Source organism: Triticum dicoccoides, chromosome 2A, assembly GCF_002162155.2.
Source record: "Triticum dicoccoides isolate Atlit2015 ecotype Zavitan chromosome 2A, WEW_v2.0, whole genome shotgun sequence".
NCBI lineage: Eukaryota > Viridiplantae > Streptophyta > Magnoliopsida > Poales > Poaceae > Triticum > Triticum dicoccoides.
The window spans coordinates 748,766,355-748,838,443 of record NC_041382.1 but is presented as its reverse complement, the minus strand read 5'-3'; the positions used below and the strand labels follow the sequence as shown (position 1 = coordinate 748,838,443).

At 44.2% G+C, this 72,089-nt stretch overlaps 2 protein-coding genes across 2 annotated transcripts; both read right to left on the bottom strand.

Moving 5' to 3' along the window:
* Nucleotides 1-21,420: 21,420 nt before the first annotated feature.
* On the bottom strand, nt 21,421-23,500 carry LOC119356910 (phenolic glucoside malonyltransferase 1-like). The gene is made up of 2 exons (XM_037623900.1): nt 22,758-23,500; nt 21,421-22,690 (listed from the first exon to the last, which is right to left on the bottom strand). Exons 1-2 carry the CDS (start codon nt 23,403-23,405, stop codon nt 22,025-22,027), a joined length of 1,314 nt encoding a protein of 437 aa, XP_037479797.1. The 5' UTR covers nt 23,406-23,500; the 3' UTR covers nt 21,421-22,024.
* Nucleotides 23,501-36,368: 12,868 nt separating this feature from the next.
* LOC119358299 (phenolic glucoside malonyltransferase 2-like) lies at nt 36,369-37,761 on the bottom strand. The gene is made up of 2 exons (XM_037624917.1): nt 37,114-37,761; nt 36,369-37,037 (listed from the first exon to the last, which is right to left on the bottom strand). The coding sequence occupies exons 1-2, from the start codon at nt 37,759-37,761 to the stop codon at nt 36,369-36,371; spliced, it is 1,317 nt and encodes a 438-aa protein (XP_037480814.1).
* Nucleotides 37,762-72,089: the final 34,328 nt, after the last annotated feature.

The following is a 72,089-nucleotide window of genomic DNA, read 5'->3' as shown; positions in this document are numbered from 1 at the left end:
TTACGCCCGCAGCGGGTGGCGTCATCCGCCCCGTTATAACACCACAAGGGGTGCCCACGATATTGAAGTGGCTGCACTACCCGCATTATGCAAATCGACATGACTTCGATTATTGTCAATCCTGATTGAGCCAGAGCTTTGATCTGGTTCATCAGATAGAGGACTTCTCTATTGTCTTCCACCTGGGGGCTCTGTGGGCGCCAAGTTCGGCGTTTCTTCAGAGGGGCATTGTTGAACTCAGGAAGACCCCGCCGAACAGGGTCCGGAAGAGGAACGTCCTCCATATAAAACCATTCTGAAGGCCAGTCTTCGGGCGACTTCTTCGGAGTACCGGACAGGTATCCGGTATCGGTGATGCGCCATATTTTGGTTCCACCCACTTGATAAAGTGACCCCCTCTGTGTGCGAGGGACGAGGCAAAATAGCCTTTTCCATAGCTCAAAGTGAGCCTCGCAGCCCAGGAACAACTCGTAGAGAGCCACATAGCCAACGATATGTAGGATGGAGGCGGGGGTAAAATTGTGTAATTGGAGGCCGTAGAACTCCAGGAGCCCGCGGAGGAACGGATGAATTGGAAATCCGAGTCCCCTTAATACATAGGGAACAAGGCAGACCCGTTCCCCCATAGAGGGATAGGGAAAGCTCTCTGCTTGCTCCCTGCTACGTCTTGAGCTCGCGTTGGTTTTCTCCGAAGAGGAAGGGATGATGCAGCAGAGTAGTGTAAGTATTTCCCTCAGTTTTTGAGAACCAAGGTATCAATCCAGTAGGAGCCCACGCTCAAGTCCCTCGTACATGCAGAAAGCGATAGCTACTCGCAACCAACGCGATTAGGGGTTGTCAATCCCTTCACGGTCACTTACGAGAGTGAGATCTGATAGATATAATATTTTTGGTATTTTTGGTATAAAGATGCAAAGTAAAAAGTAAAAGCAAAGTAAAAAGCAAAGCAAGATTAAAGTGATGGAGATTGATATGATGAGAATAGACCCGGGGGCCATAGGTTTCACTAGTGGCTTCTCTCAAGAGCATAAGTATTCTACGGTGGGTGAACAAATTACTGTTGAGCAATTGACAGAATTGAGCATAATTATGAGAATATCTAGGCATGATCATGTATATAGGCATCACGTCCATGACAAGTAGATCGAAACAATTCTGCATCTACTACTATTACTCCACTCATCGACCGCTATCCAGCATGCATCTAGAGTATTAAGTTAAAAACAGAGTAACGCCTTAAGCAAGATGACATGATGTAGAGAGATAAATTCATGCAATATGAAATAAACCCCATCTTGTTATCCTCGATGGCAACGATACAATACGTGCCTTGCTGCCCCTTCTGTCACAGGATAAGGACACCGCAAGATCGAACCCAAAGCTAAGCACTTCTCCCATGGCAAGAACTACCAATCTAGTTGGCCAAACCAAACGGATTATTCGAAGAGACTTGCAAAGATAACCAATCATACATAAAAGAATTCAGAGAAGATTCAAATATTATTCATAGATAGACTTGATCATAAACCCACAATTCATCGATCTCAACAAACACACCGCAAAAAGAAGATTACATCAAATAGATCTCCACAAGAGAGGGGGAGAACTTTGTATTGAGATCCAAAAAGAGAGAAGAAGCCATCTAGCTACTAACTATGGACCCGAAGGTCTGAGGTAAACTACTCACACATCATCAGAGGGGCTAGGATGATGTAGAAGCCCTCCGTGATGACGACCCTCTTCTGGCGGAGCTCCAGAACAGGCCCCAAGATGGGATCTCGTGGATACAGAAAGTTGCGGCGGTGGAATTAGTTTTTTGGCTCCTGTTCTGATCATTTGGGGGTACGTGTGTATATATAGGAGGAAGAAGTACGCCGGAGGAGCAACAAGGGGCCCACGAGGCAGGGGGCGCGCCCCCACCCTCGTGACCGCCTCTTTTGTTCCTTGGAGCAGGGTCCAAGTCTCCTGGATCACGTTTGGTGAGAAAATCACGTTCCCGAAGATTTGATATTCCGTTTATCTGATATTCCGTTTATCTGAAACACTGAAATAGGCAAAAAAACAACAATTCTCGGCTGGGCCTCCGATTAATAGGCTAGTCCAAAAAATAATATAAAAGTGGAAAATAAAGCTCAATATAGTCCAAAGCAGTAGATAATATAGCATGGAGCAATCAAAAATTATAGATACGTTGGAGACGTATCAGGCATCCCCAAGCTTAATTCCTTCTCGTCCTCGAGTAGGTAAATGATAAAAGGAGAATTTTTCATGCGGAGTGCTACTTGGCATAGTTTCAATGCAATTCTTCTTAATTGTGGTATGAATATTCATATTAGAAAGATTCAAGACAAAAGTTTATATTGACAAAAAAATAATAATACTTCAAGCATACTAATAAAGCAATTATGTCTTCTCAAAATAACATGGCCAAAGAAAGTTATCCCTACAAAATCATATAGTCTGGCTATGCTCCATCTTCACCACACAAAGTATTCAAATCATGCACAACCCCGATGACAAGCCAAGCAATTGTTTCATACTCTAACTTTTTCAATTTTCACGCAATACATGAGCGTGAGCCATGGATATATCACTATAGGTGGAATAGAATGGTGGTTGTGGAGAAGACAAAAAGGAGGGGAAGATAGTCTCACATCAACTAGGCGTATCAACGGGCTATAGAGATGCCCATCAATAGATATCAATGTGAGTGAGTAGGGATTGCCATGCAACGGATGCACTAGAGCTATAAATGTATGAAAGCTCAACAAAAGAAACTAGTGGGTGTGCATCCAACTTGCTTGCTCACGAAGACCTAGGGAAATTTGAGGAAGCCCATTATTGGAATATACAAGCCAAGTTCTATAATGTGAAATTCCCACTAGTATATGAAAGTGACAACATATGAGACTCTCTATATGAAGAACATGGTGCTGCTTTGAAGCACAATATATGAGACTCGCTATATCATGGTGCTACTTTGAAGCACAAGTGTGGTAAAAGGATAGTAGCATTGCCCCTTTTTATTTATTTTCTTTTTTTGGGCCTTCTTTTTTTTCTTTAGCCTTGCTCTTTTTTTATTGGGACAATGCTCTATTGAATGATGACCATCACACTTTTATTTATTTACATCTCAATGATTACAACTCGATTCTAAAACAAAGTATGACTCTATATGGATGCCTCCGACGGTGTACCGGGATATGCAATGAATCAAGAGTCACAAGTATGAAGAAATTATGAACAGTGGCTTTGCCACAAATACTATGTCAACTACATGATCATGCTAAGCAATATGACAATGATGAATGTGTCATGATGAACTAGATGTTGGAAAGTTGCATGGCAATATATCTCGGAATGGCTATGGAAATGCCATAATAGGTAGGTATGGTGGCTATTTTGAGGAAGGTATATGGTAGGTGTATGATACCGACGAAAGGTGCGTGGTATTAGAGAGGCTAGCAAAGGTGGAAGGGTGAGAGTGCGTATAATCCATGGACTCAACATTAGTCATAAAGAACTCATATACTTATTGCAAAAATCTAGAAGTTATCAAAGCAAAGTATTACGCGCATGCTCCTAGGGGGATAGATTGGTAGGAAAAGACCATCGCTCGTCCCCGACCGCCACTCATAAGGAAGACAATCAATAAATAAATCATGCTCCGACTTCGTTACATAATGGTTCACCATACGTGCATGCTACGGGAATCACAAACCTTAACACAAGTATTCTTTAAATTCACAACTACTCAACTATCATGACTCTAATATTATCACATCCATATCTCAAAACAATTATCATGCTTCAATATTTTCTTAGTATTCAACACACTCGAAAGAAAGTTTCAGAAATCTTGATTACCAAGCATATTATTATTAAGAAAATTACCATGCTATTAAGAGACTCTCAAAATAATTTAAGTGAAGCATGAGAGATCAATAGTTTCTTTAAAACAAATCCACCACCGTGCTCTAAAAGATCTAAGTGAAGCACATAGAGAAAAATTATCTAGCTCAAAAGATATAAGTGAAGCACATAGAGCAAAATTATCTAGCTCAAAAGATATAAGTGAAGCACATAGAGCAAAACTACTTAGCTCAAAAGATATAAGTGAAGCACATAGAGTATTCTATCAAATTTTAATTCATATATGGCTCTCTCAAAAGGTGTGCACAACAAGGATGATTGTGGCATACTAAGACACAAAGACACAAATAATACAAGACGCTCCAAGCAAAAGACATATCATGTTGGTGAATAAAAATATAGCTCCAAGTAAATTACCGATGGAAGTGGACGAAAGAGGGGATGCCTTCCGGGGCATCCCCAAGCTTTGACTTTTTGGTGTCCTTCGATTATCTTGGGGGTGCCATGGGAATCCCCAAGCTTAGGCTCTTGCCACTCCTTGTTCCATGATCCATCAAAAGAATTCACCCAAAACTTGAAAACTTCACAACACAAAACTCAAAATAGAAAACTCGTGAGCTCCGTTAGCGAAAGAAAACAAAAGACCACTTCAAGGTACTGTATTGACCTCATTCTTTATTTATATTGGTGTTAAAACTACTGTATTCCAACTTCTCTATGGATTATAAACAATTTTACTAACCATAGATTAATCAAAATAAGCAAACAACACACGAAAAACAGAATCTGTCAAAAACAGAACAGTCTGTAGTAATCTGTAGCTAGCGCAAGATCTGGAACCCCAAAAATTCTAAAATAAATTGCTGGATGTGAGGAATTTATCTATTAATCATCTGCAAAATAATTAACTAAATATCACTCTTAAAATAAAAATGACAGCAGTTCTCGTGAGCGCTAAAGTTTCTGTTTTTTACAGCAAGTTCAACAAGACTTTCCCCAAGTCTTCCCAACGGTTCTACTTGGCACAAACACTAATTAAACACAAAAAACACAACAAAAATAGAGGCTAAATAATTTATTTATTACTAAGCAGGAGCAAAAGTCAAGGAATAAAAATAAAATTGGGTTTTCTCCCAACAAGCGCTATCATTTAACGCCCCTAGATAGGCATAAAAGCGAGGATAGATCTAGGTATTGCCATAATAGTAAGATAGATTATTAAAACTCATTTCATATTCTCTATGTTTGGCAGCAAGCTTTCTTTGAGGCAAGCAAAATTAATCAAAAGGACTAAATTTAACCGGACAAAAGTCCCCAAGATCAACCTTGGGAGGTATAGGTTCCTCCTTTGGTCCTTCGTAATGCACAACCAATTCATCATTATAAGCATTCTTTTGACAGAACTTTGTAATCCTATATTCAAGAGAATATCCTAGCTCATTATTTCGAATAGCCAAATCATCATTAAGTTCAGAAATTCTATCAACTAAAATATTGGTAGGAACCCTTCTTCTAAGATTTTCATTGAAAGCAACATAATCTAGAGATTGAAAACGCATTATTTCTTCTTGATCAAAGAGGATAGGTTCTATGGGAGGACGTCAAGCGTCCACCCTATAATGCGCAAAGATTTCTTTGGCTTCTCTTATTATGAATCTAAACACATGAGCCAAAAATATAGTAGCGGCACACTTAATAGAAGAATGCTCAATATTAGAAAATTCCAGAAAAATCCTTTATATGGAAGGATGCATATGCATGAATTGTCTTTCAAGTTCAACTACAAGCATGGCAATAACGTCCGCAAGACTACTAGTTCTGTGAAGGATAGAACTACCCATAGAAGGTAAAGCACCGGCACAAGTAAAGAAATCTTGAATAACTCCTTTTCCAATAATATTACCACTACCAACACGGAATTTTTTTGTATGAAAGATGATAGGTTCTTTAGCAGGAGCATCAGGATTTTCCATGATATTGTTATCGCCCATATTGGTGATAACTTCCCCAATTTCAGACATAACTACAAGCGAGCAAACAAGAGGCAAATAGAGACGGAGGATAGAGAGAGAGGGCGAATAAAACGGCAAGGGTGAATTGGGGGGAGAGGAAAACGAGAGGCAAATGGCAAATAATGTAATGCGAGAGATAGGGATTGTGATGGGTACTTCGTATGTTGACCTTTTGCGTAGACTCCCCGGCAACGGCGCCAGAAATCCTTCTTGCTACGTCTTGAGCTTGCGTTGGTTTTCCCCGAAGAGGAAGGGATGATGCAGCAGAGTAGCGTAAGTATTTCCCTCAGTTTTTGAGAACCAAGGTATCAATCCAGTAGGAGCCCACGCTCAAGTCCCTCGTACCTGCACAAAGCGATAGCTACTCGCAACCAACGCGATTAGGGGCTGTCAATCCCTTCACGGTCACTTACGAGAGTGAGATCTGATAGATATAATATTTTTGGTATTTTTGGTATAAAGATGCAAAGTAAAAAGTAAAAGCAAAGTAAAAAAGCAAAGCAAGATTAAAGTGATGGAGATTGATATGATGAGAATAGACCCGGGGGCCATAGGTTTCACTAGTGGCTTCTCTCAAGAGCATAAGTATTCTACGGTGGGTGAACAAATTACTGTTCAGCAATTGACAGAATTGAGCATAATTATGAGAATATCTAGGCATGATCATGTATATAGGCATCACGTCCATGACAAGTAGATCAAAATGATTCTGCATCTACTACTATTACTCCACTCATCGACCGCTATCCAGCATGCATCTAGAGTATTAAGTTAAAAACAGAGTAACGCCTTAAGCAAGATGACATGATGTAGAGAGATAAATTCATGCAATATGAAATAAACCCCATCTTGTTATCCTCGATGGCAACGATACAATACGTGCCTTGCTGCCCCTTCTGTCACAGGATAAGGACACCGCAAGATCGAACCCAAAGCTAAGCACTTCTCCCATGGCAAGAACTACCAATCTAGTTGGCTAAAACGAACGGATAATTCGAAGAGACTTGCAAAGATAACCAATCATACATAAAAGAATTCAGAGAAGATTCAAATATTATTCATAGATAGACTTGATCATAAACCCACAATTCATCGGTCTCAACAAACACACCGCAAAAAGAAGATTACATCGAATAGATCTCCACAAGAGAGGGGGAGAACTTTGTATTGAGATCCAAAAAGAGAGAAGAAGCCATCTAGCTACTAACTATGGACCCGAAGGTCTGAGGTAAACTACTCACACATCATCGGAGGGGCTAGGATGATGTAGAAGCCCTTCGTGATGACGACCCTCTTTCGGCGGAGCTCCGGAACAGGCCCCAAGATGGGATCTCGTGGATACAGAAAGTTGCGGCGGTGGAATTAGGTTTTTGGCTCCTGTTCTGATCGTTTGGGGGTACGTGTGTATATATAGGAGGAAGAAGTACGCCGGAGGAGCAACAAGGGGCCCACGAGGCAGGGGTGCCCTAGGGGGGGCGCCCCCACCCTCGTGACCGCCTCTTTTGTTCCTTGGAGCAGGGTCCAAGTCTCCTGGATCACGTTCGGTGAGAAAATCACGTTCCCGAAGATTTTATTCCGTTTGGACTCCATTTGATATTCCGTTTATCTGAAACACTGAAATAGGCAAAAAACAACAATTCTCGGCTGGGCCTCCGGTTAATAGGTTAGTCCAAAAAATAATATAAAAGTGGAAAATAAAGCCCAATATAGTCCAAAACAGTAGATAATATAGCATGGAGCAATCAAAAATTATACATACGTTGGAGACATATCAGGCATCCCCAAGCTTAATTCCTGCTCGTCCTCGAGTAGGTAAATGATAAAAAGAGAATTATTGATGCGGAGTGCTACTTGGCATAATTTCAATGCAATTCTTCTTAATTGTGGTATGAATATTCAGATTAGAAAGATTCAAGACAAAAGTTTATATTGACAAAAAAAAAACTTCAAGCATACTAATAAAGCAATTATGTCTTCTCAAAATAACATGGCCAAAGAAAGTTATCCCTAAAAAATCATATAGTCTGGCTATGCTCCATCTTCACCACACAAAGTATTCAAATCATGCACAACCCCGATGACAAGCCAAGCAATTGTTTCGTACTCTAACTTTTTCAATCTTCACGCAATACATGAGCGTGAGCCATGGATATATCACTATAGGTGGAATAGAATGGTGGTTGTGGAGAAGACAAAAGGAGGGGAAGATAGTCTCACATCAACTAGGCGTATCAACGGGCTATAGAGATGCCCATCAATAGATATCAATGTGAGTGAGTAGGGATTGCCATGCAACGGATGCACTACAGCTATAAATGTATGAAAGCTCAACAAAAGAAACTAGTGGGTGTGCATCCAACTTGCTTGCTCACGAAGACCTAGGGAAATTTGAGGAAGCCCATTATTGGAATATACAAGCCAAGTTCTATAATGTCAAATTCCCACTAGTATATGAAAGTGACAACATATGAGACTCTCTATATGAAGAACATGGTGCTGCTTTGAAGCACAATATATGAGACTCGCTATATCATGGTGCTACTTTGAAGCACAAGTGTGGTAAAAGGATAGTAGCATTGCCCCTTTTTATTTATTTTCTTTTTTTGGGCCTTCTTTTTTTTCTTTGGCCTTGCTCTTTTTTTATTGGGACAATGCTCTATTGAATGATGACCATCACACTTTTATTTATTTACAACTCAATGATTACAACTCAATTCTAAAACAAAGTATCACTCTATATGGATGCCTCCGACGGTGTGCCGGGATACGCAATGAATCAAGAGTGACAAGTATGAAGAAATTATGAACAGTGGCTTTGCCACAAATACTATGTCAACTACATGATCATGCTAAGCAATATGACAATGATGAATGTGTCATGATGAACTAGATGTTGGAAAGTTGCATGGCAATATATCTCGGAATGGCTATGGAAATGCCATAATAGGTAGGTATGGTGGCTGTTTTGAGGAAGGTATATGGTAGGTGTATGATACCGACGAAAGGTGCGTGGTATTAGAGAGGCTAGCAAAGGTGGAAGGGTGAGAGTGCGTATAATCCATGGACTCAACATTAGTCATAAAGAACTCATATACTTATTGCAAAAATCTATAAGTTATCAAAGCAAAGTATTATGTGCATGCTCCTAGAAGGATAGATTGGTAGGAAAAGACCATCGCACGTCCCCGACCGCCACTCATAAGGAAGACAATCAATAAATAAATCATGCTCCGACTTCGTTACATAACGGTTCACCATACGTGCATGCTACGGGAATCACAAACCTTAACACAAGTATTCTTTAAATTCACAACTACTCAACTATCATGACTTTAATATTATCACATCCATATCTCAAAACAATTATCATGCTTCAATCTTTTCTTAGTATTCAACACACTCAAAAGAAAGTTTCAGAAATCTTGATTACCAAGCATATTATTATTAAGCAAATTACCATGCTACTAAGAGACTCTCAAAATAATTTAAGTGAAGCATGAGAGATCAATAGTTTCTTTAAAACAAATCCACCACCGTGCTCTAAAAGATCTAAGTGAAGCACATAGAGCAAAATTATCTAGCTCAAAAGATATAAGTGAAGCACATAGAGCAAAATTATCTAGCTCAAAAGATATAAGTGAAGCACATGGAGCAAAACTACTTAGCTCAAAAGATATAAGTGAAGCACATAGAGTATTCTATCAAATTTTAATTCATATATGGCTCTCTCAAAAGGTGTGCACAACAAGGATGATTGTGGCATACTAAGACACAAAGACACAAATAATACAAGACGCTCCAAGCAAAACACATATCATGTTGGTGAATAAAAATATAGCTCCAAGTAAATTACCGATGGAAGTGGACGAAAGAGGGGATGCCTTCCGGGGCATCCCCAAGCTTTGACTTTTTGGTGTCCTTCGATTATCTTGGGGGTGCCATGGGCAACCCCAATCTTAGGCTCTTGCCACTCCTTGTTCCATGATCCATCAAAAGAATTCACCCAAAACTTGAAAACTTCACAACACAAAACTCAAAATAGAAAACTCGTGAGCTCCGTTAGCGAAAGAAAACAAAAGACCACTTCAAGGTACTGTATTGACCTCATTCTTTATTTATATTGGTGTTAAACCTACTGTATTCCAACTTCTCTATGGATTATAAACAATTTTACTAACCATAGATTCATCAAAATAAGCAAACAACACACGAAAAACAGAATCTGTCAAAAACAGAACAGTCTGTAGTAATCTGTAGCTAGCGCAAGATCTGGAACCCCAAAAATTCTAAAATAAATTGCTGGACGTGAGGAATTTATCTATTAATCATCTGCAAAATAATTAACTAAATATCACTCTTAAAATAAAAATGACAGCAGTTCTCGTGAGCGCTAAAGTTTCTGTTTTTTACAGCAAGTTCAACAAGACTTTCCCCAAGTCTTCCCAACGGTTCTACTTGGCACAAACACTAGTTAAACACAAAAAACACAACCAAAATAGAGGCTAAATAATTAATTTATTACTAAGCTGGAGCAAAAGGCAAAGAATAAAAATAAAATTGGGTTGTCTCCAAACAAGCGCTATCGTTTAACGCCCCTAGATAGGCATAAAAGCGAGGATAGATCTACGTATTGCCATAATAGTAAGATAGATTATTAAAACTCATTTCATATTCTCTATGTTCGGCAGCAAGCTTTCTTTGAGGCAAGAAAAAGTAATCAAAAGGACTAAATTTAACGGGACAAAAGTCCCCAAGATCAACCTTGGGAGGTATAGGTTCCTCCTTTGGTCCTTCGTAATGCACAACCAATTCATCATTATAAGCATTCTTTTGACAGAACTTTGTAAGCCTATATTCAAGAGAATATCCTAGCTCATTATTTTGAATAGCCAAATCGTCATTAAGTTCAGAAATTCTATCAACTAAAATATTGGTAGGAACCCTTCTTCTAAGATTTTCATTGAAAGCAACATAATCTAGAGATTGAAAACGCATTATTTCTTCTTGATCAAAGAGGATAGTTTCTATGGGAGGACGGCAAGCGTCCACCCTATAATGCGCAAAGATTTCTTTGGCTTCTCTTATTATGAATCTAAACTCATGAGCCAAAAATATAGTAGCGGCACACTTCATAGAAGAATGCTCAATATTAGAAAATTCCAGAAAAATCCTTTATATGGAAGGATGCATGTGCATGAATTGTCTTTCAAGTTCAACTACAAGCATGGCAATAACGTCCGCAAGACTACTAGTTCTGTGAAGGATAGAACTACCCATAGAAGGTAAAGCACCGACACAAGTAAAGAAATCTTGAATAACTCCTTTTCCAATAATATTACCACTACCAACACGGAATTTTTTGTATGAAAGATGGTAGGTTCTTTAGCAGGAGCATCAGAATTTCCCATGATATTGTTATCGCCCATATTGGTGATAACTTCCCCAATTTCAGACATAACGACAAGCGAGCAAACAAGAGGCAAATAGAGACGGAGGATAGAGAGAGAGAGGGCGAATAAAACGGCAAGGGTGAATTAGGGGGAGAGGAAAACGAGAGGCAAATGGCAAATAATGTAATGTGAGAGATAGGGATTGTGATGGGTACTTGGTATGTTGTGTTGGGGAACATAGTAATTTCAAAAATTTGCCTACGCACACGCAAGATCATGGTGATGTATAGCAACGAGAGGGGAGAGTGTTGTCTACGTACCCACGCAGACCGACTGCGGAAGCGTTGACGCAACGTAGAGGAAGTAGTCGTATGTCTTCCCGATCCGACCGATCCAGGCACCGTTACTCCGGCACCTCCGAGTTCTTAGCACACGTACAGCTCAATGACGTTCCCCGGGCTTCGATCCAGCAAAGCTTCGGGGATGAGTTCCGTTAGCACAACGGCGTGGTGATGATGATGATATTCTACCGACGCAGGGCTTCGCCTAAGCACTACAACGATACGATCGAGGTGGAATATGGTGGCAGGGGGCACCGCACACGGCTAAGGAACGATCACGTGGATCAACTTGTGTGTTCTAGGGTGCCCCCTGCCTCCGTATATAAAGGCGCCAAGGGGGAGGGGGCGGCCGGCTAAGGAGGGAGCGCCAAGGGAGTCCTACTCCCTCTAGGAGTAGGATCCCCCCCCCAATCCTAGTTGGAATAGGATTCCTTGAGGGGGGAAAGAGAGAGAGAGGGCCGGCCACCTCTCCTTGTCCTAATAGGACTAGGGGAGGGGGGAGGCGCGCGGCCCACCTTGGGCTGCCCCTTTCTCCTTTCCACTAAAGCCCACTAAGGCCCATATAGCTCCCGGGGGGGTCCGGTAACCTCCCGGTACTCCGGTAAAATCCCGATTTCACCCGGAACACTTCCGATATCCAAACATAGGCTTCCAATATATCAATCTTTATGTCTCGACCATTTCGAGACTCCTCGTCATGTCCATGATCACATCCGAGACTCCGAACAATCTTCGGTACATCAAAAATGCATAAACTCATAATAACTGTCATCGTAACGTTAAGCGTGCGGACCCTACGGTTCGAGAACAATGTAGATATGACCGAGACACGTCTCCGGTCAATAACCAATAGCAGGACCTGGATGCCCATATTGGATCCTACATATTCTACGAAGATCTTTATCGGTCAGACCGCATAACAACATACGTTGTTCCCTTTGTCATCGGTATGTTACTTGCCCGAGATTCGATCGTCGGTATCCAATACCTAGTTCAATCTCATTACTGGCAAGTCTCTTTACTCGTTCTGTAATACATCATCCCGCAACTAACTCATTAGTTGCAATGCTTGCAAGGCTTATGTGATGTGCATTACCGAGAGGGCCCAGAGATACCTCTCTGACAATCGGAGTGACAAATCCTAATCTCGAAATACACCAACCCAACATCTACCTTTGGAGACACCTGTAGAGCTCCTTTATAATCACCCAGTTACGTTTTGACGTTTGGTAGCACACAAAGTGTTCCTCCAGTAAACGGGAGTTGCATAATCTCATAGTCATAGGAACATGTATAAGTCATGAAGAAAGCAATAGCAACATACTAAACGATCGGGTGCTAAGCTAATGGAATGGGTCATGTCAATTAGATCATTCAACTAATGATGTGACCTTGTTAATCAAATAACAACACTTTGTTCATGGTTAGGAAACATAACCATCTTTGATTAATGAGCTAGTCAAGTAGAGGCATACTAGTGACACTAAGTTTGTCTATGTATTCACACATGTATTATGTTTCCAGTTAATACAATTCTAGCATGAATAATAAACATTTATCATGATATAAGGAAATAAATAATAACTTTATTATTGCCTCTAGGGCATATTTCCTTCATGTTGACCTTTTGCGTAGACTCCCCGGCAACGGCGCCAGAAATCCTTCTTGCTACGTCTTGAGCTTGTGTTGGTTTTCCCCGAAGAGGAAGGGATGATGCAGCAGAGTAGCGTAAGTATTTCCCTCAGTTTTTGAGAACCAAGGTATCAATCCAGTAGGAGCCCACGCTCAAGTCCCTCGTACCTGCACAAAGTGATAGCTACTCGCAACCAACGCGATTAGGGGCTGTCAATCCCTTCACGGTCACTTACGAGAGTGAGATCTGATAGATATAATATTTTTGGTATTTTTGGTATAAAGATGCAAAGTAAAAAGTAAAAGCAAAGTAAAAAAGCAAAGATAGATTAAAGTGATGGACATTGATATGATGAGAATAGACCCGGGGGCCATAGGTTTCACTAGTGGCTTCTCTCAAGAGCATAAGTATTCTACGGTGGGTGAACAAATTACTGTTGAGCAATTGACAGAATTGAGCATAATTATGAGAATATCTAGGCATGATCATGTATATAGGCATCACGTCCGTGACAAGTAGATCGAAACGATTCTGCATCTACTACTATTACTCCACTCATCGACCGCTATCCAGCATGCATCTAGACTATTAAGTTAAAAACAGAGTAACGCCTTAAGCAAGATGACATGATGTAGAGAGATAAATTCATGCAATACGAAATAAACCCCATCTTGTTATCCTCGATGGCAACGATACAATACGTGCCTTGCTGCCCCTTCTGTCATAGGATAAGGACACCGCAAGATCGAACCCAAAGCTAAGCACTTCTCCCATGGCAAGAACTACCAATCTAGTTGGCCAAACCAAACGGATAATTCGAAGAGACTTGCAAAGATAACCAATCATACATAAAAGAATTCAGAGAAGATTCAAATATTATTCATAGATAGACTTGATCATAAACCCACAATTCATCGGTCTCAACAAACACACCGCAAAAAGAAGATTACATCGAATAGATCTCCACAAGAGAGGGGGAGAACTTTGTATTGAGATCCAGAAAGAGAGAAGAAGCCATCTAGCTACTAACTATGGACCCGAAGGTCTGAGGTAAACTACTCACACTTCATCGGAGGGGCTAGGAAGATGTAGAAGCCCTCCGTGATGACGGCCCTCTTTCGGCGGAGCTCCGGAACAGGCCCCAAGATGGGATCTCGTGGATACAGAAAGTTGCGGCGGTGGAATTAGGTTTTTGGCTCCTGTTTTGATCATTTGGGGGTACGTGTGTATATGTAGGAGGAAGAAGTACGCCGGAGGAGCAACGAGGGGCCCACGAGGTAGGGGGCGCGCCCTAGGGGGGGCGCCCCCACCCTCGTGACCGCCTCGTTTGTTCCTTGGAGCAGGGTCCAAGTCTCCTGGATCACGTTCAGTGAGAAAATCACGTTCCCGGAGATTTTGTTCCGTTTGGACTCCGTTTGATATTCCGTTTATCTGAAACACTGAAATAGGCAAAAAAATAGCAATTCTGGGCTGGGCCTCCGGTTAATAGGTTAGTCCCAAAAATAATATAATAGTGGAAAATAAAGCCCAATATAGTCCAAAACAGTAGATAATATAGCATGGAGCAATCAAAAATTATAGATACGTTGGAGAAGTATCACTCCCCGCCATTATAGGTGGCGAGCCCGGGGCGAACGGGCACCATGTACGCCGGAGGGAGAAATCCCTTAGTCTGCAGTTCGACTAAACGACTGTGCGGGACTGAACACCTCTCCCAATCACCGGGCTTAGGGCTTCCGGGGCGGGAGGAGGAGTTGCGGAGGTCGGCCATGCTGGAATGGATCTTTCCGGAACGCGCTCTGATGGACTCTCGCTGGGGGAGGATGGTATGGATCGGATCTAAGGATCCCCATCCCTTTAATAGACAATTTATTTATCTGGCTAGGGGGGCGAATGTAAAAACGCCCTGGCGCCTCGTATTCATTCGACGCGTGGGAGAAAGCCCTTATTGGGCACAGAAGCCAAGAGGTCCAAACATTTATGGGACCAGACACTGCTTTACAGACGTTCGAAAGATGGAGAAGAACCCGCCTTGCAATGCCGAAGACAATACTGCGCGCTGGACTCGTCGTCGTTGAAGCCTGGTTCGGGGGCTACTGAGGGAGTCCTGGATTAGGGGGTATCCGGACAGCCGGATTATATCCTTTGGCCGGACTGTTGGACTATGAAGGTACAAGATTGAAGACTTCGTCTCGTGTCCGGATGGGACTCTACTTGGCGTGGAAGGCAAGCTAGGCAATACGGATATGTATATCTCCTCCTTTGTAACCGACCTTGTGTAACCCTAGCCCTCTCCGATGTCTATATAAACCGGAGGGTTTTAGTCCGTAGGACAACATACAATCATACCATAGGCTAGCTTCTAGGGTTTAGCCTCTCCGATCTCGTGGTAGATCAACTCTTGTATTACCCATATCATCAATATTAATCAAGCAGGACGTAGGGTTTTACCTCCATCAAGGGGGCCCGAATCTGGGTAAAACATCGGGCCCCTGCCTCTTGTTACCATCCGCCTTAGACGCACAGTTCGGGACCCCCTACCCGAGATCCGCCGGTTTTGACACCGACAATCATTCTTGAAGTAGTTGCATCACATGATCTCTAGATTTGGCATGTTTTCTTTCGCATGCCCTGGTCTCACAATGACATCAATGTGTTGCAGCCGTCTAGATTGTTTGCTACTGTCAATGGGCATGAATACAATATAAGTTACTATCTGGTTAACGGTGTATGTTTTCCGTGGGCTACCTTTATCAAGACCATCTCTAAGTTAGTTGATCAAAAAATGTCTCACGTTGCCCAAAGATAAGAACCATCTACAAAAGAATGTGGACAGGGCATTTGGAGTGCCCTAGGCCTGTTTTGCAGTTGTTCGTGTACCTACTAAATAATGGGATTCCAATACCTTGTAGGAGGTGATGACGTGTTCTGTGATCATGCACAACATGATCGCCGAGAATGAGCATGAAGATGTTGTCGCAGCTTTTCAATTTGAGAACATGGGTGATCCTATCGATCTTCCAAATCAGAAACCTTTCATGTTTGATGGGTATGTTCAAATGTATGAACAAATTAGGCATGGAGCAACTCAAGAACATATGTGCTAGTTGATTTCAAGTTTAAACTGCTTTAATTTGAAAATTTTATTGGATTGTAATATTTAAATTAGAACTACTGCCACATTTGAACCTTTTCAGTTATTTATGATTTGATACCCGTTTTTTTTGAACTTGTGGACTTAAGAAAAGAGGCGAAAGTTTAGGAAACAATTATGTATGGTCGACTTTCGCATCACTGATCGTGGATGGCCCCATCAATCCGCAGATGGATACGGCGTCCAATTTAGGGGGCGTTGATGATGCCCTCACGCAATGTTTTGCTTACTCGAATGGCTCACAATAATTTGAACCTCCCCTGCCCTACGCAACAGTGATTCGGCTGCACAGGCGCATGGCCTGTTGGCCACATGGAACGGCGCCAAAGAGTGTGTCGCCGGATTAGTGCGGCTCGGGTCAATTCCATTTGACTCTGCTGGACTTCTGACTCGGCCTGCCAAAGTCTTGGGGAAAATTGCGTGGGTTAGGACATGATCGGAGCTCATCATCATCATCATCACCAAGGAGGATGGAGCTTTAACTGCATATATAAGTTGGGGGTCAACCTTGAGGATTGATTTACTTTCGGCTGATGCAAACGTGTCTCGAGTTCCTCAAAGTCAACAGATTTATAAATAAAAATTGCTATTTATCGGTCGTTCTATAATTTTTCATGTATGTGTCTGTTTTCCTTTCTCTGTGTGTGAGAGACTATGGTTGTACGTGGTTGCCTGTCTGCGCGCCCGCGTGTGCATATGTGTACGTGTGTTTGTGTGTGCATACTTTGGAAGAGTGATTTTTAAAGGATGTTGATGATGAGATCGTGGCCACGAGGTATACCAGCAAACCGGAAGTCCGCCCATCAGGCCATAAGGGTGGACCAAGTCCATGACCTTGCCAATAATGTACACCAAGGTGCATCTTCAATTTTTTTTCAAGAATACACGGGTCTTCAACTTGACATACAATCGCGAATCAACCTGTGGTTAGGGCTGCAAGAAAAGCTCGAGGCTCGTGAGCCGATCGAGATCAACTCGTTTTTTAACTCGACTCGTGATCGACTTGAAAAGAAAACAAGTTGAGTTTGAACACTTTATGTAGCTCGACCGAGAATTGAGCCGATCTTGAGCCAATGTTGGCTCGCTCGATTTTAGCTCGTTAGCTCGATAAAATGTCATTATGTTAAATGATCATGCCATATATTAAATAGAAATAAGATAATTTATTATCATATATGTTGTCCATAATTTTTCTCCATTTTATTTACCAACGAACATGGAAACTTAATTAAGTGCAGAGAAGATTTAGGCCTAATTATGGCACGTGGTCGACTAGTTAAATATCCTATAATTTTGGCAAAGATTCCCAGCATATTCACCTTAATTTTTTTGTTTTTCATCCATAGATTTATAATTTTTACCATCTCATTTAGCTCGAAACTAGCTCGAGATCGACTCGAGATCGTTACAAGCTGATCACGGGTCATGTTCTACAACTCGATCATGAGCTTCACTTAGTTTGAGCTCGCTCGAATTTTCATATGAGTCGAGCTGAGCCAACTCCAACTCGCTCGAGCTCGACTCATTTGCAGCCCTACCTGTGGTTGAGTTGGTTAGGTGGACAGTGGTATCTCCAACCCACCAGGGTTCAAATCCTGGTGCTCGCATTATTACTGGATTTATTTCAGGATTTCCGGCGATGCGCTTTCAGTGGGAGGAGACATTTCTGTCGACGACGAGGCGCCTACGGTGACTTCGTAAATCTCAAGATGATATGTCGGCTCAGTCTCTCGGAGGTGCTCATACGGGTAGGGTGTGCGTGTGTGCGTTCATAGGGGTGAGTGTATGCGCATGTATATGAGCGCTTGTGTCTGTACTGATATTCAAAAAAAAAAACTTGACGTACAATCATGCAAACCCTAACATTATCAAAAGGCAAGCCTAGGGGGTGCTCCAATTTCCCGCTTCACGTGGCAGATTGCCTCTAAACCACGTGCATGGGCCGCCACCAAGGAACCATTCGCTCACTTCCTTCCTCCCTCGGTAGCTTAGCTAGCTGGCCCGCTCGCTCGCTCAGTCGGCTTGGCTCTTCTCGTAAATTTGAAAAAAAAAACAGGGGTTTAAAGAATGTTCATGATGGATTTTCATATTTTTTACAATTTATTATATGTTATAAAAATATTAACCAATTTGAAAAACCATTCATGAATTTAAAATTGTTGACAAACTGGTAAAATATATGAATCCTAATTTTTATGGGGAATTTTGAAACAATGCTTACAAAATTTTAAAACAGCCCACAACTTTTAAAAATGTTCACGAAATTTAACAAGTGATCATGAACAAAAAAAATGTTCATGAATTGAAAAAAAAAGTATAACAATTGCGAAAATGTTCACAATTTTTAAACAATCTTAGTGAACTTAAAACATGTCCATGAGTTCTAAAAAACCAAAAAATTGTTCCTGAATTTGAAAACTTGTTCATTGATATAAATAATATTCACTAATTTAAAAAATGCTCATGAAATTGAAGGAAGGCTCATGAATTGTAAATTTTGTCCATGAATTTTAAGAAATGTCCAGGAAATTGAAAATGAATTCATGAACTAAAAAATGGTCATGAATATGGAAGCAATTCACAAATTTTATTTTTTTAGTAAATTATAAAAAATTCCCATGAATTCTAAAAGTTGTTCACGAGTTTTAGAAATCTTTAAAAATATATAAATTGATTTTTAACTAAAATAAGTAAAGAATTTGTACAATGTTATTCATCTTGACAAAATGTTCGGATAAAATTGCTCATGAATTAAAAAATAGACATGGTCTTTAAAATAAATCACAATGCACTTTTTTGTGTACTTAAAAACTATTCATGATTTTTTCAAAATGTTGACAAAATTGAACAATACTTAAATAAAGTGTTCACAAAATTGAAAATATATTAATGGATTAGAAAATGATTAGGAATTTTAAATCTAGTTCACGAACTTTTTTTATGAAATTAAAAAATATTATAAAATTGATATGTTCAAGAATATTTTAAAATAATCATGAACTAAAAATATATTTTTTGATTTTTAATATGTTATGAATTTGATATTAGTCTTGAATTTAAAATATTCGGAATTTCTTTAATAAAAATTTATGCTTTTTCTAACAGAAAATAAGATAGGTCAGTAGAAATGAAAAAAACGAAAACCCAATAAAGTCGAAGACAAAAAAATCGACTGAAGTTTATGGAAGTTTGCTCAAACCTGTGAGATGGGAGCCCCTGCATTGGCCGGTCCAATACAAAAATACGCACAGGGGTGCGCGTCCTGTTCGGATTGTAGTATATTTCCTGCAACGGGCATGAAATAGGAAATGCAAGGCTAGGGTCCTTTGTCTACAATTCATATCATACCACGCGTTCTTCGTGATCTCTCAATTGTACACAAACTCTAACTCTCATACGAGGCTAGTTTCCCATTATACAAGACACATCATAATTACTCCCAGGTTCCTGAACCGGCAGTGTGTGCAAGGTTGTGCCATCATTTTATTTCCTTCCGTCTACCACGGTAATAGTAATGTTCATATTTCATTGTTCCTCATAATAGTTTATTTTTTTAGTTTATGTTTTGGTTTACCAAAATTTATATAAGGCAAGGTTTAAGCAAGAATGATTGTGTTTACACTTTTGGACGCTAATTCAATAGAAAGTAAAAAAAAATCAACTAAATCAACAACAAAAAAACCAACTCATGCAAACTCGCACTAAGATAAGGGCCAACTATTAACTCATCGACTGTTTTCTATCATTTCAACCACTTTTTTTGCACAATCAGATCAGGATATGATGGCTGTTCTAGATAAAAAAAAGTTATGATGGTTGAGGGTCCTTCTTCCTCCTCCGGTCGTCTTCCTCATTCCAGCCTAATGACCCACCTGATGTCGGCCAAATCGTTGGTCCCCACCACCCCAAGGCTTCTCTGCAGGCGACCCCGCAGAAAACCATGGCATCCCCATCGCCGCCCCATGTAATGGATCGGGCTCCCCGACTACATCTGTGGTGTCTCCATCTAACCCTTGGAGATTGCACTTATTGATTGACGCCTCCTAAGAACCTCCACCACGTATCTTCGTGCAACTTGGACGTCTAAAACTTGGGTGGTAGAAACTGGACCGCTTCACCTGACCTAGCAGCTACGGCGTGATCAAGAGAAAGGTACAAAAGAAAGGCGACTTGGTTACCAATATTGTTTGGGTTCCCTCACCTTCGCTAATTGCTCCAGCAGCGGCGAGAGAGAGGGAAATCCCGGAATGTGTCCCGCGTCTTTCCATTAGTCTAGGTGTTTTTGTTTGCCTGCTCCGATCTTCGGCTTCGGCGGCAGCGATAAGGTTCCGAATATCTTCGCTGCGACAGTTCTCGTTGTTGTTGGTGTAGGATCTGGGACGTAGTGTCTGCGTCATCGACATTCTTTCAGCTTTGTGTGGGCTCATTGTGCATATGGTCATGGCTTTGGGGGTGTGATGCGAAGCTTCAACCGCGGCATCGAGCATCACTCACGGTGTGCGGAGATGTGTGTTCGACGATCTTCCAGGATCTGGTTAATTTTGGTCTTCGGTGGAGTTGTCTGTATTCTACCGACGCTCGTGATGTAATTATAAGGAGTATTTGCAGTCCCTTTTCGACATTTTTTTCCAGGGAAGCGATTCTGCCTCTACTGCTCTACATCGATGAATTCTCAGCGGCTATTTCTACAAACTTTTAGATGTAAACAAGTTTCCGTTGAAATAGAGACTCGGATGTGGCAGCGAGAGTTGATCACGACAAGCCATTGATGGATGCAAGTGTAAGAAGACTACGACACTCTTAAAGATTTGAATGTCTTTTTTTTTCTTGTGAAGATGTGTTTGTAAACCATAGTGATGTTTAATATATGACATTAGTCCTTTCGCCACAAGAAATACTCCCTCCGTCCGGGTTTATTAGGCCGCTTTTTCTTTTCGAGTCAAAGTTTAACCATGAATTTAACAAATAAAATATAAATTATATGTCACAAAAACTATACTATAGAAAACCTCTTTCATATACAAATCCAATCATATACTTTTGGTAGCATATACTTTATACATTCCTAGTTAAATACATGGTCAAACTAGAATCCAAAATACAAAGGGGACTAATAAATCCGGATAGTAAAGCTTTGTCAAACGTGATATCTAAAACAGAGGCTCTCAGTGGAGTCGGGACTAGCCGTTGCAAAACAGAACAGAATGTGTAGTACTTCATATTGTATAACTTTAGAACATAATGTGTAGTACTTCATATTGTATAATTTTAGTATTTTATAAATAAATAATTATATATTTTTACATATACTCCCTCCATTCCATGATGTAGTGCTTCCTCTATCCCCGTGCTTCAACTTTGACCGTAAATTTAACTATCAAGACCGATTGCGGCGGGAGCAAAAATTATATCAGTGAATTCGTATTCGAAAGAAGTTTTTTATTGTATAATTTTTTCTACCGCCGCAGTTGGTCTCGTTGATTAAATTTATGGTTAAAGTTGGACCTCGGGAAGCGCTGGTGCACTATATTTTGAAATGGATGGAGTACTTTTAAAACTTTACGGTTTCGGACAAATTTTATATACCAAGTAAAAATAAATGGAGGAGTGCTCCCTCACATTTAACCGACTAACTCGAGCAACTGAGACTTGAACTCGGCCATTTGCGCCGGTTCGAGCAGCGAGACGGATACCTGCACTCCCAGCCCGTCCCTGGCGCGCATCAGCGCCACCTGGCCGTCGCGGTTCATCCTGGTATTCTCCGTCCGCCTCGGCCTGCCCCACCCGAAGTCCGCCAGCTCGTAGGCCCGGAAGCTCGACGCGCCAGACACGTTCATCAGCCGTTCCATGGCGACCGTGAACGCCGGTGCCAGGAAATCGCACCCGGCCATCGGGTCCTCCGTCTTCTTCCGGACCTCCTCCTGCACCGCCCGCGCCGCGGCCGCCAGGGCGTGCTCTCCGTGGAGCTCGCGCGCGGGGAGGCTCGCGATGCATCCGGTGAGGCACGCGCCGAAGTATCCAGCGTCGACCGGAGGGTCGAGGCGGTGGCGTGCATCCGCGAGGAAGCCGACCATCACGTCGTCGTCCGAGGCGAACGGCTTGCACCGGGTGAAGCACGTCCAGGCGAGCGCGACGACCGCGATGAAGGTGGACGGCGGCGCCGCGCCGTCGGCTTCGCCGAGACGCACGATGCGCTCCTTGAGGCGCTGGATGCCCCGCGCGTCCAAGGTGAACGTCCGGCGCGTCAACCGTGCATGGTCCTCTAAGAGCGGCGCAGGATATGCCGCCTGAAACGCGTTCGATTTGTCACGCGCGTCGTGGATGAAACAAATTTGGGCTGAGCAATGAACATACCTTTGGTAGATTTGGCGCGTACTTTCTCAAGAAGCTCCTGGCCAGCTCTTGGCCACCAGGCAGCTTGACGAGCGAGCGGTCGAAGCACGGTGTCGCCGCCCGCGTCTCGCCTCGGCACGCCGTCGCCCACGCCTCGACGAACGTCCACAGCGACCGCCCGTCGGCGACGCCGTGGTGCACCGTCACCCCGACCGCCACGCCTCCCTCGAAGCGCGTGGCCTGCACGGCCAGGACGGGGGTCGGCAGCTCGCCCATGTCCACCTCCGGCGCGAGCCGCTCGAGCACGCGCACGTCGTGCTCCTCGTCGCCGGCGAGGCGGTGGACGTCGGCGTCGGACTCTGCGACGACGAAACCGACGCCGTCCGAGGAGGAGCAGACAATAGCAACGTCGCCCGTGCCTTCGAGGTGCACGAGCTTGCCGGCCAGCGGGGCGAAGCTGCGCAGAGTCGCGGCCAGGGAGGAGCTGAGGGACTGGAGAACGTGGTCGAAGTGCGGTAAGTCTTCGCCCTCGTACAGCAGGACGTGCTGCAGCACCGGGACGACGACCCACTGCGCCTCCATCGCGGTGAGCTTGATCGGCTCTGGTGACACCATGGCGGTTGCCGGCACGTCGACGTAGCTCGCGTGGATTACTCTCACCGGAGACATGGCGCGCCTGAGCAAGCAGTGGCGGCGCCTTCGTGGGTTTTGTGTGGGAATGATAGGATAGGAGCTGACAAGTGAGCAGAGAACGCAAACTAGCACGACGCATGTTCCTAATTGTGGACATGTAATTAATTCTAGATCTATCACTCCAGCCAAAAGAAATAATATCTAGATCTATTATACCCCACCGACTACTACCGTACAACAACCATGACACTTCTGCTACAATGCAAGCGCCTCGCTCTATCTTGAAGAGTCAAATTTCCAGTGTGTAATTTTCTTAAATTTATGGGCCTCGCGCACTAAATCTTGTATCTTGACCGAGTTTAAATTCTGAAATCTTCCATATTATATGGCATGTGTGTATTTTCAGTCATATACTACTATACTAGAATAGAAGAATCATCAATGTATAACGTGTGTCATTCTCCTACTCCTTGTAGTACGAGAAAACGGTGCAACAACGCGCGCCCTCACGTACTCACTCATTCGAGTTCGCTTTACTTTGGGAAGCGTCTTAGCACGACTGCTTGCTCAACTTGAGTACTTACTTGACGTTCGTCTTCCTGCTTTCTCTACGACGGACAACCACCATGGCCGCTGCTGCTGCTGCATATGAGTTTCTGATGAACTCGTATGGATTGTTCCCTTCTCTCTCTTGGCATGTGTCTTTGGTCCGTATGCACGGGTTAGATGTTTCTAGTCCGTCGTATGTTATTTGCCATGTTAGTAATCTTGTGATGATGCTAGGCTGGATTAAGCTTAATCGAAAACCTTCCAATTTTCTAACAATCCAAAAGCCTTATCCATTCAGGCAATTTTCATTAACTGGCTTTGTTGCTGCTATGAAATCAAGCCCATTTAAGGATGCTCACTTCAAGAGATGACAGACCAAAATTACCATTTGGCTCACTGCTACGAATGTGTAATGGGTTTCAGCTAGCACTCTGATGGAGGCACTTACTCCTGAACAGGACAAAGCTTTCTTGGATGCCACTATAATCTTTGTGGATGTCATCATTAGTGTGTTGGGTGATAGGCTGATTGATGCATATTTGGATATGTGAAATGCCAAAGGACTGTGAGATGCACTTCAATCCAAGTTTGGCACCACCTATGCTGTTTTTTTGGAAATGGAGGAGGACCCCTGGCCTCTGCATCTGGACAATGCATGCAGCCACTTTATTAATTATTCACACAAGACCTTACAAAGTCATACAACAGTATGCCTGAAGCCATCGTCTAGGCAACAAAAGTGTCGCTACTCCTATTCAAGAGATGAAGGATGCTGATAGTCTGGGTCTAGTACCAAACAAACCTCGTAGCCAAACCTAACATCTAAGACCTGAGGTCCCATCCAGAACGTCTGCCGGGTATGGGTCACCTACTAGTCCGGCGCACTCCTCAACCAGAACGCCTGCCGGGTCTGAGGCCGCCGCAACCACCTGCCACCAATCCATCTTCAGAGCTGTAGTGCTGCATGTATGTTGCCTGGTCTAGCTGCCGTCGACGCCACCACGACGCCAGACCGCGTCACCCTCCTGCGCGAGTCCATCTCCGCGCATCGGACACAGAGTCACCACGGCGCCATGCCGCTGAGACCCGCCGCCATCAATGAGTGAGATGTCGCACCGCTCCACCAAAGAATCCGTCCTCTGGTCCTGCATCCAGCTGCTTCTCAAAAAACGATGCCCCCATGAGGGGAAACGACGCCCCAAAAGCACCGCCATCGTCCGATCCGGAAACTCTGGATCAAGGTTTTCACCCAGAGCAGCGCAAGCAAGTCGACAGAAGCTGCAGAGGCGATGTCTTCAACAAGATAACGACGCAAAAACACCGTCATCGCCCGCCATGACCCGAGTCATAGCACGGTTTTCACCGGCAGCCCCGTTTCCCCACTGTACGCCGGGAGTGGATGCGAGAATCCACAACCATCTAGCCGACCACCTCCGGCAAAGAAGATGGCCACCACCTCCACGCCAAGGGCCGGAGCCCCCGACGTCCTCGTGTCGCGTGCCTAGTCCAGAGGCCGCTTGCCGCGCCGGAACAAAGGATGCACACGACGGCTCGAGGAACTACCATCCAGATCCAAATGGGATCCAGATCGGACACCCTAGCCGCCGACGTGATCTCTTCATTGCCGCCACTAGCACGACAACCCTGGTCGCCACCGGCCTGCTGTTGGGGAACGTAGTAATTTCAAAAATTTCCTACGCACACGCAGGATCATGGTGATGCATAGCAACGAGAGGGGAGAGTGTTGTCTACATACCCTTGTAGACCATTCGCGGAAGCGTTATATCAACGCGGTTGATGTAGTTGTACGTCTTCACGATCCTACCGATCAAGTACCGAATGCATGGCACCTCCGAGGTCTGCACACGTTCAACTCGATGACGTCCCTCGAACTCCGATCCAGCCGAGCTTTGAGGGAGAGTTCCATCAGCACGACGACGTGGTGACGATGATGATGTTCTACCGACGCAGGGCTTCACCTAAGCACCGCTACGATATGACCGAGGCGGATTATGATGGAGGGGGGCACCGCACACGGCTAAGAGATCCAAAGGATCAATTGTTGTGTCTATGGGGTGCCCCTGGCCACGTATATAAAGGAGTGGAGGAGGGGAGGGGCCGGCCCTCTCGATAGCGCGCCCTAGGGGAGTCCTACTCCCACCGGGAGTAGGATTCCCCCTTTCCTAGTAGAACTAGGAGCCCTTCCAAGTAGTAGGAGTGGGAGGGAAGGAAAGGGAAGGGAAAAGGAGAAGGAAGGAAGGGGGCGCCCCCCCTCCCTAATCCAATTTGCATCAGCCCATGGGGAGGGGTGCGGCCACCCTTTGAGGACTTTCCCTCCTTTCCCGTATGGCCCATTAAGGCCCAATACGAATTCCCATAACTCCCGGTACTCCCGAAAATACCCGAATCACTCGGAACCTTTCCGATGTCCGAATATAGTCATCCAATATATCAATTTTTACGTCTCCACCATTTTGAGACTCCTCGTCATGTCCCCGATCACATCCGGGGCTCTGAACTCCTTCGGTACATCAAAACACATAAACTCATAATATAACCGTCATCGAACTTTAAGCGTGCGGACCCTACGGGTTCGAGAACTATGTAGACATGACCGAGACACGTCTCCGGTCAATAACCAATAGCGAAACCTGGATGCTCATATTGCCTCCTACATATTCTACGAAGATCTTTATCGGTCAAACCGCATAACAACATACGTTGTTCCCTTTGTCATCGGTATGTTACTTGCCCGAGATTCGATCATCGGTATCTCAATACCTAGTTCAATCTCGTTACCGGCAAGTCTCTTTACTCGTTCCGTAACACATCATTCTGCAACTAACTTATTAGTTGCAATGCTTGCAAGGCTTATAGTGATGTGCATTACCGAGTGGGCCCAGAGATACCTCTCCGACAATCGGAGTGACAAATCCTAATCTCGAAATACGCCAACCCAGCAAGTACCTCTGGAGACACCTGTAGAGCATCTTTATAATCACCCAGTTACTTTGTGACGTTTGGTAGCACACAAAGTGTTCCTCCGATAAACGGGAGTTGCGTAATCTCATAGTCACAGAAACATGTATAAGTCATGAAGAAAGCAATAGCAACAAACTAAACGATCAAGTGCTAAACTAACGGAATGGGTCAAGTCAATCACATCATTCTCCTAATGATGTGATCCCGTTAATCAAATGACAACTCATGTCTATGGTTAGGAAACATAACCATCTTTAATCAACGAGCTAGTCAAGTAGAGGCATACTAGTGACACTCTGTTTGTCTATGTATTCACACATGTATTATGTTTCCGGTTAATATAATTCTAGCATGAATACTAAACATTTATCATGATATAAGGAAATAAATAATAACTTTATTATTGCCTCTAGGAAATATTTCCTTCAGTCTCCCACTTGCACTAGAGTCAATAATCTAGTTCACATTGCCATGTGATTTAATACCAATAGTTCACATCACCATGTGATTAACACCCATAGTTCACATCGACATGTGAACAACACCCAAAGGGTTTACTAGAGTCAATAATCTAGTTCACATTGCTATGTGATTAACACCCAAAGGGTACTAAGGTGTGATCATGTTTTGCTTGTGAGAGAGTTTAGTCAACGGGTCTACCACATTCAGATCCGTAAGTATTTTGCAAATTTCTATGTCAACAATGCTCTGCACGGAGCTACTCTAGCTAATTGCTCCCACTTTCAATATGTATCCAGATTGATATTTAGAGTCATCTGGATCAGTGTCAAAATTTGCATCGATGTAACCCTTTACGATGAACCTTTTTGTCACCTCCATAATCGAGAAACATATCCTTATTCCACTAAGGATAATTTTGACCGCTGTCCAGTGATCTACTCATAGATCACTATTGTACTCCCTTGCCAAAAACAGTGTAGGGTATACAATAGATCTGGTACACGGCATGGCATATTTTATAGAACCTATGGCCAAGACATAGGGAATGAGTTTCATTCTCTTTCTATCTTCTGCCGTGGTCGGACTTTGAGTCTTACTCGGTTTCACACCTTGTAACACAGGCAAGAACTCTTTCTTTGACTGTTCCATTTTGAACTACTTCAAAATCTTGTCAAGGTATGTACTCATTGAAAAAATTATCAAGCGTCTTGATCTATCTCTATAGATCTTGATGCTCAATATGTAAGCAGCTTCATCGAGGTCTTTCTTTGAAGAACTCCTTTCAAACACTCCTTTATGCTTTGCAGAATAATTCTACATTATCTCCGATCAACAGTATGTTATTCACATATACTTATCAGAAATGATGTAGTGCTCCCACTCACTTTCTTGTAAATACAGGCTTCACCGCAAGTCTGTATAAAACTATATGCTTTGATCAACTTATCAAAGCATATATTCCAACTCCGAGATGCTTGCACCAGTCCATAGATGGATCGCTGGAGCTTGCATATTTTGTTAGCACCTTTAGGATTGACAAAACATTCTGGTTGCATTATATACAACTCTTATTTAATAAATCCATTAAGGAATGCAGTTTTGTTTATCCATTTGCCAGATTTCATAAAATGTGGCAATTAGTAACATGATTCGGACAGACTTAAGCATAGATACGAGTGAGAAACTCTTATCGTAGTCAACACCGTGAACTTGTCGAAAATCTTTTGCGACAATTCTAGCTTTGTAGATAGTAACACTACTATCAACGTCCGTCTTCCTCTTGAAGATCCATTTAATCTCAATGGCTCGCCGATCTTTGGGCAAGTCAATCAAAGTCCATACTTTATTCTCATACATGGATTTCATCTTAGATTTCATGGCCTCAAGCCATTTCGCGGAATCTGGGCTCATCATCGCTTCCTCATAGTTCGTAGGCTCGTCATGGTCAAGTAACATGACCTCCAGAACAGGATTATCGTACCACTCTGGTGCGGATCTCACTCTGGTTTACCTACGAGGTTCGGTAGTAACTTGATCTGAAGTTACATGATCATCATCATTAGCTTCCTCACTAATTGGTGTAGTAGTCACAGGAACAGATTTCTGTGATGAACTACTTTCCAATAATGGAGCAGATATAGTTACCTCATCAAGTTCTACTTTCCTCCCACTCACTTCTTTCGAGAGAAACTCTTTCTCTAGAAAGGATCCATTCAAAGCAATGGATATCTTTCCTTCGGAACTGTGATAGAAGTGTATCCAACATTTTCTTTTGGGTATCCTATGAAGACGCACTTCTCCGATTTGGGTTTGAGCTTATCAGATTGAAACTTTTTCACATAAGCATTGCAACCTCAAACTTTAAGAAACGACAGCTTAGGTTTCTTGCCAAACCATAGTTCTTACGGTGTCGTCTCAATGGATTTAGATGGTGCCCAATTTAACGTGAATGCAGCTGTCTCTAATGCATAACCCCAAAACAATAGTGGTAGATCGGTAAGAGACATCACAGATCGCATCATGTCTAATAAAGTACGGTTATGACGTTCGGACACACCATTACACTGTGGTGTTCCAAGTGGCGTGAGTAGTGAAACTATTTCACATTGTTTTTAACTGAAGGCCAAACTCGTAACTCAAATATTTTACTTCTGCGATCATATCGTAGAAACTTTTATTTTTGTTATGATGATTCTCCACTTCACTCTGAAATTCTTTGAACTTTTCAAATATTTCAGACTTGTGTTTCATCAAGTAGATATACTCATATCTGCTCAAATCATCTGTGAAGATCAGAAAATAATCATACCTGCCGCGAGCCTCAATATTCATCAGACCACATACATCAGTATGTATGATTTCCAACAAATTTGTTGCTCGCTCCATTGTTCCGGAGAACAAAGTCTTAGTCATCTTGCCCATGAGGCATGGTTCGCAAGCATCAACTGATTCATAATCAAGTGATTCCAAAAGCCCATCAGCATGGATTTTCTTCATGCGCTTTACACCAATATGACCTAAACGGCAGTGCCACAAATAAGTTGCACTATCATTATTAACTTTGCATCTTTTGGTTTCAATATTATGAATATGTGTGTCACTACGATCGAGATCCAACGAACCATTTTCATTGGGTGTGTAACCATATAAGGTTTTATTCATGTAAATATAACAACAATTTATTCTCTTACTTAAATGAATAATTGTATTGCAATAAACACGATCAAATTATATTCATGCTCAACGCAAACACCAAATAACACTTATTTAGATTCAACACTAATCCCAAAAGTATAGGGAGTGTGCGATGATGATCATATCAATCTTGGAACCACTTCCAACACACATCGTCACTTCACCCTTAACTAGTCTATGTTCATTCTGCAACTCCCGTTTTGAGTTACTACTCTTAGCAACTGAACCAGTATCAAATACCGAGGGGTTGCTACGAACACTAGTAAAATACACATCAATAATCTGTATATCAAATATACCTTTGTTCACTTTGCCATCCTTCTTATCCGCCAAATACTTGGGGCAGTTCCGCTTCCAGTGACCAGTCATTTTGCAGTAGAAGCACTTAGTCTCAGGCTTAGGACCAGACTTGGGCTTCTTCACTTGAGCAGCAACTTGCTTGGTGTTCTTCTTAAAGTTCCCCTTCTTCCCTTTGCCCTTTTCTTGAAACTAGTGGTCTTGTCTACCATCAACACTTGATATTTTTCTTAATTTCTACCTTCGTCGATTTCAGCATTACGAAGAGCTTGGCAATCGTTTCCGTTATTCCTTGCATATCATAGTTCATCACGAAGTTCTACTAACTTGGTGATGACGATTAGAGAATTCTGTCAATCACTATTTTATCTGGAAGATTAACTCCCACTTGATTCAAGCGATTGTAGTACCCAGACAATATGAGCACATGCTCACTGCTTGAGCTATTCTCCTCCATCTTTTAGCTATAGAACTTGTTGTAGACTTCATATCTCTCAACTCGGGTATTTGCTTGAAATATTAACTTCAACTCCTGGAACATATCATATGGTCCATGACGTTCAAAACGTCTTTGATGTCCCGATTCTAAGCCGTTTAAGCATGGTGCACTAAACTATCAAGTAGTCATCATATTGAGCTAGCCAAATGTTCATAACATCTGCATCTGCTCCTGCAATAGGTTTGTCACCTAGCGGTGCATCAAAGACATAATTCTTCTGTGCAGCAATGAGGATAAACCTCAGATCACGGATCCAATCCGCATCATTGCTACTAACATCTTTGAACTTAGTTTTCTCTAGGAACATATCAAAAATAAAACAGGGGAGCTAAACGCGAGCTATTGATCTAGAACATAGATATACTAATACTACCAGGACTAAGTTCATGATAAATTAAAGTTCAATTAATCATATTACTTAAGAACTCCCACTTAGATAGACATCCCTGTGATCCTCTAAGTGATCACGTGATCCAAATCAACTAAACCATGTCCGATCATCACGTGAGATGGAGTAGTTTCAATGGTGAACATCACTATGTTGATCATATCTACTATATGATTCACGCTCGACCTTTCGGTCTCCGTGTTCCGAGGCCATATCTGTTATATGCTAGGCTCTTCAAGTTTAACCTGAGTATTCCGCGTGTGCAACTGTCTTGCACCCGTTGTATTTGAACATAGATCCTATCACACCCGATCATCACGTGGTGTCTCAGCACGAAGAACTTTCGCAACGGTGCATACTCAGGGAGAACACGTGTACCTTGATAATTAGTGAGAGATCATCTTATAAAGCTACCGTCGAACTAAGCAAAATAAGATGTATAAAAGATAAACATCACATGCAATCAAAATATGTGACATGATATGGCCATCATCATCTTGTGCCTTTGATCTTCATCTCCAAAGTATCGTCATGATTTCCATCGTCACCGGCATGACACCATGATCTCCATCATCTTGATCTATATCAATGTGTCGTCACATGGTCGTCTCGCCAACTACTGCTCTTGCAACTATTGCTATCGCATAGCGATAAAGTAAAGCAATTATTTGGCGCTTGCATCTTATGCAATAAAGAGACAACCATAAGGCTTCTGCCAGTTGCCGATAACTTCAACAAAACACGATCATCTTATACAACAACTTATATCTCATCACGTCTTGACCATATCACATCACAACATGCCCTGCAAAAACAAGTTAGACGTCCTCTACTTTGTTGTTGCAAGTTTTACGTGGCTGCTACGGGCTGAGCAAGAACCGTTCTTACCTACGCATCAAAACCACAACGATAGTTTGTCAAGTTAGTGTTGTTTTAACCTTCTCAAGGACCGGGCGTAGCCACACTCAGTTATACTAAAATTGGAGAAACTGACACCCGCTAGTCACCTGTGTGCATAGCACGGTGGTAAAACCAGTCTCGCGTAAGCGTATGCGTAATGTCGGTCCGGGCCGCTTCATCCAACAATACCGCCGAACCAAAGTGTGACATGCTAGTAAGCAGTATGACTTATATCGCCCACAACTCACTTGTGTTCTACTCGTGCATATTACATCAAAGCATAAAACCTGGCTCGGATGCCACTGTTGGGGAACGTAGTAATTTCAAAATTTTCCTACGCACACGCAGGATCATGGTGATGCATAGCAACGAGAGGGGAGAATGTTGTCTACATACCCTTGTAGACTGTTCGCGGAAGCGTTATATCAACGCGGTTGATGTAGTCGTACGTCTTCACGATCCGACCGATCAAGTACCGAACGCACGGCACCTTCGAGTTCTGCACACGTTCAACTCGATGACGTCCCTCGAACTCCGATCCAGCCGAGCTTTGAGGGAGAGTTCCATCAGCACGACGGCGTGGTGACGATGATGATGTTCTACCGATGCAGGGCTTCGCCTAAGCACCGCTATGATATGACCGAGATGGATTATGATGGAGGGGGGCACTGCACACGGCTAAGAGATCCAAAGGATCAATTGTTGTGTCTATGGGGTGCCCCCTGGCCACGTATATAAAGGAGTGGAGGAGGGAAGGGGCCGGCCCTCTCTATGGCGCGCCCTAGGGGAGTCCTACTCCCACCGGGAGTAGGATTCCCCCTTTCCTAGTAGAACTAGGAGCCCTTCCAAGTAGTAGGAGTAGGAGGGAAGGAAAGGGAAGGGAAAAGGAAAAGGAAGGAAGGGGGCGCCCCCCCCTCCCTAGTCCAATTCGGACCAGCCCATGGGGAGGGGTGCGGCCACCCTTTGAGGCCTTTCTCTCCTTTCCTGTATGGCCCATTAAGGCCCAATACGAATTCCCGTAACTCTCCGGTACTCCTGAAAATACCAGAATCACTCGGAACCTTTCCAATGTCCGAATATAGTCATCCAATATATCAATTTTTACGTCTCCACCATTTAGAGACTCCTCGTCATGTCCCCGATCTCATCCGGGACTCCGAAATCCTTCGGTACATAAAAACACATAAACTCATAATATAACCGTCATCGAACTTTAAGCGTGCGGACCCTACGGGTTCGAGAACTATGTAGACATGACCGAGACACGTCTCCGGTCAATAACCAATAGCGGAACCTGGATGTTTATATTGGCTCCTACATATTCTACGAAGATCTTTATCGGTCAAACCGCATAACAACATACGTTGTTCCCTTTGTTATCGGTATGTTACTTGACCGAGATTCGATCGTCGGTATCTCAATACCTAGTTCAATCTCGTTACCGGCAAGTCTCTTTACTCGTTTCGTAACACACCATCCTGCAACTAACTCATTAGTTGCAATGCTTGCAAGGCTTATAGTGATGTGCATTACCGAGTGGGCCCAGAGATACCTCTCCGACAATCGGAGTGACAAATCCTAATCTCGAAATACGCCAACCCAACAAGTACCTTTGGAGACATCTATAGAGCACCTTTATAATCACCCAGTTACGTTGTGACGTTTGGTAGCACACAAAGTGTTCCTCCGGTAAACGGGGGTTGCATAATCTCATAGTCATAGGAACATGTATAAGTCATGAAGAAAGCAATAGCAATAAACTAAACGATCAAGTGCTATGCTAACGGAATGGGTCAAGTCAATCACATCATTCTCCTCATGATGTGATCCCGTTAATCAAATGACAACTCTTTGTCTATGGCTAGGAAACATAACCATCTTTGATCAACGAGCTAGTCAAGTAGATGCATACTAGTGACACTCTGTTTGTCTATGTATTCACACATGTATTATGTTTCCGGTTAATACAATTCTAGCATGAATAAGAAATATTTATCATGATATAAGGAAATAAATAATAACTTTATTACTGCCTCTAGGGCATATTTCCTTCACCTGCACCATCGCCCTTGGATCGGCCACAGTGGGTCGCCGCCACCCAGATCCGATCGCCGGCCGAGGAAGATTGCCGCTGCCGCCGCTGCTTAGCCTGCGATGCCCTCGGCGGCGGCGGCGGAAGGAGAGGGAGGCTCGGCGAGGAGGAGAGCGGGGGCCGGCGGGGAGGCCCCGGTGCGGCGCGGCGCCGCTGCACGGGGAGGGGGGGGAGGAGGTCACGGGGGGAGGAGGTCTGACACTTTTTTTTGTAGAAATGTATTTTGTAGACCAGTCTAATGACTATAGGATGATTAAGAACCGTTCTGTAGTTAAACAAGCTCATGAGCTTTAATGATGGCAAAAGAACTTAAGCTCCTTAGTTGTGTGTTGTGTGATAAGTTTATTGCCGGGAGCCTTGTTGTTAAGATTCCTCCTTCACGGAGAAGCCACTTCTCTAAAACACCAAAGACTAGAGATCTCTGTTGAATTCTCATTGAATCTTTTTTTGATAAATGACGCTTTTATTAACTCATAATGTAGCATCAGGTGGATACAAAACATAATGAGCGACACCCGACCTCTGCATAGCTAAGATGCACACAACCTTAACGAAGAGTCTAGCAAAGTATATATATAAAAAAACGACAAGTTGGCAACAGTAAAGCCATATGAGTCCAAAACTATGCCAATGTTGACGGAGGAGATGGACCGATTCGGAGATTATGTTGTCACCCATGTTGGGTAAAAACCTCCTTAGCCACCCGCTCCAACCGCCTTGAACAGCGATTCTCATTGAATCTTTGAATGTTGAAGAGAAGGTTAACATGACACATGAGCTAAAGGACACAAGTTGCTCTAGCCATAGCAAATGATTTGTAAAAACATGGCGATATCAGAGGGTGACTAGCATCACCAGCCGTTGGAACTGAACTAATCGGCACAACATCACAAGTATGACTGGACTTGAAAGAAAAGGGGAAGAGAAGAGAGGACATCATACCTCGGACCTGTAGGCCGTCCGTCGGGACTGGCTCAGAGATGTCACTAGAGACCGAGGCGACCAGCAGTCCGCATGCATCAACAAGCAGCAGCTCCCATCTCCTCGGCCTCAATGGCAACCATAGCACCGTGTCTCTCTTGCGCCATGTCGGGGCAAGAGAAGGGGGTGAATCGAAATAGATAACGCCCACACGTCCGGTACGTCAGGCCTCGTATCTTGTGGTCCCGTATGTCCCACGTGACACTTTACCGCGCGCCCCGCAGTTGCCATGGACCGGACCCTCGTCCATATTCGTTTAAGTGCAGTTGCCATGTCGCTGAACTACTGTTGCCACGTGGGACAACTACAGTTGCCATTTTGCTCAACTGCAGTTGCCATCTCAGGTCAAAGTTCCAGATTGCCATTTTTTGGACAACTACAGCTGTTGTCATGTGTGGTCTGGTCTATTGCAGTTGTCATGATTTCAAAACTTTAGGAGTTGCCACCTACTAACACTAGGCAGTTGTCATCTAGCGCTACAAAAAAAGGCATGGCAAAAAACATGTTCGGGTAAAAGAGAGAGTTGCCATGTGCTCACAAGCACGCTAGGGCAGTTGCCATTTAAAAAGAAAGAGTTGCCATCTGCTTACGTGCAACTAGGGCAGTTTGCCATGTACCATGCAAAAATATATGGTAACTGACATGTTCGGGTAAAAAAAAAAGAGTTGCCATCTGCTTGCAATCATACTAGGGCAGTTGCCATGTACACTGCAAAACGCGTGGCAACTGGCAGCTTGGGTGTGGGAGAGGAGGCGGGTGTGTGGGGGAGATGACAAACGCCCACACACCAGCCCTTGTGCGTGACTGAAAAACTGGTGTGTGGGCGAACTGCTAAACGCCCACACACCGGCCCCTCCGTGTGGTAAAACGGATGTGTGGGCGACCTCTCTCACACATCACACACGCGAGTTGTCCTACGTGGCATACAAAATCAGCTAATTTGTGTCAAGATTCGTGCAGAAATTACTGGACGGTGATGGTGGTGTGTGGACGAGTTGGCTAACGCCCACACGTGTGGGCGTTAACATTTTTGAAGAAAAAATTACATTGATACTAATGATATTAACAATAAATCTCGGTCGACTCAGGATAATCAAATCCACGTAGGAACATCTCAAAAAAATCCACAGAGGAAAATAATCAATTGATTTTTGCTTAACTAAGTAGCTCGAGGAAGTGAGACTTGAACAAGTCCATTTGCGCCGGTTGCAGCAGTGACACGGACGCCTGCACCCCGTGGCCGTCTCCGGCACCCATCAGCGCGATCTGACCGTCATGGTTCATCCTGATCGGCTCCGTCCGCCTCGGCTTCCCCCATCTGAAGTCCGCGTCCTCGTATGCCCTGAAGCGCGGCGAGCCTGACATGTTCATCAGGCAGTCCGTAGGGCGGCCCGCCCACCAGGAAGTCAGAAAACCCCACGTTGCCAGTGGGACTTCTCTCATCTTGCGGACCTCCTCCCGGACTGCCGATGCTGCAGCCGCGAGGGCGAACTCGCCGCGGAGCTCTCGTGCGGGGAGGTTCACGAAACACGGCCAGAGGCACACGCCCATGTACCCCGCCTCGACGGGAGGGTCGAGGCGGTCGCGGACGTCGGTGAAGAAGAAGAGCAGCACGTCGTCGTCCGAGGCGAACGGCTTGCACCGGATGAAGCAAGTCCATGCCAGCGCGGCGACAGCGGCGAAGGTGGACGGGGGGCGAAGCAGGGGCGACGCGCCGAGACGGACGATGTGCTGCTTGAGGCGTTGGATGTCCCGTTCATCCAAGGTGAACGTACGTCGGGTGAACCGTGTGCGTTCCTCTTCGAACCACGCCGGCGGTGCCGTCTGAAACGCGTAAGATTTGTCACGTACGTCACCTACGAAACACTAAAGCACAAGCCGAACATTTGAAATGACATACCACCGGTAGATTCGGCGCGAACTTTCTCAAGACGTTCCTGGCCAGATCTTCACCACCGGGAAGTTTGACGAGCGAGCGGTCGAAGCACGGTGTCTCAGCCGGTGTCTCGCCCCGACACGCCGTCGCCCACGCCTTGACGAACGTCCACAGCGACCGCCCGTCGACGACCGCATGGTGCACCGTCAGCCCGACCGCCACACCGCCCTCGAAGCGCGTGGCCTGCACGGCCAGAACGGGGGTCGGCAGCACGCCCATGTCCACCACCGGCACGAGCCGCTCAAGCAAATGCAGGTCGTGCTCCTCGTCGCCGGCGAGGTGGCGGATGTCGGCGTCGGACTCCGCGACGACGAACCTGACGCCGTCGGAGGCGGAGCAGCTGACGGCGACGTCCCCCGTTTCCTCGAGGTAGACGAGCTTGCCGGCGAGCGGTGCAAAGCTGCCTAGAGTCGCGGAGAGGGAGGACAGGAGGGACTGGAGAACGGCGTCAAAGGGCGGCATGTCGGCGCCCACGTAGAGCAGCACGTGCTGCAACACCGGGAAGACGACCCACCGCGCCTCCAACGCTGTGAGCTTGATCGGCTCCGGCGGTGGCGCGGCCGTCTCCGGCACACTGACATAGTTTGAGTCGATAATTGTCACCGGCGACATGGCGCTAGCTTGTTCCAGTGGATGATAGGAGCTGAGGAGTGAGGCGAGAGGACGGGTACGTGCACGGCGTCTCTTATATTTGCTCCTGTACTCCCAAGCCGGTGAACCAAAATGAACAGGATCTGTGATGATAGGAGCAATTTATCCACCACCACGCGGTGGGTGTGCCACGGTGTTTTCAAAACCAAGAAACTGTTTTAAAATCCCTCAAAAAGAGAAACTGTTTTAAAATAAAGAAACAAATTCACAAGTACATACTCTTTTGAACTATGTGCACCTGCAAACTTTCATATATATATACGGCTCGCGTAGCAGAGGTACTTCGATCTTGGCAGGGCTGCCGCCCCGCCCAAGAAAATTACCGAGAGTGTGCTGTGTGGTCACTCGAGAATCATTATACAAAACTAAAAGCAAAAAAAAATCTCAGAATACGCACGAATGTGCGTATCATATAGTATTTAAAGAAGAAAGGAGGAAGAACCCTTCACAGTTATGTTACAACGCTTGTTACAATGCGTTCCGCGGCCGTCCACCTATGAACTCCGACTACTCGCCATTCACCCACTCCTACGTCGCCGTGAAGGCCAGGCCAACTCTCCTCGCAGTACACCCACCTGCCTCCATACCTTGACTTCTCTCGCAATCCAGTCCAGCAGTTGTGCGAGACAAACTGACGCCCCATCAAAGACGATGGCGTTTCTATGCTTCCGCAACTCATGACCACATGGTAAGAAGGCTAATGGCGCGGATCGTCTTCGAGTGCCGCCCACTTGCGCTCAGTCTGGTGCACCAATCCTGCAGTGCCTCGCCCGGAGTTGGCGCACCATGCAGGATTCCCATAACCATGAATACCCGGGCCCAAACGCCCCGCGCCAGCACACACTCAATGAGCATATGGCCGATCGTCTCGTCATGCTGGTCACAGAAAGGACATGTAGCCTGGTGTGGCAGCCCTCGTCTGGTCAGTCTGTCCGAGCTCCAACACATGTCCATAATCGCGAGCCAAGCGAAGAATCTACAATGCAACGGTGTCCTCGAGCTCCATGTAAATGCCGTTGTGGGCGATACCTCTCGGCCTGCAAACTTGGCCGTATAAGCAGATCTGGCCGAGAATGTGCCATCTTTCTCCCATGACCACGTGATAGTATCCGTGGCTCCCTCTTGGAGCTGCACCGCCGCAACCGAAGGCCAGAAGCTCATGTATTCCGCAAGGCCGTCCGCGTCAATGGTAGGCGATGTCTCTAGCCCATCCACCCTGCACGATGGCCTCAAACACAGTCCTTGATCTCCTCGTCCGCACTAGGACCATTGTAACACCCCGTATGTAATCTGCGATATTTGTATTCCAACTCTTACCATTTCTGGCACTAAGTTATGTTATTTTCTCATTGTCGGGTTTATGTCTTCGTGTGCTTTTGTCTTTGTCATGCATCTCATATCATGTCATCATGTGCATTGCATTTGCATACGTGTTCGTCTCATGCATTCGAGCATTTTCCCCGTTGTCTGTTTTGCATTCCGGCGCTCCTATGTCCTCCGGTGTCCCCTTTTACCTCTTTTCGTGTGCGGGTGTTAAACGTTCTCGTATTGGACTGAGACTTGCCAAGCAGCCTTGGTTTACTACCGGTAGACCGCCTGTCAAGTTTCGTGCCATTTGGACTTCGTTTGATACTCCAACGGTTAACCGAGGGACCAAAAAGGCCTCATGTGTGTTGCAGTCCAACACCCCTCCAAAGGGGCCCAAAACCCCACCTAAACCTCTTCCATCATCTAGACCGTTCGAGCACGATCGCATGGCCAAAAATTGTGCTCAATTTAGAGCCTCGTAGCTCCTCCTACCTATAAAAGGCCTCCTCCCCGAAATTTCGGGTCATTTCTACCCTAACCCTAGTCCCCCTCGTCTCTCCGCGCGCCGGACGTGTCCGGTCCGTGCCGGACAGCCCGCGTCGCCGCCTCCCGGCCAATCCTGAGGCGCCAAGTGGCACCGCAGCCGCCGAGGCCCGCCGAGCCCAGGGCAGGCCCTCGGAGCCCATCGCGCCCGCGCCCCGCCGCCTGGTTGCCCCGCCGCCCGCGGGATCGAGCCGCGCCGCCTCCTCGCCTGCCAGATCGCCGCCGCCGCGCCATCGCCGGCCGGAGCAAAGCTCCGCCGCGGCGAGCTTCCACGGCGTCCGCCGCCTCGCTGCATCTTCGAGCGTCGGGCGCCCCGCCGTCCTCCTCCACGTCGACGACCCGCAGCCCCGCCGTCCTCCTCCTCGACGCCGGTGCCAACTCCAGCGAGCCCAAGTCCGGCGACGACTCCGACCAGCCTCGGCTTTCGCGCCACCCCGATTCGGATCTGGATCTGAGATTTCGGTTGACATAATTTCTGCCCTAATCCCCGTAATTTTTGGCATTTTTCATCATGGCATAACTCTGCAACCGTGGCTCCGTTTCGGGCGTGTAGCATATCAAATTGTTCGTCTCGACGAGTACTTCATTTAATCTCATTGCATCATGGTCATTTGAGCTCATCTTGATGCCCTAAATGCTGTTGCAAGAATGCTAGTTTCTGTTAGCTTCAGATTCATATCAGTAATTGGACATTTGTCATTTTTTCCATGATTAATGTGTGCCTCCTATGAACTTGAGCCCTACATGTGATTTGAAATATGCCATGCCATATTTACTGGGGTGTATGCCATGTATTTTTGTGATCTCTGTGGTGACTAGCACAAGCATGCAAAGTAGCCCTCTTAATGTTGCTGATTTCAGGGACTTAGAATATAAGTCTTTGCCCTGTTAATATTTTTATGCCATGTATTCATGTTGCTACAGAGTGATTCATGTCTCTTTTGAGCATGATAAGTAAGGATGTTTTGTAGATATTGTGGTGCTCTATCCATCCCTGTCTTTATTTGCAATTATGGAGCACCCTAGCTTGAGTCAATCGAGCTCTACTTTTGCTATAAAATGTTCCTGGCAGAATGTTTACATGTTAAGCATTTTTGCTGAGCTTACTATAGTTGATCCATGCATGCTATGTTGTTGTTCTTGCCATGTTTAGCTTCTATGCCATGTCTACTTGCTGGGTGTATGCTTAGTTTGTTATGCAATGCCTTGTGGTGAGTGCATCGAGCTCGCAAACATGCCTACTTAATATTTGTTTTGCCATGTTCCAGTTTTCTACTAAGTCTGAATCTGTTAACGATAATTGCTATGTTCACATGGATGCCATTGTATTTTCTGATCCCTTTTGGCTTATGGTCAGTAAGGTACTTTTGTTGTATGCTTTGAGTAGCTTCATGCCAATGCTTGCTTTGCCATGATATGTTCCTGTAGCATATTGTTACCTTGCTCTAAACATTACTTCCTGATGTTAAATTCCTGACATGTTGTTATTTTCACTAAGTCTATAACCTGATATCTTTTGCACTTTTTCCATTCTTGTTTGAACCTGCTATTGAGTGAATTAGCCGTAGCTCAGTGTTCATCTTTTGTCAAGCATCTTGAGTGGATCCCTGCCATGTATTTTGTTGCTATATTAGAGTGATGTAACTTATTTTTCTTCATGCATTTAGAGGGCCTCGTGTTGTTAATCGCAGACCGGTGCCATAATTGTTTTGATTGCCATTTGCAAACCGTGCATCCGATTCCGGTGATCTTTATATCGATTTTGACTGAAATCAACTCCTCTTTCCAGTGGCACTCTTGGATTTCCAAGTTGAGGCCAGGTTCAATTATTCCTTTCCGAATCATGCATATGCATCGCATATCGCATCCCGCATATCTTGACATGTTTTGCATCATGTTGTTTGTGCATTGCACGTGGTTGATTGTGTCTCCCTTTGCTTGTGTTCTTGCTTTGGGTAGAGCTGGGAGACGAGTACGTGATCGAGGAGCCCGTTGAGTACGTTTACGAGGACCAAGCTAACGTCAACTCGGAGAATTTTGCAGGTAACATGACCATACCCTCGAAATCACTTCTATCTTTGCTTGGGTAGATGCTCGCTCTATTGCCATGCCTATGCTACGATACCTACCACTTGCTTATCATGCCTCCCATATTGCCATGTCAAACCTCTAACCCACCTTGTCCTAGCAAACCATTGTTTGGCTACGTTACCGCTTTGCTCAGCCCCTCTTATAGCGTTGCTAGTTGCAGGTGAAGATTGGAGTTTGTTCCTTGTTGGAACATGTTTATTGTTGGGATATCATTATTATATCTTGATCTATTTTAATGCATCTATACACTTGGTAAAGGGTGGAAGGCTCGGCCTTATGCCTGGTGTTTTGTTCCACTCTTGCCGCCCTAGTTTCCGTCATACCAGTGTTATGTTCCTTGATTTTGTGTTCCTTACACGGTTGGGTTATAATGGGAACCCCTTGACAGTTCGCCTTGAATAAAACTCCTCCAGCAAAGCCCAACCTTGGTTTTACCATTCGCCACCTAGCCTTTTTCCCTTGGGTTTCGCGGACTCAAGGGTCATCTTTATTTTAAACCCCCGGGCCAGTGCTTCCCTAAGTGTTGGTCCAAACTGGGTGATGTACGGCGCCACCAGGGGCAACTCTGGGCTAGCCCACCCGACGTCTTGCTCATCTGGTGTGCCCTGAGAACGAGATATGTGCAGCTCCTATCGGGATTTGCTGGCACATTCGGGTGGCTTTGCTGGTTTAGTTTTACCATTGTCGAGATGTCTTGTAACCGGGATTCCGAGTCTAATCGGATTGTCTTGGGAGAAGGAATATCCTTCGTTGACCATGAGAGCTTGTCATGGGCTAAGTTGGGACACCCCTGCAGGGATTTGGACTTTCGAAAGTTGTGCCCGCGGTTATGGGCAGATGGGAATTTGTTAATGTCCGGTTGTAGATAACCTGAAACTTAACTTAAATTAAAATGAATCAACAGAGTGTGTGGCCGTGATGGTCTCTTTTCGGCGGAGTCCGGGAAGAGAACACGGTCTCGAGTTATGCTTGATCGTAGGTTGTTCTAGGATCACTTCTTGATCATAGTTTCTCGACCGTGCCTTTGCCTTCTGTTCTCGCTCTCATTTGCGTATGTTAGCCACCATATATGCTAGTTGCTTGCTGCAGCTCCACCTCATACCTTTTACCCTTCCTATAAGCTTAAATAGTCTTGATCGCGAGGGTGTGAGATTGATGAGTCCCCGTGACTCACAGATTACTTCAAAACCAGATGCAGGAACTGATGATACTCCTCCAGATGATTCGACTGAGCTCAAGTGGGAGTTCGATGAGGACTCAGGATGATACTACGTTTCCTTTCCAGACGATCAGTACTGGTGCCCAGTTGGGGAGATCGGGGACTTTGTTGTATTTGGGGTTGTTCTTTATTTTGGTTCCGTAATCGGACCTTGATTGTATCTGGATGAATGTAATGTTATTTATGCTATTGTGTGACGTATCGAGTGTAAGCCAACTATGTACCTTTTGCCTTATTTCATTACATGGGTTGTGTGAACATTACCCCACTTGCGACATTGCTTACAATGCGGTTATGCCTCTAAGTCGTGCTTCGACACGTGGGAGATATAGCCGCATCGTGGGCGTTACAAGTTGGTAATCAGAGCCTTCCCCGACTTTAGGAGCCCCCTGCTTGATCGAATCGCTGGCGTTGTTGAGTCTAGAAAAATGTTTTGAGTCATTTAGGATTATATATATATATATATATATATATATCAGAGAGTATGATTCTTTTTACTCCTCAGTCCCTTCGTCGCTCTGGTGAGGCATCCTGATGTAGAGTTTTGACTCTTTTCTTCTCAAATTTCACTAAAAAAATTTAGGATCACGCGGGTATCTTGGAATCGTTCCGATGGTTTTGTGACGAGAACATTGTTCTTGGTGCCTCCTGACATTTAGGGGTTGTGGCAGTGTCCCGGGGAGTTGAGCTCTGAGGTGTTGTCATCACAATTTTATCGTTGCAATTCTAGAATACCTGGGTTTCGCCGACATCGAAAATATCTTTTATGCAGTTGTTGGTGAGATAACCTCGACGCCACCCAGTACTAGGGCGGGAGTATTGCCATAACTCGTATAACGGATGCTTTTCGAAGGTTGAGGTAAATGATTTCCGAAGGTTTCTTGGTTATGTGTTGAAGGATGGATACAGCTGGATGTAGGATTTGCTAGCTTTGGGTGAGATATTATGCTTCCCCTGTATCCCCAATACATGATTGCATAACCGGAAAGGTCCGGGAGTTTCATAGGTGGGAATTCATGTAGCTCTAGTATTTCTTCCGTGGATATTTGGTTTGTGATTGGGTAATCCTCACCAAGTATTTGATCTTGTCCGTACCTTGTTGTTTTATTCTTCTACCTCTATCTAAGTGGCTTCTCAATTTATGGAAGTGTGACCATTTCTATTGGAATGCATTCGTTCATTTTGTTCGGATGTTAAGACTATATGTTGCAATTTCGATCCATTTGATTCAGGTTGAATATATGTCTTTCAACATGCTAACGGATGTCACCCTCTTCAGGATGGCTCCTCCAACGCGTCAGAATCCTGAACCGCCACCACCACCTCCACCTCCGGAGGCATGGCAAGCTGTGATGGCCGCTACCAATGCAAACACGCATATGCTCATGCAACTCTTGCAAGAGCGCAACCAAGGGAATCAAGGCCATGGAAACTTTCAGAATCAGTTTACTACACTCAACCAGTTCCTCGCTAACCGGCCAAAGACCTTCAGTAACTATGTCGAGGCAACAGACACTGATGATTGGCTTGTGGATATCTGCGAGTATTTCGAGTGCAGCAACGTCAGGCCTAAGGACTTTGTCAAGTTTTCTTCATTCCAACTCAAAGACCAAGTTGTAGAGTGGTATCAGCAGTACAAAGATTCCAGAGGAGGTTGTGTGATTACCTGGGATGAATTCCGTCAAGACTTCAAAGCTCACCACATTCCTCAGAGTGTTGTTGAGAGCAAGCGTGAGGAATTCCGCAACCTGAAGCAAGGCAGCTTGTCTGTTTATCAGTACAACATCATGTTCCAGAAGCTCGCCCGTTTCGCTAAGCAAGACGTCCCTGACGAGAAGAGCATGATTTATCAGTTTAGAGGTGGCCTCAGAGAAGATCTCCAACTAGCTCTCGTTCTTTTTGAGCCGTAGAAGTACGATGAGTTTTACAACATGGCACTGAAATAAGAGACAGCTCAGCTGAAGTGCGATGCTTCCAAGAAGCGAGTCAGAGATGCGACTCCTTCTTCCTCAACTCAAGTGGTAACTAAGCAGCAAAAGTATTGGTTGCCTCCTCCTCCTTCGTTCCGTCAGTCTTATCAGTAGAAGAGCAAAGGTGGCAATGGATCTTCCCACCCACCCAACCCAGGATTTCAGAACAAGAGTTCGTCTCATGCTCCAAGATCAAGTGCTCCGTATCACTGTCCGCTCTCGGAGGTCACGTGCAACAAGTGTCAGCAGATGGGTCACTATGCCAACAAATGCTTCAATCAGAGGCGTCTTCCTCCTCCACCTGTGAGATCTGCTAGCACCGCAGTGGTCAAGCATAATCCCAAGTCTGCTAAGATCAACATGATGAACGCAGCTCAGACAGAGGACTCTTCAGAAGTGATCATGGGTAACCTTCTTGTTAATGATATTCCTACAAGAGTTCTTTTTGATACTGGTGCATCTCTGTCATTCATATCGAAGCCTTTTGCATCCATGCATGATTTGCATACTGTTGATTTGCCTAAGCCGATAGCGGTTTCCTCTCCGGGTTTGTTCATGAACACCAAAATGATGGCTCCGGATGTTTCTACCACGTTCGGCAACTATAAGTTTATGTCTTCTCCAATGGTGCTTGGTAACTCGGATATTGATCTTATTCTCGGAATGGACTGGCTTTCTAAGCACAAGGCTCAGTTTGATTGTGCTGCCAGGCAGATACAGTTGACACATTCGTATGAGGATGTAGTCGTCTTTGCCGCTGATATGTCTCCAACGTATCTATAATTTTTGATTGCTCCATGCTATATTATCTACTGTTTTGGACTATATTGGGCTTTATTTTCCACTTTTATATTATTTTTGGGACTAACCTATTAACCGGAGGCCCAGTCCAGAATTGCTGTTTTTGCCTATTTCAGTGTTTCGGAGAAACAGAATATCAAACGGAGTCCAAACAGAATAAAATCTTCGGGAACGTGATTTTCTCACCGAACGTGATCCAGAAGACTTGGACCCTACTCCAAGGAGTCAAAGAGGAGGTCACGAGGGTGGGGGCGCCCCCCCTAGGGCGTGCCCCCCTGCCTCGTGGGCCCCTCGGTGCTCCACCGACGTACTCCTTCCTCCTATATATACCTACGTACCCCCAAACGATCAGAACAGGAGCCAAAAACCTAATTCCACCGCCGCAACTTTCTGTATCCACGAGATCCCATCTTGGGGCCTGTTCCGGAGCTCCGCCAGAAGAGGGTCGTCATCACGGAGGGCTTCTACATCATCCTAGCCCCTCCGATGAAGTGTGAGTAGTTTACCTCAGACCTTCAGGTCCATAATTAGTAGCTAGATGGCTTCTTCTCTCTTTTTGGATCTCAATACAAAGTTCTCCCCCTCTCTTGTGGAGATCTATTCGATGTAATCTTCTTTTTGCGGTGTGTTTGTTGAGATCGATGAATTGTGGGTTTATGATCAAGTCTATCTATGAATAATATTTGAATCTTCCCCGAATTCTTTTATGTATGATTGGTTATCTTTGCAAGTCTCTTTGGATTATCCGTTTGGTTTGGCCAACTAGATTGATAGTTCTTGCCATGGGAGAAGTGCTTAGCTTTGGGTTCGATCTTGCGGTGTCCTTTCCCAGTGACAAGGGGCAGCTAGGCACGTATTGCATCGTTGCCATCGAGGATAACAAGATGGGGTTTATTTCATATTGTATGAATTTATCTCTCTACGTCATGTCATCTTGCTTAAGGCGTTACTCTGTTTTTAACTTAATACTCTAGATGCATGCTGGATAGCGGTCGATGAGTGGAGTAATAGTAGTAGATGCAGAATCGTTTCGGTCTACTTGTCACGGACGTGATGCCTATATACATGATCATGCCTAGTTATTCTCATAACTATGCTCAATTCTGTCAATTGCTCAACAGTAATTTGTTCACCCACCGTAGAATACTTATGCTGTTGAGAGAAGCCACTAGTGAAACCTATGGCCCCGGGGTCTATTCTCATCATATCAATCTCCATCACTTTAATCTTGCTTTGCTTTTTACTTTCCTTTTACGTTTTACTTTGCATCTTTATACCAAAAATACCAAAAATATTATATCTATCAGATCTCACTCTCGTAAGTGACCGTGAAGGGATTGACAACCCCTAATCGCGTTGGTTGCGAGTAGCTATCGCTTTGTGCAGGTATGAGGAACTTGAGCGTGGCCTCCTACTGGATTGATACCTTGGTTCTAAAAACTGATGGAAATACTTACGCTACTCTGCTGCATCATCCCTTCCTCATCGGGGAAAACCAACGCAAGCTCAAGACATAGCAAGAAGGATTTCTGGCACCGTTGCCGGGGAGTCTACGCAAAAAGTCAACATACCAAGTACCCATCACAATCCCTATCTCTCGCATTACATTATTTGCCATTTGCCTCTTGTTTTCCTCTCCCCCACTTCACCCTTGCTGTTTTATTCGCCCTCTCTCTCTATCCTCCCTCTCCTTTCCGCTTGCCTCTTGTTTGCTCGTGTGCTAGTTTGTTTGCTTGTCGTCATGGCTAGTCCTCTTTCTGCTCCTTTGTCCCCTGAGTTTGAAGTCCTTCACTTCAAACAAAAGCAAGGAGAAAACTTAAAGGATGCTTGTTTAGAATGATGGAATCTTATCGTAAATGCACCCTAGAAGTAAATTTCAGAATTTTGCTTCGCAACTTTTATGTTGGGCTTAATATGTCTCATAGACAACTTTTGGATTGTGTTGCCAAAGGCAATTTTATTGAAATTGATCCCAGTATCACGCATGAAATTATAGAAGGTATAGTAGGAACTTTACCTCAACAAAAAGGGCCCCATAATACCCAAGAGAAAACGCAAGTTTTTGGGAAAATTTGCGAAGTAACTAAGATTTTACAGAAATCTCTTGAACCTCTTAAGAGCGTTAGCGTAAATCTTCACTGCATGAATATGTTGATTACTCTTTGCAATAAGCGGTTGGATTCTTTAGATCTCAAGATCTCTGAATATGAAGGGAAGTGTAAGGAACCTCCCGGATTCGAGCATAACATCGCTAAAAGAATTACGAATCAAGATGACAATACTTAGATCTATCCTCGCTTTTATGCCTAGCTAGGGGCGTCAAACGATAGCGCTTGTTGGGAGGCAACCCAATTTTGTTTTTATTCCTTGCTTTTTGCTCCTGCTTAGTAATAAATAAATTATTTAGCCTCTGTTTTGGTTGTGTTTTTTGTGTTTAATTAGTGTTTGTGCCAAGTAGAACCGTTGGGAAGACTTGGGGAAAGTCTTGTTGAACTTGCTGTAAAAAACAGAAACTTTAGCGCTCACGAGAACTGCTGTCATTTTTATTTGAAGAGTACTATTTAGTTAATTATTTTTGAAGATGATTAATAGATAAATTCCTCACGTCCAGCAATTTATTTTATAATTTTTGGGGTTCCAGATCTTGCGCTAGCTACAGATTACTACAGACTGTTCTGTTTTTGACAGATTCTGTTTTTCGTGTGTTGTTTGCTTATTTTGATGAATCTATGGCTAGTAAAATAGTTTATAATCCATAGATAAGTTGGAATACAGTAGGTTTAACACTAATATAACTAAAGAATGAGTTCATTACAGTACCTTGAAGTGGTCTTTTGTTTTCTTTCGCTAACGGAGCTCACGAGTTTTCTACTTTAAGTTTTGTGTTGTGAAGTTTTCAAGTTTTGGGTGAATTCTTTTGATGGATCATGGAACAAGGTGTGGCAAGAGCCTAAGCTTGGGGATGCCCATGGCACCCCCAAGATAATCCAAGGACACCAAAAAGTCAAATCTTGGGGATGCCCCGGAAGGCATCCCCTCTTTCGTCCACTTCCATCGGTAATTTACTTGGAGCTATATTTTTATTCACCAACATGATATGGTTTTGCTTGGAGCGTCTTGTATTATTTGTGTCTTTGTGTCTTAGTATCCCACAATCATCCTTGATGTACACACCTTTTGAGAGAGCCATACATGAATTAAAATTTGATAGAATACTCTATGTGCTTCACTTATATCTTTTGAGCTAAGTAGTTTTGCTCTATGTGCTTCACTTATATCTTTTGAGCTAAGTAATTTTGCTATATGTGCTTCACTTATATCTTTTGGGTGTTATAATTTTTCTCTATGTGCTTCACTTAGATATTTTAGAGCACAGTGGTGGATTTTTTTTAAAGAAACTATTGATCTCTCATGCTTCACTTAAATTATTTTGAGAGTCTCTTAATAGCATGGTAATTTGCTTAATAATAATATGCTTGGTATTCAAGATTTGTGAAACTTTCTTTTGAGTGTGTTGAATACTAAGAAAAGATTGAAGCTTGATAATTGTTTTGAGATATGGAGGTGATAATATTAAAGTCATGCTAGTTGAGTAGTTATGAATTTAAAGAATACTTGTGTTAAAGTTTGTGATTCCCGTAGCATGCACGTATGGTGAACTGTTATGTGATGAAGTCAGAGCATGATTTATTTGTTGATTGTCTTCCTTACGAGTGGCGGTCGGGGACGAGCGATGGTCTTTTCCTACCAATCTATCCTCCTAGGAGCATGCACGTAATACTTTGCTTTGATAACTTCTAGATTTTTGCAATAAGTATATGAGTTCTTTATGACTAATGTTGAGTCCATGGATCATACGCACTCTCACCCTTCCACCTTTGCTAGCCTCTCTAATACCGCGCACCTTTCGCCGGTATCCCTACACCTACCATATACCTTCCTCAAAACAGTCACCATACCTACCCATTATGGCATTTCCATAGCCATTCCGAGATATATTGCCATGCAACTTTCCACCATCTAGTTCATCATGACACATTCGTCATTGTCATATTGCTTAGCATGATCATGTAGTTGACATAGTATTTGTGGCAAAGCCACCGCTCATAATTTCTTCATACTTGTGACTCTTGATTCATTGCATATCCCGGTACACCGCCAGAGGCATCAATAGAGTCATACTTTGTTTTAGAATCGAGTTGTAATCATTGAGTTGTAAATAAATAAAAGTGTGATGATCATCATTTAATAAAGCATTGTCCCAAAAAAAGAGAAAGGCCAAAGAAAAAAAAAGAAGGCCCAAAGAAAAAAAAGAGAAAATAAATAAAAAGGGGCAATGCTACTATCCTTTTACCACACTTGTGCTTCAAAGTAGCACCATGATCTTCATAGTAGAGAGTCTCTCATGTTATCACTTTCATATACTAGTGGGAATTTTACATTATAGAACTTGGCCTGTATATTCCAATGATGGGCTTCCTCAAATTGCCCTAGGTCATCGTGAGCAAGCAAGTTGGATGCACACCCACTAGTTTCTTTTGTTGAGCTTTCATACATTTATAGCTCTAGTGCATCCGTTGCATGGCAATCCCTACTCACTCACATTGATATCTATTGATGGGCATCTTCATAGCCCGTTGATACGCCTAGTTGATGTGAGACTATCTTCCCCTCCTTTTTGTCTTCTCCACAACCACCATTCTATTCCACCTATAGTGCTATATCCATGGCTCACGCTCATGTATTGCGTGAAGATGAAAAAGTTTTGAAAAAGTTAGAGTATGAAACAATTGCTTGGCTTGTCATCGGGGTTGTGCATGATTTAAATACTTTGTGTGGTGAAGATGGAGCATAGCCAGACTATATGATTTTGTAGGGATAACTTTCTTTGGCCATGTTATTTTGAGAAGACATAATTGCTTTGTTAGTATGCTTGAAGTATTATTATTTTTATGTCAATATAAACTTTTGTCTTGAATCTTTCGAATCTGAATATTCATACCACAATTAAGAAGATTTGCATTGAAATTATGCCAAGTAGCACTCCGCATAAAAAATTCTCTTTTTATCATTTACCTACTCGAGGACGAGCAGGAATTAAGCTTGGGGATGCCTGATACGTCTCCAACGTATCTATAATTTTTGATTGCTCCATGCTATAAAATCTACTGTTTTGGACTATATTGGGCTTTATTTTCCACTTTTATATTATTTTTGGGACTAACCTATTAACCGGAGGCCCACCCCAGAATTGCTGTTTTTTGCCTATTTTAGTGTTTCGGAGAAACAAAATATCAAACGGAGCCCAAACGGAATAAAATCTTTGGGAACGTGATTTTCTCACCGAACGTGATCCAGGAGACTTGGACCCTACTCCAAGGAGTCAAAGAGGAGGTCACGAGGCTGGGGGCGCCCCCCTAGGGTGCGCCCCCTGCCTCGTGGGCCCCTCGGTGCTCCACCGACGTACTCCTTCCTCCTATATGAAGGAAATATGCCCTAGAGGCAATAATAAAGTTATTATTTATTTCCTTATATCATGATAAATGTTTATTATTCATGCTAGAATTGTATTAACCAGAAACATAATACTTGTGTGAATACATAGACAAACAAAGTGTCACTAGTATGCCTCTACTTGACTAGCTCGTTAATCGAAGATGGTTATGTTTCCTAACCATAAACAAAAGAGTTGTTATTTGATTAACGGGATCACATCATTAGGAGAATGATGTGATTGACATGACCCATTCCATTAGCTTAGCACCCGATCGTTTAGTATGTTGCTATTGCTTTCTTCATGACTTATACATGTTCCTATGACTATGAGATTATGCAACTCCCTTTTGCCGGAGGAACACTTTGTGTGCTACCAAACGTCACAACTTCAGATCGTGACACCTACACCAATAAGTGAGGAAGCTAATGATGATGATCATGTAACTTCAGATCAAGTTACTACCAAATCTCGTAGGTAAACCAGAGTGAGATCCGCACCAGAGTGGTACAGTAATCCAGTTCTGGAAGTCATGTTACTAGACCATGACGAACTTGCGAACTATGAGGAAGCGATGATGAGCCCAGATTCCGCGAAATGGTTTGAGGCCATAAAATCTGAGAACAAAGTATGGACTTTGATGGATTTGCCCGATGATCGGCAAGCCATAGAAAATAAATGGATCTTCAAGAGGAAGATGGACGCTGATAGTAGTGTTACTATCTACAAAGCTAGAATTGTCGCAAAAGGTTTTCGACAAGTTCAAGGTGTTGACTACGATGAGATTTTCTCACTCGTATATATGCTTAAGTCTGTCTGAATCATGTTAGCAATTGCCGCATTTTATGAAATCTAGCAAATGGATAAACAAAACTGCATTCCTTAATGGATTTCTTAAAGAAGAGTTGTATATGATGCAACCAGAAGGTTTTGTCAATCCTAAAGGTGTTAACAAAATATGCAAGCTCCAACGATCCATCTATGGACTGGTGCAAGCATCTCGGAGTAGGAATATACGCTTTGATAAGTTGATCAAAGCATATAGTTTTATACAGACTTACGGTGAAGCCTGTATTTACAAGAAAGTGAGTGGGAGCACTACAACATTTCTGATAAGTATATGTGAACAACATATTGTTGATCGGAAATAATGTATAATTTTTTGGAAAGCATAAAGGAATATTTGAAAGGAGTTTTTCAAAGAGAAGACCTCGGTAAAGCTGCTTACATATTGAGCATCAAGATCTATAGAGATAGATCAAGACGCTTGATAAGTTTTTCAATGAGTACATACCTTGACAAGATTTTGAAGTAGTTCAAAATGGAACAGCCAAAGAAAGAGTTCTTGCCTGTGTTGCAAGGTGTGAAATTGAGTAAGACTCAAAGCCCGACCATGGCAGAAGATAGAAATAGAATGAAAGTCATTCCCTATGCCTCAGCCATAGGTTCTATAAAGTATGCCATGCTGTGTACCAGATCTATTATATACCCTACACTGTGTTAAGCAAGGGAGTACAATAGTGATCTAAGAGTAGATCACTGGACAGCGGTCAAAATTATCCTTAGTGGGATAAGGAAATATTTCTCAATTATGGAGGTGACAAAAAGGTTCGTCGTAAAAAGTTACGTCGATGCAAGTTTTGACACAGATCTGGATGACTCTAAGTCTCGATCTAGATACATATTGAAAGTGGGAGCAATAAGCTAGAGTAGCTCCGTGCAGAGCATTGTTGACATAGAAATTCGCAAAATACTTACGGATCTGAATGTGACAGACCCGTTGACTAAAATTATCTCACAAGCAAAATATGATTACACCTTAGTACTCTTTGGGTGTTAATCACATAGCGATGTGAACTAGATTACTGACTCTAGTAAACCCTTTGGGTGTTTATCACATATCGATGTGAACTATGGGTGTTAATCACATGGTGATGTGAACTATTGCTGTTAAATCACATGGCGATGTGAACTAGATTATTGACTCTAGTGCAAGTGGGAGACTGAAGGAAATATGCCCTAGAGGCAATAATAAAGTTATTATTTATTTCCTTATATCATGATAAATGTTTATTATTCATGCTAGAATTGTATTAACCGGAAACATAATACTTGTGTGAATACATAGACAAACAAAGTGTCACTAGTATGCCTCTACTTGACTAGCTCGTTAATCGAAGATGGTTATGTTTCCTAACCATAAACAAAAGAGTTGTTATTTGATTAACGGGATCACATCATTAGGAGAATGATGTGATTGACATGACCCATTCCATTAGCTTAGCACCCGATCGTTTAGTATGTTGCTTTTGCTTTCTTCATGAATTATACATGTTCCTATGACTATGAGATTATGCAACTCCCGTTTGCCGGAGGAACACTTTGTGTGCTACCAAACGTCACAACGTAACTGGGTTATTATAAAGGAGCTCTACAGGTGTCTCCAAAGGTACATGTTGGGTTGGCGTATTTCGAGATTAGGATTTGTCACTCCGATTGTCGGAGAGGTATCTCTGGGCCCTCTCGGTAATGCACATCACTTAAGCCTTGCAAGCATTGCAACTAATGAGTTAGTTGCGGGATGATGTATTACAGAACGAGTAAAGAGACTTGCCGGTAACGAGGTTGAACTAGGTATTGGATACCGACGATCGAATCTCGGGCAAGTAACATACCGATGACAAAGGGAACAACGTATGTTGTTATGCGGTCTGACCGATAAAGATCTTCGTAGAATATGTAGGAGCCAATATGGGCATCCAGGTCCCGCTATTGGTTATTGACCGGAGACGTGTCTCGGTCATGTCTACATTGTTCTCGAACCCGTAGGGTCCGCACGCTTAAGGTTTCGATGATAGTTATATTATGAGTTTATGAGTTTTGATGTACCGAAGGAGTTCGGAGTGCCGTATGAGATCAGGGACATGACGAGGAGTCTCGAAATGGTCGAGACGTAAAGATTGATATATTGGACGACTATATTCGGACATCGGAAAGGTTCCGAGTGATTTGGGTATTTTTCGGAGTGCCTGGTAGTTACGGGAGAAGCAATGGGCCTTGATGGGCTTTAGTGGGAAGAGGAGAAAGGGCCGAGGGGGGCTGCTGCGCCCCCCCTCCCCTCTAGTCCGAATTGGACTAGGGAAAGGGGGGCCGGACACCTCTCCTTCTCCTCCACTTCCTTCTCCCTTCCTCCCCTCTTGGTGGACTCCTACTAGGACTGGGAGTCCTAGTAGGACTCCACATCCTGGCCGCACCTAGCCTTGGCCGGCTTCCTCCTCCTCCATCCTTTATATACCGAGGCAAGGGGCACCCCATGAAGACAAGTTGATCCACGTGATCTTACTCTTAGCCGTGTGCGGCGCCCCCAGCCACCATAGTCCTCGATAATATTGTAGCGGTGCTTAGGCGAAGCCCGGCGGCAGTAGTACATCAAGATCGTCACCACGCTGTCGTGCTGACGGAACTCTTCCCCGACACTTTGCTGGATCGGAGTCCGGGGATCGTCATCGAGCTGAACGTGTGCTAAAACTCGGAGGTGCCATAGTTTTTGTAATTGATCGGTCGGGCCGTGAAGACGTACGACTACATCAACCAAACACTTCCGTTATCGATCTACAAGGGTACGTAGATCACACTCTCCCCTCGTTGCTATGCATCACCATGATCTTGCGTGTGCGTAGGAAAATTTTGAAATTATTACGTTCCCCAACAGTGGCATCCGAGCCTAGGTTTTATGGTTTGATGTTATATGCACGAGTAGAACACAAGTGAGTTGTGAGCGATATAAGTCATACTGCCTACCAGCATGTCATACTTTGGTTCGGCGGTATTGTTGGACGAGACGACCCGGACCGACATTACGCGTACGCTTACGCGAGACCGGTTCTCCCGACGTGCTTTGCACATAGGTGGCTTGCGGGCGACAGTCTCTCCAACTTTAGTTGAACCGAGTGTGGCTACGCCCGGTCCTTGCGAAGGTTAAAACGGAGTCAAATTGACAAACTATCGTTGTGGTTTTGATGCGTAGGTGAGATTGGTTCTTACTTAAGCCCGTAGCAGCCACGTAAAACTTGCAACAACAAAGTAGAGGACGTCTAACTTGTTTTTGCAGGGCATGTTGTGATATGATATGGTCAAGGCATGATACTAAATTTTATTGTATGAGATGATCATGTTTTGTAACCGAGTTATCGGCAACTGGCAAGAGCCATATGGTTGTCGCTTTATTGTATGCAATGCAATCGCGCTGTAATGCTTTACTTTATCACTAAGCGGTAGCGATAGTCATGGAAGCATAAGATTGGCGAGACGACAACGATGCTACGATGGAGATCAAGGTGTCGCGCCGGTGACGATGGTGATCACGACGGTGCTTCGGAGATGGAGATCACAAGCACAAGATGATGATGGCCATATCATATCACTTATATTGATTGCATGTCATGTTTATCTTTTATGCATCTTATCTTGCTTTGATTGACGGTAGCATTATAAGATGATCTCTCACTAATTATCAAGAAGTGTTCTCCCTGAGTATGCACCGTTGCGAAAGTTCTTCGTGCTGAGACACCACGTGATGATCGGGTGTGATAGGCTCTACGTTCAAATACAACGGGTGCAAAACAGTTGCACACGCAGAATACTCAGGTTATACTTGACGAGCCAAGCATATACAGATATGGCCTCGGAACACGGAGACCGAAAGGTCGAGCGTGAATCATATAGTAGATATGATCAACATAGTGATGTTCACCAATGAAACTACTCCATCTCACGTGATGATCGGACATGGTTTAGTTGATTTGGATCACGTAATCACTTAGAGGATTAGAGGGATGTCTATCTAAGTGGTAGTTCTTAAGTAATATGATTAATTGAACTTAAATTTATCATGAGCTTAGTCCTGGTAGTATTTTGCAAATTATGTTGTAGATCAATAGCTCGCGTTGTTGCTTCCCTGTTTTTTATTTTGATATGTTCCTAGAGAAATTTGTGTTGAAAGATGTTAGTAGCAATGATGCGGATTGGATCCGTGATCTGAGGTTTATCCTCATTGCTGCATAGAAGAATTATATCCTTGATGCACCACTAGGTGACGGACCTATTGCAGGAGCAGATGCAGACGTTATGAACGTTTGGCTAGCTCAATATGATGACTACTTGATAGTTTAGTACACCATGCTTAATGGCTTAGAATCGGGACTTCAAAGATGTTTTGAACGTCATGGAGCATGTGAGATGTTCCAGGAGTTGAAGTTAATATTTCAAGCAAATACCCGAGTTGGAAGATATGAAATCTCCAACAAGTTCTATAGCTAAAAGATGGAGGAGAATCGCTCAATTAGTGAGCATATGCTCAGATTGCTGAGTACTACAATCGCTTGAATCAAGTGGGAGTTTATCTTCCAGATAAGATAGTGATTGACAGGATTCTCTAGTCACCATCACCAAGTTAGTAGAACTTCGTGATGAACTATGATACGCAAGGGATAACGGAAACGATTCCCAAGCTCTTCGTAATGCGGAAATTGACGAAGGTAGAAATCAAGAAAAACATCAAGTGTTGATGGTAGACAAGACCACTAGTTTCAAGAAAAGGGCAGAGGGAAGAAGGGGAACTTCAAGAAGAACAGCAAGCAAGTTGCTGCTCAAGTGAAGAAGCCCAAGTCTGGTCCTAAGCCTGAGACTAAGTGTTTCTACTGCAAAGGGACTGGTCACTGGAAGCGGAACTACCCCAAGTGATTGGCAGATAAGAAGGATGGCAAAGTGAACATAAGTATATTTGATATACATGTTATTGATGTGTACTTTACTAGTGTTTATAGCAACCCCTCAGTATTTGATACTAGTTCAGTTGCTAAGATTAGTAACTCGAAACGGGAGTTGCAGAATAAACAGAGACTAGTTAAGGGTGAAGTGACGATGTGTGTTGGAAGTGGTTCCAAGATTGATATGATCATCATCGCACACTCCCTATACTTTCGGGATTAGTGTTGAACCTGAATAAGTGTTATTTGGTGTTTGCGTTAAGCATGAATATGATTTGATCATGTTTATTGTAATACAGTTATTCATTTAAAGTAAGAGAATAAATTGTTGGTCTGTTTACATGAATAAAACCTTATATGGTTACACACCCAATGAAAATAGTTCGTTGGATCTCGATCGTAGTGTTACACAAAATCATAATATTGAAACCAAAAGATGCAAAGTTAATAATGATGGTGCAACTTATTTGTGGCACTACCGTTTAGGTCATATTGGTGTAAAGCGCATGAAGAAACTCCATGCTGATGGGCTTTTGGAATCACTTGATTATGAATCAGTTGATGCTTGCGAACCATGCCTCATGGGCAAGATGACTAAGACTCTGTTCTTCGGAACAATGGAGCGAGCAACAGATTTGTTGGAAATCATACATACTAATGTATGTGGTCCGATGAATATTGAGGCTCGCGACAAGTATCATTATTTTCTGATCTTCACAGATGATTTGAGCAGATATGAGTATATCTTCTTGATAAAACATAAGTCTGAAACATTTGAAAAGTTCAAAGAATTTCAGAGTGAAGTGAAAAATCATCGTAACAAGAAAATAAAGTTTCTACGATCTGATCATAGAGAAGAGTATTTGAGTTACGAGTTTGGCCTTCAGTTAAAAACAATGTGAAATAGTTTCACTACTCACGCCACCTGGAACACCACAATGTAATGGTGTGTCTGAACGTCATAACCGTACTTTATTAGATATGGTGCGATCTATGATGTCTCTTACCAATCTACCACTATCATTTTGGGGTTATGCATTAAAGACAGCTGCATTCACATTTAAAAGGGCACCATCTAAGTCCGTTGAGACGACACAATCTGACTGTGGCTTGGCAAGAAACCAAAGTTGTCGTTTCTTCAAAGTTTGGGATTGTGATGCTTATATGAAAAAGTTTCATCCTAATAAGCTCAAACCCAAATCGGAGAAATATGTCTTCATAGGATACCCAAAGGAGACTGTTGGTACACCTTCTATCACAAATCCGAAGGCAAGACTTTTGTTGCTAAATTCGGAGTTTTTCTAGAGAAGGAGTTTCTCTCGAAAGAAGTGAGTGGGAGGAAAGTAGAACTTGACGAGGTAACTGTACCTACTCCCTTATTTGAAAATAGTACATCGCAGAAAACTGTTTCTGCGACACCTACACCAATAAGTGAGGAAGCTAATGATGATGATCTTGTAACTTCAGATCAAGTTACTACCGAATCTCGTAGGTAAACCAGAGTGAGATCCGCACCAGAGTGGTACAGTAATCCTATTCTGGAAGTCATGTTACTAGACCATGACGAACTTGCGAACTATGAGGAAGCGATGATGAGCCCAGATTCCGCAAAATGGTTTGAGGCCATAAAATCTGAGATATGATCCATGTATGAGAACAAAGTATGGACTTTGATGGATTTTCCTGATGATCGGCAAGCCATAGAAAATAAATGGATCTTCAAGAGGAAGACGGACGCTGATAGTAGTGTTACTATCTACAAAGCTAGAATTGTCGCAAAAGGTTTTCGACAAGTTTAAGGTGTTGACTACGATGAGATTTTCTCACTCGTATATATGCTTAAGTCTGTCCGAATCATGTTAGCAATTGCCGCATTTTATGAAATCTGGCAAATGGATAAACAAAACTGCATTCCTTAATGGATTTCTTAAAGAAGAGTTGTATATGATGCAACCAGAAGGTTTTGTCAATCCTAAAGGTGTTAACAAAATATGCAAGCTCCAACGATCCATCTATGGACTGGTGCAAGCATCTCGGAGTTGGAATATATGCTTTGATAAGTTGATCAAAGCATATAGTTTTATACAGACTTACGGTGAAGCCTGTATTTACAAGAAAGTGAGTGGGAGCACTACAACATTTCTGATAAGTATATGTGAACAACATATTGTTGATCGAAAATAATGTATAATTTTCTAGATCTATAGAGATAGATAAAGACGCTTGATAAGTTTTTCAATGAGTACATACCTTGACAAGATTTTGAAGTAGTTCAAAATGGAACAGTCAAAGAAAGAGTTCTTGCCTGTGTTGCAAGGTGTGAAATTGAGTAAGACTCAAAGCCTGACCACGGCAGAAGATAGAAATAGAATGAAAGTCATTCCCTATGCCTCAGCCATAGGTTCTATAAAGTATGCCATGCTGTGTACCAGATCTATTGTATACCCTGCACTGTGTTAAGCAAGGGAGTACAATAGTGATCTAAGAGTAGATCACTGGACAACGGTCAAAATTATCCTTAGTGGAATAAGGAAATATTTCTCAATTATGGAGGTGACAAAAAGGTTCGTCGTAAAAAGTTACGTCGATGCAAGTTTTGACACAGATCTGGATGACTCTAAGTCTCGATCTAGATACATATTGAAAGTGGGAGCAATAAGCTAGAGTAGCTCCGTGCAGAGCATTGTTGACATAGAAATTCGCAAAATACTTACGGATCTGAATGTGACAGACCCGTTGACTAAAATTATCTCACAAGCAAAACATGATCACACCTTAGTACTCTTTGGGTGTTAATCACATAGCGATGTGAACTAGATTACTGACTCTAGTAAACCCTTTGGGTGTTGATCACATATCGATGTGAAATATGGGTGTTAATCACATGGTGATGTGAACTATTGCTGTTAAATCACATGGCGATGTGAACTAGATTATTGACTCTAGTGCAAGTGGGAGACTGAAGGAAATATGCCCTAGAGGCAATAATAAAGTTATTATTTATTTCCTTATATCATGATAAATGTTTATTATTCATCCTAGAATTGTATTAACCGGAAACATAATACTTGTGTGAATACATAGACAAACAAAGTGTCACTAGTATGCCTCTACTTGACTAGCTCGTTAATCGAAGATGGTTATGTTTCCTAATCATAAACAAAAGAGTTGTTATTTGATTAACGGGATCACATCATTAGGAGAATGATGTGATTGACATGACCCATTCCATTAGCTTAGCACCCGATCGTTTAGTATGTTGTTATTGCTTTCTTCATGACTTATACATGTTCCTATGACTATGAGATTATGCAACTCCCGTTTGCCGGAGGAACACTTTGTGTGCTACCAAACGTCACAACGTAACTGGGTGATTATAAAGGAGCTCTACAGGTGTCTCCAAAGGTACATGTTGGGTTGGCGTATTTCAAGATTAGGATTTGTCACTCCGATTGTCGGAGAGGTATCTCTGGGCCCTCTCGGTAATGCACATCACTTAAGCCTTGCAAGCATTGCAACTAATGAGTTAGTTGCGGGATGATGTATTACAAAACGAGTAAAGAGACTTGCCGGTAACGAGATTGAACTAGGTATTGGATACCGACGGTCGAATCTCGGGCAAGTAACATACCGATGACAAAGGGAACAACGTATGTTGTTATGCGGTCTGACCGATAAAGATCTTCGTAGAATATGTAGGAGCCAATATGGGCATCTAGGTCCCGCTATTGGTTATTGACCGGAGACGTGTCTCGGTCATGTCTACATTGTTCTCGAACCCGTAGGGTCCACACGCTTAAGGTTTCGATGACAGTTATATTATGAGTTTATGAGTTTTGATGTACCGAAGGAGTTCGGAGTCCCGGATGAGATCGGGGACATGACGAGGAGTCTCGAAATGGTCGAGGCGTAAAGATTGATATATTGGACGACTATATTCGGACATCGGAAAGGTTCCGAGTGATTCGGGTATTTTTTCGGAGTACCGGGTAGTTACGGGAGAAGCAATGGGCCTTGATGGGCTTTAGTGGGAAGAGGAGAAAGGGCCAAGGGGCTTCTGCGCCCCCCCCCCCCTCCCATCTAGTCCGAATTGGACTAGGGAAAGGGGGGCCAGCGACCTCTCCTTCTCCTCCACTTCCTTCTCCCTTCCTCCCCTCTTGGTGGACTCCTACTAGGACTTGGAGTCCTAGTAGGACTCCACATCCTGGCCGCACCTAGCCTTGGCCGGCCTCCTCCTCCTCCATCCTTTATATACTGAGGCAAGGGGTGCCCCATGAAGACAAGTTGATCCACGTGATCTTACTCTTAGCCGTGTGCGGCGCCCCCAGCCACCATAGTCCTCGATAATATTGTAGCGATGCTTAGGCGAAGCCCTGTGGCAGTAGTACATCAAGATCGTCACCACGCTGTCGTGCTGACGGAACTCTTCCCCGACACTTTGCTGGATCGGAGTCCGGGGATCGTCATCGAGCTAAACGTGTACTAAAACTCGGAGGTGCCGTAGTTTCGGTGCTTGATCGGTCGGGCCGTGAAGACGTATGACTACATCAACCAAACGCTTCCGTTGTCGATCTACAAGGGTACGTAGATCACACTCTCCCCTCGTTGCTATGCATCACCATGATATTGTGTGTGCGTAGGAAAATTTTGAAATTACTACGTTCCCCAACACTATATATACCTACGTACCCCCAAACGATCAGAACAGGAGCCAAAAACCTAATTCCACCGCCGCAACTTTCTGTATCCACGAGATCCCATCTTGGGGCCTGTTCCGGAGCTCCGCCGGAAGAGGGCCGTCATCACGGAGGGTTTCTACATCATCCTAGCCCCTCCGATAAAGTGTGAGTAGTTTACCTCAGACCTTCGGGTCCATAGTTAGTAGCTAGATGGCTTCTTCTCTCTTTTTGGATCACAATACAAAGTTCTCCCCCTCTCCTGTGGAGATCTATTCGATGTAATCTTCTTTTTGCGGTGTGTTTGTTGAGAACGATGAATTGTGGGTTTATGATCAAGTCTATCTATGAATAATATTTGAACCTTCTCTGAATTCTTTTATGTATGATTGGTTATCTTTGCAAGTCTCTTTGAATTATCCGTTTGGTTTGGCCAACTAGATTGGTAGTTCTTACCATGGGAGAAGTGCTTAGCTTTGGGTTCGATCTTGCAGTGTCCTTTCCCAGTGACAGAAGGGGCAGCAAGGCACTTATTGCATCGTTGCCATCGAGGATAACAAGATGGGGTTTATTTCATATTGCATGAATTTATCTCTCCACATCATGTCATCTTGCTTAAGGTGTTACTCTGTTTTTAACTTAATACTCTAGATGCATGCTGGATAGCGGTCGATGAGTGGAGTAATAGTAGTAGATGCAGAATCGTTTCGGTCTACTTGTCACAGACGTGATGCCTATATACATGATCATGCCTAGATATTCTCATAACTATGCTCAATTATGTCAATTGCTCAACAGTAATTTGTTCACCCACCGTAGAATACTTATGCTGTTGAGAGAAGCCACCAGTGAAACCTATGGTCCTCGGGTCTATTCTCATCATATCAATCTCCATCACTTTAATCTTGCTTTGCTTTTTTACTTTGCTTTTACTTTTTACTTTGCATCTTTATACCAAAAATACTAACAATATTATATCTATCAGATCTCACTCTCGTAAGTTACCGTGAAGGGATTGACAACCCCTAAACGCGTTGGTTGCGAGTAGCTATCGCTTTGTGCAGGTACGAGGGACTTGAGCATGGCCTCCTACTGGATTGATACCTTGGTTCTCAAAAACTGAGGGAAATACTTACGCTACTCTGCTGCATCATCCCTTCCTCTTCGGGGAAAACCAACGCAAGCTCAAGACGTAGCAGCCGCTCGTGATGATACCATTAGTCTGTTTTCTCTCAACTAGAAGGGCGAGTTGGATGCCATCTCTCAAATTCCAGTCATTTGCGAATATCAGGACGTCTTTCCAGAAGAGCTTCCAGGAATGCCTCCGCACCAGCCAGTTGAATTCGTCATCGATCTTGAGCCTGTCACGGAACCTGTTTGCAAATGTCCTTACAAGCTTGGACCTGAAGAGTTGAAGGAGCTGAAGAAACAACTCGATATTCAAGAACGTATGGGCCTCATCCGACCAAGTTCTTCTCCGTGGGGTTGTGGTGTTCTTTTCGTCAAGAAGAAGGATGGAACGGACCGACTTTGTGTTGACTATCATCCATTGAACAAGAAGACCATAAAGAACAAGTACCCACTTCCCAACATCAATGAGCTTTTCGAACAACTCAAAGGTGCTCAAGTATTCTCCAAGCTTGACCTCCGTATGGGCTATCATCAGATTCGCATTCGTGAAGAAGATACCCCAAGACAGCATTCAGAACAAGCTATGGTTCATATGAATACACTGTCATGTCTTTCGGCCTTGTCAACGCTCCTCCAACTTTCTCTCGCATGATGAACTTCATCTTCAACGCCTACACAAATGACTTCGCCTTGGTCTACCTCGATGACATTTTGGTATTTTCCAAGAACAAGGAGGATCATGCCAAGCATTTGAGATTGGTGCTGGATAAACTCAGAGAACATCAGTTCTATGCGAAGTTTTCAAAGTGTGAGTTTTGGCTCGATGAGGTTCTCTACCTTGGGCATATCATCTCCGCCGAGGGCATAGCTGTTAATCCTGAGAAGGTGTCTGCAATTGTGAATTGGGAAACACCTGAGAATGTGAAGCAACTCTGTAGCTTCCTTGGGCTCGCAAGCTATTGTCGAAGGTTCGTTGAGAACTTCTCTAAGATCGCGAAGCCTCTTTCCAACCTTCTCCAGAAGCATGTGAAGTATGTCTGGTCGCCTGAATGTGACATCGCTTTCAACTCCCTGAAAGAGAAGTTAGTCACTTCTCCAGTTCTGACTCCTCCTGATGAATCCAAACCATTTGAGGTCTTCTGTGATGCTTCCCTTTAAGATCTTGGTGCAGTGTTGATGCAAGAGAAGAAAGATGTGGCCTATACCTCTCGTCGGTTGAAGCCCAACTCATGACCTCGAGTTGGCGGAAGTTGTCCATGCTCTTTTAACATGGAGACATCTCTTGTTGGGAAGAAAAGTGGACATCTTCACTGATCATAAGAGTCTCAAGTACATCTTTACTGAGCCAAACCTCAACCTCATGCAAACTCGTTGGGTCGAAATGATTCAAGAGTATAATCCGAGTATTGAATATACTCCAGGCAAGGCCAATGTAATTGATGACGATTGAGCAGGAAGGCTTACTGCAATAGTCTGATTATCAAGCCCTACCAACCAGAGCTTTGTGAAGCTTTCCGCAAACTTAATCTCCAAGTTGTGCCTCAAGGATTCCTTGCCAACCTCCAAGTCTCTCCTACTTTGGAAGATCAGATTCGTGAGGCTCAACTTCTTGATGCTATGGTGAAGAAGGTGAAGATTGGGATTGCCAAGAGTCAACCCAAGTACAAGTGCTATCGTCTTGATGACAAGGATACTCTATTCTTCGAGGATCGCATTGTTGTTCCTAAAGGTGACCTTCCTAAAGTCATTATGAACGAGGCTCACAATTCACTCCTCTCTATCCACCCTGGAAGTACAAAGATGTACCAGGACCTTAAGCAGTCATTTTGGTGGACTCGAATGAAGCGCGAGATTGCTCAGTTCGTGAATGAATGTGATGTCTGCAGAAGAGTGAAAGCAGAACACCAACGACCAGCTGGTCTCCTCCAACCTCTTGCCATTCCAGAATGGAAGTTTGACCATATTGAGATGGACTTCGTGACTGGATTTCCAAAGTCCAAGCGTGGCAATGATGCTATCTTCGTTGTCATCGACAAGCTCACTGAAGTGGCTCATTTTCTTCCTATCAAAGAATCTATCACAGCAGCTCAGTTGGCAGAGCTATATACCTCCAGGATTGTCTCCTTGCACGGCATTCCGCAGTTGATATCTTCAGATTCTAGCAGCATCTTCACCTCTAAGTTCTGGGATTCTTTTCAGAAGGCTATGGGCACCGACATCCGCTTCAGCCCAGCCTTTCATCCTCAAACCAGTGGCCAAGTCGAGCGAGTCAATCAAATTCTTGAAGTATGCTCAGGGCTTGTGTCATCTCTTTAGGTATGAAGTGGGAAGATTGACTTCCATATGCCGAGTTCTCCTACAACATCAGCTTCCAAGCGAGTTCGGCAAGGCCCCATTTGAGATTCTCTATGGCAGGAAGTGTCGTACTCCTCTTAACTGGTCAGAGACTGGTGAACGCCAACTTCTTGGAAATGACTTGATCACAGAGGCTGAAGAAATGTGCAAAGTCATTCGTGAAAATCTCAAAGCCGCGCAATTGCGCCAGAAGAGTTACTATGATAGCAAGCATCGTGACTTGGCTTTTGAGATCGGAGACCATGTCTACCTCCGCGTCTCTCCAATGAAAGGGTATCAAAGGGCAGCTTGCCCCTAGATACGTGGGTCCTTTCAAGATCATTGGCAAAAGAGGCGATCTAGCCTATGAACTTGAGCTTCCATCCAACTTTGCAAACATGCACGACGTGTTTCACGTGTCTCAACTCCGCAAGTGTTTCAAGACTCCTGACCGCACCATCAACTTTGAAGAGATTGATCTCCAAGAAGACATGTCTTATCATGAGCACCCAGTTACTATTCTTGAAGAGACTGAGCGCAAGACTCGCAACAAGTCTATCAAATTTCTGAAAGTCAAGTGGTCACATCATTCCGACCGTGAAGCCACCTGGGAACGTGAGGATCACATCTGTTCTGAGTACCCGGAGTTTTTCCAGTCCTAGATCTTGGGACAAGATCCTTTCGTAGTGGTGGAGTGTTGTAACACCCCGTATGTAACCTGCCATATTTGTATTCCAACTCTTGCCATTTCCGGCACTAAGTTATGTTATTTCCTCGTTGTCGGGTTTTTGTCTTCATGTGATTTTGTCTTTGTCATGCATCTCATATCATGTCATCATGTGCATTGCATTTGCATACGTGTTCATCTCATGCATTCGAGCATTTTCCCCGTTGTCCGTTTTGCATTCCAGCGGTCATATGTCCTCCGGTGTCCCCTTTTACCTCTTTTCGTGTGCGGGTGTTAAACGTTCTTGGATTGGACCGAGACTTTCCAAGCGGCCTTGGTTTACTACCGGTAGACCGCCTGTCAAGTTTCGTGCCATTTCGACTTCGTTTGATACTCCAACGGTTAACCGAGGGACCGAAAGGGCCTCGTGTGTGTTGCAGCCCAACACCCCTCCAAAGTGGCCCAAAAACCCAGCTAAACCTCCTCCATCATCTAGACCGTTAGATCACGATCGTGTGGCCGAAAACCATGCTCAATTTAGAGCCTCCTAGCTCCTCCTACCTATAAAAGACCTCCTCCCCGAAATTTTGGGTCATTTCTACCCTAACCCTAGTCCCCCTTGTCTCTCCGCGCGCCGGACGTCTCCGGTCCGCGCCGGACAGCCCGCTGCCTCCCGGCCAATCCTGAGGCGCCCAGTGGCATCGCAGCCGCCGCCGCCGAGGCCCGCCGAGCCCAGGGCGGGCCCTCGGAGCCCATCGCACCCGCGCCCCGCCGCCTGGGTTCCCCGCCGCCCGCGGGATCGAGCTGCGCCGCCTACCCGCCTCCTCTTGCCAGATCGCCGCTGTCGCGCCATCGCCGGCCGGAGCAAAGCTCCTCCGCGGCGAGATCCCCCGGAGTCCGCCGCCTCGCCGCATCCTCGAGCGCCGCGCGCCCCGCCGTCCTCCTCCACGCCGGCGACCCGCAGCCCCGCCGTCCTCCTCCTCGACGCCGGTGCCAACTCCGGCGAGCCCATGTCCGGCGATGACTCTGGCCAGCCTCGGCTTCCGCGCCAGCCCGATCCGGATCTGGATCTGAGATTTCGGTTGACCTAATTTCTGCCCTAATCCCCGTAATTTTTGGCATTTTTCATCATGGCATAACTCTGCAACCGTGGCTCCGTTTTGGGGCGTGTAGCATATCAAATTGTACGTCTCGACGAGTACTTCATTAATCTCGTTGCATCATGTTCATTTAAGCTCATCTTGATGCCCTAAATGCTGTTGCAAGAGTGCTAGTTTCTGTTAGTTCCAGATTCATATCAGTAATTGGACATTTGTCATTTTTGCCATGATATATGTGTGCCTCCTATGAACTTGAGCCCTACATGTGATTTGAAGTATGCCATGTCATCTTTACAGGGGTGTATGCCATGTATTTTTGTGATCTCTGTGGTGACTAGAACAAGCATGCAAAGTAGCCCTCTTAATGTTGCTGATTTCAGGGACTTAGAAATATTCTAAGTTTTTGCCCTGTTAATATTTTTATGCCATGTATTCATGTTGCTACAGAGTGATCCATGTCTCTTTTGAGCATGATAAGTAAGGATGTTTTATAGATATTGTGGTGCTATATCCATCCGTGTCTTTGTTTGCAATTATGGAGCACCCTAGCTTGAGTCAATCGAGCTCTACTTTTGCTATAAAATGTTCCTAGCAGAATGTTTACATGTTAAGCATTTTTGCCGAGCTTGCTATAGTTGATCCATGCATGCTATGTTGTTGTTCTTGCCATGTTTAGCTTCTATGCCATGTCTACTTGCTGGGTGTATGCTTAGTTTGTCATGCAATGCCTTGTGGTGAGTGCATCGAGCTCGCAAACATGCCTACTTAATATTTGTTTTGCCATGTTCCAGTTTTCTACTAAGTCTGAATCTGTTAACGATAATTGCTATGTTCACATGGATGCCATTGTATTTTCTGATCCCTTTTGGCTTATGGTCAGTAAGGTACTTTTGTTGTATGCTTTGAGTAGCTTCATGCCATGCCTTGCTTTGCCATGATATGTTCCTGTAGCATGTTGTTACCTTACTCTAAACATTGCTTCCTGATATTAAATTCCTGACATGTTATTTTCACTAAGTCTGTAACCTGATATCTTTTGCACTTTTGTCATGCTTGTTTGAACCTGCTATTGAGTGAATTAGCCGTAGCTCAGTGTTCATCTTTTGTCAAGCATCTTGAGTGGATCCCTGCCATGTATTTTGTTGCTATGTTAGAGTGATGTAGCGTATTTTTCTTGATGCATTTAGAGGGCCTCGTGGTGTTAATCGCAGACCGGTGCCATATTTGTTTTGGTTGCCATTTGCAAACCGTGCATCCGATTCCGGTGATCCTTATATCGATTTCAACCAAAATCAACTCCTCTTTCCAGTGGCACTCTTGGATTTCCAAGTTGATGCCAGGTTCAATTATTCCTTTCCGAATCATGCATATGCATCGCATATCGCATCCCGCATATCATGACATGTTTTGCATCATGTTGTTTGTGCATTGCACGTGGTTGATTGTGTCTCCCTTTGCTTGTGTTCTTGCTTTGAGTAGAGCCGGGAGACGAGTAGGTGATCGACGAGCCTGTTGAGTACGTTTACGAGGACCAAGCTAACGTCAACTCGAAGAACTTTGCAGGCAAGATGACCATACCCTCGAAATCACTTCTATCTTTGCTTGCTAGATGCTCACTCTATTGCTATGCCTATGCTACGATACCTACCACTTTCTTATCATGCCTCCCGTATTGCAATGTCAAACCTCTAACCCACCTTGTCCTATCAAACCATTGTTTGGCTACGTTACCGCTTTGCTCAGCCCCTCTTATAGCGTTGCTAGTCGCAGGTGAAGATTGGAGTTTGTTCCTTGTTGGAACATGTTTATTGTTGGGATATCATTATTATATCTTGATCTATTTTAATGCATCTATACACTTGGTAAAGGGTGGAAGGCTCGGCCTTATGCCTGGTGTTTTGTTCCACTCTTGTCGCCCTAGTTTCCGTCATACCGGTGTTATGTTCCTTGATTTTGTGTTCCTTACACGGTTGGGTTATAATGGGAACCCCTTGACAGTTCGCCTTGAATAAAACTCCTCCAGCAAGGCCCAACCTTGGTTTTACCATTCGCCACCTAGCCTTTTTCCCTTGATTTTAAATTAAAATGAATCAACAGAGTGTGTGGCCGTGATGGTCTCTTTTCGGCGGAGTCCGGGAAGAGAACACGGTCTCGAGTTATGCTTGATCGTAGGTTGTTCTAGGATCACTTCTTGATCATAGTTTCTCGACCGTGCCTTTGCCTTCTCTTCTCGCTCTCATTTGCGTATGTTAGCCACCATATATGCTAGTTGCTTGCTGCAGCTCCACCTCATACCTTTTACCCTTCCTATAAGATTAAATAGTCTTGATCGCGAGGGTGTGAGATTGCTGAGTCCCCGTGACTCACAGATTACTTCAAAACCAGATGCAGGAACCGATGATACTGCTCCAGGTGATTCGACTGAGCTCAAGTGGGAGTTCGATGAGGACTCAGGGCGATACTACGTTTCCTTTCCAGACGATCAATAGTGGTGCCCAGTTGGGGCGATCGGGGACTTTGTTGCATTTGGGGTTGTTCTTTGTTTTGGTTCCGTAGTCGGACTTTGATTGTATCTGGATGAATGTAATGTTATTTATGTTATTGTGTTACGTGGCGAGTGTAAGCCAACTATGTACATTTTCCCTTATTCATTACATGGGTTGTGTGAAGATTACCCCACTTGCGACATTGCTTACAATGCGGTTATGCCTCTAAGTCGTGCTTCGACACGTGGGAGAATAGCCGCATCGTGGGTGTTACAACCATGTCATACGCCCGCGGTGCTAGCTCCTGCATACAATACCCATTGAGCCAACGATCTTCCCAGAACAGTGTGTTGTGACCATCCCCAATACTTTCTCTAGCCGCCGCTTGGTAAAGCTACCTGGACTCCTTTGGTACGGAGAACATGAACTCCGACCAGGGTCTATCACGACCTACCCTTTGCAACCACAGCCACCTGGCCCGCAGGGCCATGTTCATCCACATCAAATTTGGGATGCCAAGGTCGTCGGCCCACTTGGGTGCACACACCCGATCCCAGGCCACTTGGCAATGGCCCCCTCCCGCGTCCGCCTTCCCGGCCAAAAGAAACCCTCGACAGATCTTGATCATGGCAGAGATGGTCTTCGGTGGTAGTTCTAGCGCCAACATAGAGTGAATTGGTATCGCACAAAGGATCAAGTGTACCAGCAGCGCCCGGCTACTCTTCAGAAGGGTCGCCGCCTTCCAATAGGGGAGGCGTGCAGCCAGCTGGTCGATGAGACCCCGTAGTTGCGCCGCTGTGAGCTTCCTGAGGGATAGTGGGAGACCCAGATATTTGCACGGGAATGCAGAAATTGAACAGCCAAGGGCGTTGCAGACCCGTGCCATTTCTTCCTGGGAGCACTGGATAGGAAGTGCCACACTCTTTGCCATATTAACATGCAGTCCGGAGGCCTGCCCAAAGATGTGAAGGATGGCCTCGCATGGGACCAAGTCTTGCTGCTCGGGCTTGATGAAGATCGTGACGTCGTCGGCAAACATTGAGAGCCGCTGCTTCAACCCCGATTGTGCTAGGGGTGTGAGAATGCCTACCATTGTAGCCTTCTGAAACAATCTATGGAGTGGCTCCATGCATAAGATGAACAACATTGGGGAGATCGGGTCCCCTTGGCGTAGTCCGCAGCAGTTGAAGATCATTTCCCCAGGTATTCTGTTCACTGCAATCCTCATGGTCGATGTTGACAGGATGCCATAGACCCAAGCGCTCCCCCACGGTCCAAATCCGATGTGCTCCAATACCTCCAGAAGGAACAACCACCATATGGTGTCAAATGCCTTGGATATGTCGAGCTTTAAAAGCACTGTGGGCTCTCTCAGGGCATGCATACGGCGTTGTTGGGTTTCGTAGTAATTTCAAAAAATTCCCACGCACACGCAAGATCATGTGATGCATAGCAACGAGAGGGGAGAGTGTTGTCTACGTACCCAACGCAGACCGACTGCGGAAGCGCTGACACGACATAGAGGAAGTAGTCGTACGTCTTCACGATCCAACCGATCAAGCACCGAAACTACGGCACCTCCGAGTTCGAGCACACGTTCAGCTCGATGACGATCCCCGGACTCCGATCCAGCAAAGTGTCGGGGAAGAGTTCCGTCAGCACGACGGCGTGGTGACGATCTTGATGCACTACAGCAGCAGGGCTTCGCCTAAACTCCGCTACAGTATTATCGAGGAATATGGTGGCAGGGGGCACCGCACACGGCTAAGGAATAGATCGCGTGGATCAACTTGTGTTTTTTCTGAGGTGCCTCTACCTTAGTATATAAAGGAGCCAAGGGGGAGGGGGGCGCCGGCCAGGAGGAGGGCGCAGGAGGAGTCCTTCTCCTTCCGGGAGTAGGACTCCCCCCCAATCCTAGTTGGACTAGGATTCCCCGAGGGGGAAAGAGAGAGAAGGGGGGCCGGCCACCTCTCCTAGTCCTAATAGGACTAGGGGGAGGGGGAGGCGCGCGGCCACCTTGGGCTGCCCCTTTATCCTTTCCACTAAAGCCCATCTAGGCCCATATGGTTCCCGGGGGGTTCCGGTAACCTCCCGGTACTCCGGTAAAATCCCGATTTCACCCGGAACACTTCCGATATCCAAACATAGGCTTCCAATATATCAATCTTTACGTCTCGACCATTTCGAGACTCCTCGTCATGTCCGTGATCACATCCAGGACTCCGAACAACCTTCGGTACATCAAAATGCATAAACTCATAATATAACTGTCATCGTAACCTTAAGCGTGCGGACCCTACGGGTTCGAGAATAATGTAGACATGACCGAGACACGTCTCTGGTCAATAAACAATAGCGGGACCTGGATGCCCAAATTGGCTCCTACATATTCTACGAAGATCTTTATCGGTCAGACCGCATAACAACATACGTTGTTCCCTTTGTCATCGGTATGTTACTTGCCCGAGATTCGATCGTCGGTATCCAATACCTCGTTCAATCTCGTTATCGGCAAGTCTCTTTACTCGTTCTGTAATACATCATCTCACAACTAACATATTAGTTGTCATGCTTGCAAGGCTTATGTGATGTGCATTACCGAGAGGGCCCAGAGATACCTCTCCGACAATCGGAGTGACAAATCCTAATCTCGAAATACGCCAACCCAACATGTACCTTTGGAGACACCTGTAGTACTCCT

Coding starts and splice junctions, on each gene's coding strand:
- LOC119356910 (XM_037623900.1), bottom strand. CDS start 23,405: ATGTCTCCGGTGAGAGTAATCCACGCGAGCTACGTCGACGTGCCGGCA. Junction 22,691..22,757: donor ACGCGCCAAATCTACCAAAG/GTATGTTCATTG, acceptor AACGCGTTTCAG/GCGGCATATCCTGCGCCGCT.
- LOC119358299 (XM_037624917.1), bottom strand. CDS start 37,761: ATGTCGCCGGTGACAATTATCGACTCAAACTATGTCAGTGTGCCGGAG. Junction 37,038..37,113: donor TCGCGCCGAATCTACCGGTG/GTATGTCATTTC, acceptor TACGCGTTTCAG/ACGGCACCGCCGGCGTGGTT.